This window comes from Carettochelys insculpta, chromosome 11, assembly GCF_033958435.1.
Source record: "Carettochelys insculpta isolate YL-2023 chromosome 11, ASM3395843v1, whole genome shotgun sequence".
NCBI lineage: Eukaryota > Metazoa > Chordata > Testudines > Carettochelyidae > Carettochelys > Carettochelys insculpta.
In genome coordinates this window covers 26,766,089-26,833,133 of record NC_134147.1, presented here as the reverse complement: position 1 = coordinate 26,833,133, position 67,045 = coordinate 26,766,089, and the positions used below count along the sequence as shown (strand labels likewise).

The window sequence follows — 67,045 nt, the reverse complement described above, 5'->3', positions numbered from 1 at the left end:
CCAAACAGCCCCTATTTCGAAATAGCTGTTTGGAAATAGGTACAATCCCTCGCAGAATGAGATTGACCATTGCATTGTGTAGATGTTAGTATAATTATTTCGAAATAATGGCTGTGTAGACTTACACTGTGTCCCCAACTTGGCCCCACCCACCTACCTTCTGATCAAGATCCAGCTTTTTTGATGTGGCAAACTCTGTTCTTTGGTCTTTCACAGATTGATAACCACAGTGTCTTTCCCCCCCCTCTTATAGTCTAGTTAGCCTCTGAAATGTGCTCTTTTGATGCATACCCCCCAGATGAAGTTAAATAAATATTTAACTTCTCCCACCTTTAAATAAATATTTAAAGTTCTTCGCGGCTGGTGTGCAGACACTGTGCTGCCAATACGGTTTTCTCATGCTTCTGCTAATTTGTTCTTTCTGTGGATTTACTATGCAAATGAAGCTTGCTTTATGCTGATCTGCACAGTTCTTAGTTTGTCTCAGAGGTCTAGACAGACAAGTAAATCAACATTCCTTCATCAAGAAAAACCTCGTTTATCATCCTTACCTGGATTGCTTGGCTTCAACATCTTTTCAGCATACACATACAACTTTTTCACTGTTCCCTAGACATACATCACAGAATGATTGTACTGACCAGTATGACATAAGTTTTCCTTTGATACTTTACACAGCATTCTTTATAGATAAAAATACCACACTAGCCATGTATTAGGTGTGATGAGTTTGTCAGGTTAGATAGGAGTTCCTGTTCACAACAGTGAACCCTGTGCCAGTAGGTACTGAGGGGCTATTGGGCTCACTTACACACACATGTGAAGATTGTCTTTTTAATGGCTAAAAATTCAGCTCGACGGGTAGGAAAGATCTAAGCCCTCGTAGTGGCGTTGCATTGTACAACAATCCAAAGGATATGACACTTAAACACCATCAATTTTTGAAGCAAGTAGTCCATTTTATGGTTTTCTTTTCTGTGCCTTGTTGTAATAAAGGAGAAATTAAATGTCACAATTTTAATGTCATCAGAGCCCCTTTCTGCTATCTGAACAGGACAAGATCCTTCAGAAATTCTCCCATTCTGTTTCTAACCTTGCCTGACAGGGTGAAAGGTTAACTTGTATCTATCGGAAGACTGTCCAAATGGCTCTGTTAATCCATCTCTGCAGGTTAGAGCCCATTTCACCGGGGCCCAGACAACTTCTGCAGCTTCTCTAAAAGGAATTCCAGTTTCTTAGATCTGTAGTGCAAGTTAACTGGAGTTCAAGCCTCACTTTCACCCAGCACTATGATTGAGTAGAGCCCCCCAAAACCTGAGGCCTCCTGTAGCAGAGCTGTCCCATGATCATTGTTCAAAATGACTCTGAGCAGATGCCTTCTGACTGGATCACTGCTTGTGAGTCACTAGAAGTAGAATAAGTGTGGACAGTCATTCAGAGATGTCAGTCAGTCACTACTCTGCCTACAGTAATAAAGATGTTATCCATGTGTACTCTATGATCCGCCCTCCTTCTCAATATTATGGAGTCCCACACCACCTGCACTCTAACAGGGATACTTGGGCCTGCTTTGCCCTTTATGCTCTCTCCTAGGAGGGAGACGGAGGTCATCTAGGGAACTCACACTCCCCAAAAGACACCACTGGCTAAAAAAATCAGATTTTGTACTCATGAGTGAATATATGTCAGAAGTGGAATACATGAGAATGACCGATGTCAAGGAATCACAGTTACTGAAGGATAAGTAACTATTTTTTCTTTTGCACATCAGACACTTGAGTTTGGGGTTCTCTTTCCTTGACCTGATATGGAAATACTGTATGTTCCCAAAGCAAATGTGTCAGTCCAAGAAATCTCTGTTTCAACTATTTGTGAAGCGACTCTCTTTTGGAAAGGCAATAGATTTTAATCTTCACATCTAACTATAATTCCCCTGCTAAAGGCAAGCAGTTTATATCAGGACCCTGTTTAGAATGTGTATGTTCTCTATCACCCAAAGCATGAAAATCCTCTTACGATGGTATAGTAATGGTCCAGTGGTATGTAACTGGCTTTGAACTGGAGGCTTCCTGGACCTAGCAGGTCACTTATTTTGGAGGCTGAGTTAGGTGCATTAGAGACCTGCAAAAGTGTTCGTCTGCATGCCATCATGCCTGTAAATTTCTCAGCAGTGTCACATGTAAAAATATTGCATGTCCTGAATGTGCTTTCGGGGGAGGGAAATTGGTATACTCCGTCAATTTTTGTGAAACTTCATCTTTAACTCACTAATATTCAGGAACTTTGATGTCAGTTTCATGAGGCATTGAGTCTGTAAGTGGACTTTTGAATTATTTTGATTCTGTGTTTTCCTCAGACTGAGACAGTCCAACAGAGGTTGTCATGTTCAGATTTAATCAGCGGGATGTGGTGGTGGTGATGTTGTAAGATGCTGAGGTGGGACTTTACTCAGTGAAGTGAGAGTGGAAGTGCAAGGGGGCTCAAGTTGTATGCTGATGTTTCGTACTGCTTTGGCTCTTTGAGCTAGACATTTCCAGAGCCCAAATGCTGAGATGATCAGCGCTTTGGTGATGGGGGCACTATGTGGTTCTAGGATACAGCTGTTTTTGGTCTCAGGGAAAGTCTGTCCAAATTTTGTATTCCAGCCCTTCTTATCTATCCTTAATGAACAGGAATGGATGATTGAGTTGCAATTTGTCCTGATGTTTCCATATGGCAGCTGTACTGAGCTGTCAGAATTTTCCCTGACATTCCAGTTGGGATGATGGAGAAGTTCCGATCAGGTGACACATCTATTCCCTGGGCTTGTGTACATCTGTGGCTACTGTATATTGAGCTTAGCTAATGTTTTCTAATTAGATCAGGAGCCACGTCCTGGGGATTATTCTGCATAATGCACCTATCCATCTCCAAGCTAAATGGAGCCCAAGTTGCCATCTAGTCATTTCTCTATTCAGTTTCCTCTCTATCTCTCTAACACAATTAGAAAACAATGAAGAGTTTATTTAAAAAGAACGGGAAAATAATTAAACTCCCCAGACGGTAATAACTCAGTGCAATGGGCCCTCTACTGCTTATGTCCCATACCTGGATGCTCTCTGAAGAAGGTGTTTATGCAGTTTTGTGATCTCTTTAGGAGCAGTGTTTCTTAAACTTTTGGAGACCATGGAACACCAAAAAATTTTTATAATGTGGAACACGTATGAAAATTTTCCTCAAAAAATTCAGATCTAAAAAAAACCCCGAATCCTCCCAAACAGCAACATATACAGCAAAAACAAAAGGAAGTAATTTCATCAGGTATCGTAGCAATGAAGTAACTTTATATCTGGTTTTAATAACAGAAAATAGATACATCAGTGTGTTTTTCTGAACACTTGCGACACATCTATGAGATTTTTACAGAACACCAGTGTTCTGCAGAACATAGTTTAAGAAACACTCATCTAGAGAGGCTTGTGAATACTGGACTGAAGGGGAGATCTGACTGAAAAGATGTTCCCACTACCCTTTATTTTCTAAGTAAATGTAGGTACTTGGGGGTGGGCTGTGAGAAGCATCTGCTAATTACACTGATTATTGTACACACGCATACTGCAACTTCCTGTAAGGGTAATGTATCAAAATTAAAGAAATGACTCATTGGATTCCTAATATTGGAGTCATGTGATGTTGAATTAACAATGCTGCTTGTTGTTCATATTTTATATAGTGCCATAGGTGTGTAGTATGATACCTCATGACAAATTCAGATTGCCAGTCTCACAGAAATCAGTGGGAGCTGAGACGATGCTCAGTGGTTAGAGCATTGACCTTGCAAACCCAGGCATGTGAGCTCAATCCTTGATGAGGCCTTTCAAGGGTCTGGGGCAGGTTAGATTTAAAAAAAAAAAAAAATTGTTACGGATGGTGATAGGTCTGCTGTGAGGACACAGGACAGGACTTGAATGACCTCTCAAAGTCCTTTCTGGTTCTGTGAGATATGTATATCTATTCAGCAATTCATAAAAATGAGGTCGAAGTTAGCCAAAGGAAAGTGAAAGGTAAGAAACACAAAAGTGGGCTGTATGGGAAAGATGGAAGTTACAGCAAAGGATCACGAGACAAATTTTCACATACAAGCATCTCATCTCCTTTTCAAATAGAGTAAACTCTTCCACATCCAACAACCCTGGAACCAAGAGGTTGCCTGATATTCAAATATTCTGGACAATAGAGAGGTATACCTAACAATGCATAACATTAAAGAAAAACAAGATTAGCTATGTATAAAAAAAAGTATTCAGAGTACTTAATTTACCAACAACAGTAGTATTTGTACACTGTAAACTTATACTGATTTGCTGTCTTTATTTGTGTTTACTTTCACTATCCTGTACTTGTGAAAAATGTAATTCAAATTTACTTATGGTTAAAATGCCATTATTTGAAAGCTCTGGATGATAGAATGCCAGATATGAAGGAGTTTACTGTACAATCTTTGTAGGAATTCAGATTAGTTTGTGATGTTGATAAGTGCGCAAGGCAGAAATTAGACAGCGAAGAGTTCGCATCATCTTAGAGGGCGGGAAAGATGTAAGTGAGCTTGGAGAGGTGGAACAAAAGATTTAAATATTCAGGATGGACTTGAAGAGATGTTTATTTGGGAGAAGGCCCGTGTGTTTCATGTGCTTGTTATCAGCAAAAGAGAATTATTCTGTTCAAAATGTTCTTTCTTTTAAGTGGTTTAAAAATGCTATTAGGATGATTTTGCATCTTTGACTTCCCTAAAATGTTGCAGCTCAGAAGGTGTGTGAAGCGAAAACCCCCTTTGTGGGAGGAGGAAACTGGCCAGTGCCACATGCCTCAGGTGCTACAATAGCCTTTTACACTCCTGAGATCTGGTTTCTGTTATAGCCTATGTTAAGAAGTGAATTATTTGGACTCCGTCTAGTGCCATCTCTGTGAACTACCATGCCAAATGCCAAAGTCCAGCATGACTGACAGTCTGAGGCAGAAGAGTAGGACTAAAATAATGACTGCCTAGCTGATCTTGCAAGTCAGGGATGAGGTACGCCAGCAGAAATGACAAATGAGGAAGGTGTGCGGTCAAGGGCGAGACCTGCTGGGGCTGAAGACTTCAGTGACTGAGGTAAATGCAGTGTAGGACTGAAATGCCTTGGCTGAGTGGTGGTGAACCCTTGTGAGCATCTGACTTTGCCCTGTCTGAGTCTAGCCAGGGCTTTGAATCCTTGGGTTTTATGAGCATCGAAACCTTGGAACTCTGAAGAAAATTATTTTGCCCTCGCACATGCACACCGATAACTGTTAAAGCAATGCCATTTTTTATAACAAACACATATTAGACACAAACATTTAAGCAGCAGACCAGGTTTCTTCAATGTGAAAAATTCCTTTAAACACATTGTTATGTGATTAGACTTGAAAGCCCTCACAGCATGCATGCACTCAGTGTTTTCACAGATTCCTCCACTGTAGTATGTAGATACTGATGATATTTTTCCCTTTTCTAGCACTTTCCATTCCAAGGAACTGGGAAGTATTTTAATCCCTTATATGAATTTAACTTTGCAAAACTTCTGCTCTGCATTTTAATCTACTCTCATTCCTGGATTAGGAAATGGAGGCAAAGACCCAAGTTAGCGGAGTGAGTTTCCCAAAGTTACACGAGTCAGGAATGACTTTGAGAGTGAGTCTTCTAACCTCAGATCCCATTCTCCCTCCTTTGTATAGGAGTCCCTTCATTTCCCAGCACGCTCAAGCCCAGGTTTGTGTTCACTGTCACCAAACTTAAGGGTTCTTCCTAGAAATTCCTTCAAAGCTTATTTTTCCCCCTTTCTTTCCAGGAATAAAAATTGAAGCAAGTCTAAGTTGCATCCCCATGTGCTGGGTAGCAGCATAAAGAGTCTGTTGATTTCTGTTTGGTTCTCGTTTGATTTCATAGGGAGATGAGGAGCTGAGTTCTTTATTGAAGGCCATGCTCCCTAAGAAAGGAGATGTGTATCACGTTACTACAATGGATACAAGGGGAGTTGCAATAGCTTTGTCTAGAATAATTTACTTCAATGCTAACATAACATACTCTTTTTTAAAGAGCAACAGAAACCTTCAATTTGTATTTAAAGCTTGCTAATTTACAGCATTTGTTTTGCTGGTTAGTTTTCTCCTTAATTGGAAATTTTAATTACTACATGCTGTGTGTTAAGACACTGAAGCTGTGACTGGCAGTTCAGAACTGCAGAAGGATCAACCCTCCCTACAGGCAACCACACAGCAGGGATTAGCTCGCACCCCTTCTGCCTGTAGGTGTCTTCTGCTTGCTGTACCAGGTCATCAGAAATATTCTTCTAAATAACATGCATCTTTCTGATTGGCCCTTGTCACTTCCAAGTTGCTTGGATTTCTCTGTCCATTTTCAATTAAACATATAGAAATTGGATTGGAAAGCCAGGTTTCGGAACTGAAGGGCAAATGGAAGAAGTGTTGATTTTACTCTGGCTCTGGATCAGCCTTCCCTTTGTCTGATTAATGCTGTTGTGTTTTGCTGCCAGGTAGGACAAGACTCCCTTCCTATCTTTGGAGGCATGTACTCTATTTGCAGTTGACTGCCATTCCAGCTTTCAGTTCTGCCTTGCAGTTTTGAACAGAGTTGCATGGGGACATCTCTTTGATTTGCTGATATTGACCATCTGTAACAGTGTGCACAGCACATGATGTGTATGTTGGAGGTAACTTTCCTTGAGAATATATGTGCTTTACCTGTTCCTCAGGCTCTCTTCTTTCTTCAGTTGCCTTCCCTTCCTTCTCCTTCAATGCCAATTCACAGGAAGGTAAGAGCTGCAAAGAGGCTCATATCAGTGGTCCATCTGGTCCCGTATCTGGTCTCTTTCAGCGCCCAGTGTCAGATGCTGCCATGAATGATACAACAAAAAAAAAAAATCCCATAGTGAGAAAAATATGGAATAAACCTTCTCGTTGGGGAAGTTTCTGCCAAATCCCAATCAATTGTTGGTATACCTAGTCCCGAAGCTTGAGGATTCTGACCAATTTCAATATTTTTTTTTTGCTGTTTGTTTTTGTCTTTCACTACTTATTTCTCAGATTCACCCTTAGCCCTCCTAATTTCCATCTTATGTTTTGACTGACGTAATTTATACTTTTTGTTCTCTTTAGTGGGATTGTATTTCGATTTCTGAAGGATACTTATTTGGCTCTAATAATCTCTTGAAACTTGCTACTGGTTTCTTTTTCCCCCTTGCTTTCCTACTTTCCTTACTCATATAGGGCTACATCATGCATTCTGGGACTCCACATGGCCTGCTTCAATCGTCTCCCTACTGAGGGTACATCTACACTTACTGGAAGACTGATGTGATGGAGATCCACCTTTCGGGGTTCGATGTAGTGTGCCTAGTGGGACTGCACTAAATTCAATGATCGGGACTCCAGCGTTGACCCTGGTTCTCCTTGCAGTCGTGAGGCGTAAGGGAAGTAAACAGAGTTTCTCCTATTGCCCTCCTGCTGTGGGGACACAGGAAAAATTGATTTAGGGTACATCAACTCCAGCTATGCAATTCACATAGCTGGAGTTGTGTATCTTACATTGATTTTTCCCCATAGCGTAGACCTGGTCTGAGTCAAACCACAGTTGAAAAGAAGACTGCTACTTAAATCTTCATGTTGGGAATGCTTTAATGTATGTACCTCCTGGCTCCTGCCTGTGAAGTCTCTGTACAATGTAGGTGTTTAGAGGTTTTGAAGTGCCTCATCATTCTGAGCCCATGCAGATCAAGTTCAGGTAAGCCATATAGCGTTGTGGAGCTGAGGAGTCTGCTCCTTGATCACAGGAATGCAGCCAAGCTTGGAATGGAAAATGGACATTGTGCTATGACATCTGCAGTGCTGCTCCACCCGGCTTCGTGCAGTGATAACAATTCTGGTTGAAATTGCAGGGGGAAATTTTAAATATGTAGACTGCAAGATAGTTGAGTTGAACTGCAGTTATATCTGTCTAGATAGTTGTGTCCCCTATCACCAGAGTGAGTGCTTCAAAATTGTTACTGAATATTATTCTTACAACATCCATGTGAAGGAGAGAAGTGTTATCCTCACTTGGCAGGGTGGGAAGTTGGAAGAAGCGAATTGCCCAAGGTCTGGGAGGGAGTTGCTGGCTGACATGGAACATGGACCTAGGTCTCCAAGTCTTTATCCAGTGCTTTGGGATGGTCCTCTTTGAAAGATGGAATTTTGTATGACACAAGTGCTAAAATCCCACCATGTCTTGAAGGTAGCCTAAGATTTGTAATGTTCCCAGGCAAAGCTCTGTTTAATCCTATATCTGGAAGGTGACACTGTGCATCTTAGGCCAAACATCATGAGTTCTGAATCAGATGGAAGAATGCCACGTGTTGCATTCCCAGCACTGCTTCTTGCTACCCTCTGAGTTTTTGATGGCCTGCCATGCAAGTAGCATCCTTTGCCATTTCAGTGTTGTCCTTCTCACTAAGTACATCTCCAAACGCTTGTGTGATTGAATCTGACTCCCTTTCTGGACCTTTCGTCTCTGCTGTCTTTTTTTTTTTTTCTTTATCAAGCCTAAATCAAACATTCCTGAACATGTCTTAAGTGGGGGAGAGGGGATTGCAAACTGGATATGGATCCACATTTTACAGCTAAATGGCAACAGTTTTAATGATTTGGGGGAATTCCATCTAGGAACTTTGTATGGGGCCCTTAGGTTTGTTTTCACCTGGATTCTAAGATGGGATTTGATGTAAAGGTGAGCTTGACCTGCTTCCTTGATGTGATACCAGCAGCCTTAATTTAAATATCTTCATTAATATTTTCTAAGCAAATAATGCCCTTACCAGTTCCACACGTGCCTGCCTTTTTTTTTTGACTGACATTTTATTAAGCATGTAATAAATCCAACAGCTGATGCCACAAGAAGCCACTGGATTTAAGCTCATCCGAACTTGTAGCTATTAAGACAACTCCTCTCCCTTTGTGTAACAAATGGTTCTTTGTTGTTAGAGTTGCTCAGTTTCACCTTCACATGCAGTGTTAGTTGGAGAATCCCTGGCAGAAGGTGTTTGTGGCTGCTTGAGCCCTGGGAAATGCTCTGACTCCATTAGCCCTGCTGTACTTGTTCTCACTCTCCCTCTCTCTCGCTCTCTTTTTAAGTGAACCCAAAGAGAAGGAAAATGTATCTTCCCAGCCACGCAAGCAGGAATTAGCTTGACTGTACTTTACACATAAACTAACAAATGAGGGGAGAATCTGAGCAGCCCCTGGGGACCTGAATTTGTTTGCCACTGGGCTGTTCTATCTGCAGCTGGCATCAATGGAAACCTGAGTGCTCCATTAAAGCTCAGCGGCCTCTGTTGGCTGGGGCGCAGGGCAAACAGAGCCAGCCTGTTCTGCAGACAGACTGACGGCCTTTATCTCCCCCCACCCAGCTCATGATGGGAAATGATGAGACTGAAACAAAAAGCTTGAATTGAGGACTCCTGGCTCGTACCCTGCACCTGTTGTACTGGTGAGAAGTGGAGACACAAGGTTGGTTTTCAGGGGCCGAGCGATGGGAAAGTCATTGAGAGCAATGCATTAAGCCTGGGTCAGGGCTAACCTTTGGATACTGATGGGGATGAACATGCATAGCTCTTTCCCCCAGCCCTGGCTGGTGATCAGAAATTAGGGAACCATGATTGTCTACATTGTGGAATCCTGGGAATTGCTGGTCTAGTTACAAACATGGAGGACATGGGGCAGTAACCTTTGCTCCTCCCACCCCTTAAGCTATGGCCATGGATTAATTCCTTTGAAAGCCTTAAACAAAAGAAAAGGAACTAATCCTCTTCCCTCCCCCGCAACCTCCCTCACCCTCTTACAGGAAAGATTGTCATTAAAAGGAACAGACTTGTTCTGTTAGCAAGACAGGTGACTGTTCATTGCCTTATCTCTTCCTTTAACCCTGTACCTGCCAAAAATAAAGGCACTATATATGTTTGTGGTGAGGAGCTGCTAACTATTTGAATTGTTGAGGTGCCGGAATAATCCATGTCCAGGAGAAATTCTAGAAGTGAGTGGCATTGAGTTTCTCTGTGTGTGTATTTATAAATATCAGAATGTGTCTGTCTGAAGCCGTCTGTCCTTGTGTCTGTGAGCCCATTCGGTCAAGAGACTCTTCTAAACCGTAAGAATTAGGACCACCAAATATGGTATGCCACTTCTTCTTACCCTAACTTACAGCAGGGTCAGGGTTTTGGTTGTGCCAGGAGAATGGTATTTACTTGGAATAAGAATGTTTTTCAGAACATGCAAAGGAGGGGCTACAAAGAGGAGGAACTGTATATAGCACAAGTATCAGAGAGGTAGCTGTGTTAGTCTGCATTTTTGAGAACAACAAGAAGTCCTGTGGCACCTTATAGACTAACGGATATTTTGGAGCATAAGCTTTCGTGGGCAAAGCCTCGCTTCATCAGATGCATGAGTGGGGCAGGGTTTCCCGTGGGTCTGTGCCCACGAAAGCTTATGCTCCAAAATATCTGTTAGTTTGTCCATAAGGTGCCACAGGACTTGTTGTGGTATAGAGCACAGTAACCACTGGGGACAGCTATACTGCAGAGTGGCCACTGGGGGCAGCCACACCACCAGGAGAGTGGCCAGCTGATGACAGAGCTCCACATGGCCGGCCACCAGACCTGGTGTGTGTCCCCCCTGCCCCAAACGTTGCTGGGCAGAGGCATGGGGGACCCCCCACTGCCAATGCCCTGCATCTGTTGGGACCACCCCCAGGGCCCAGCAGCCCAGCCAAGCCCTGCCCCTGCCCTAGAGCCTTGCCCCCACCAACCAGCTGCAGGGCTGGGGGAGGAGCTGGAGACCAGAGCCTCACTTCCTCTCCCCCCAGACAGGCTGCAGACTGGAGAGGACAGCTGAAGGAACGGGGGGCAGCTACAGATCAGGAACACCCCCAGAGCCTCACCCCCTCCTAGAGAGGTTAGTGTGGGGGGGATTAGCCTGGAGGTCAGAACCAGCCCCCAGAGCCTCACTTCCCCCCTTTCTGGGTCACCTGCAGGTCAGAGCCAGTCCCCAGAGCCTTGATCCCCCTGTCCTCAGCCAGGCCAGCCTGCAAGCTGGGGCCAGCCCCTGTAGTCTCACTGGGGATGGCCCGTGCATCCTCGCCCCCTCCCCAGTAGGAGCTACCATCCAGGGAATGCAGCCCCACCCCCTCACCAGAGGAGCTGCTGCCAGAGCAGCGCCACCCTGATAAGTTCCCTGCTACCCTGGTTTCCCAGCCCCCTGCCCTCATTATTGCTCCCTTCCCTCCTTCTGTCCTGAGCTCCCACCCACACCAAAACTTGTGCTAGGAAATAATGCTCCAGCAGCAGGGACTATGGTCATGTTTGCATGTCTGTGGGGTACCGGCTGAAGTTCATTAAGAACTTGTGATATCAGAGTGCAGAAGCAAACCCGAGGCATTTTTTATTAATATTATAAATCCAGGGCAAGTGGCCTTTCAAATGTTTTTCAGCCTCTAAGAATCTAGGTTTAGGGGCAGTTTGCTGGCAAATATTCAGACTGTCCAAATGATAAATATGTTGATTCTGATGGGCTAAGGTCCATCCTTCAATAGAATGAATGAAGAGTCTTGTGAGTTTAAAATTCATATATCTGTCTTATGGGTCTGATTTGCCAAGGTACTTTGTCTTCAAATTGAAGCTGTCTCCTTCAAAACCAGCGCCCTCCTGCTTCTTGGTTCCTCCAGTGGCATTTCCAGTCATGGTGAGTGATCTCCCAGTAGCAATCAGGACTGTGGATTGAGTGTGACAGCTGAGGGCCGGACAGTGCGGTGTAATATCTGCAGTTTTGGAGCTCATTCCTACAACAGATTGCACTGTCTCTGAATCTCTTGCAAGTGGTTCAGGAGAGATGCTTTAAAATATTTGACACGCATGGAGTTGACCACTGGCCCCCAATTAAATGTCCTACTTTTAGGAGGTAACATCTTTAGCATGGGTTTTTCACAAGCGTTCAGCCTAACTTTGCTTCCACGGAAGTTGATGAGAGCTTTATCACTGACTTTAATCAAACAGAACTTGGGCAATGCTGAGCACTTTTGGAAATCCCAGTCTAAATCCATAGGGCATCACACTGCCGGAATTGGTACAGAGATCTAAATAACCGGGGTGTCCCTGTGTGGGGTGCACAGAAAGGGGAGCAGGCCGAGTGAGGATGGTAATAGATAGTGCCCAGTCTTTTCACAAGCACCTGCTCCCTTCGCATGGGGATGTTTCTATTCTTCTTTCATTGACAATTGCATGTGGAACAGAGGAGGAGGAGGAAGCCACAAGATATGCTGCTGGGTTGTAGCCTAAGCCCCAGTTTCATTGTTCATAGCACTTCTGTTACGGTGTTGCCTTGTGCCCCCGATCTCTGGATAATACACTGCCAGAGGCTTCCACATTGAGCAGTAGTTGAGGGTCTCTTCAGTGGGAGGACCTGTGGCTTTAGGAGTGAGTTGTATGGAGAAATATAACCCAAAGCAAAAGACCTGACTACTCCCAAATCCTGTCTGCAACTGCAGGGGGTGCTTTGCAGGCTGGGAAAGGACTGAACATTTTAAAAGGATTCTCTGGAGACTTGTCTTTCTCTTGGTGTTTCTAGAGTCCTGGCCAAGAATCTCAAGGAAGGGCCAGAGGATGAGATGTTATGTATGGGTGCTTTGTGCTTGACTGTCCGTCGAATGTTTACTGCTTGCATCCACCTTTCTGCTTGTCAGCCTCTTTCCCTGCATGACGTGCTTGGCCCTGGGCTACCACACAGCACAGTGGCTTCAGTTTTCCAAGGTGTCTTGAAAGGTGAAGAAGTCCAGTGATGTCAACATTCGGAAGGATTTGGCAGCCCAGCAATCCCCTTTGGATTCTCTGGCGCACATGCTGCGTAGTGCCTGGCAGGTAAGTGGCTCATCATCTCCCTTTTGCCCTGAACAGCTTCAGTTACTTTGTGTGCTTGTCATTTTCAGACTATAAGAAATTGGCTTAATTCTTCCACAGTCTCAAGAGTGCCCATTGCCAGGCACTTTGGGACTGTTTCTGAATCATTCTGTTCTGCACCTTCTGTTGCCTGTGTGTGTGTGTGTGTCTCTCTCTCTCCTGATGCTGAGGTCAGGTTATTTTGTTTCTTAAGGCACCAATAAAAAAAAATGAGGCGGAAGCGATGTAGAACTCAGATACCTCCCCATCTTCCTTCAATCTATTTATCTTCCGCGAGGCTCTGGCATTAATATAAGCAGTGAGTAAAGACTTGATGTGCACAGTTCAAACATTCTGCTGTTATCCGGAAATATGCACTTGATTGAAAAATAAACATCCAACATGCACAAACATCTATAGTGTTTTATTGGTTAATTTCACATCCCAATGGTCTATTTTTCCAAGTGCTAAAGTTTATTTCTACATTCTCCCCCAGCCATAAAACTCAGGCTATTTTGAATTCTGCTTCCGGCTGGTGGCTGGATCTTACTGTCAAAATGTAACTGAATTTACCTTAAACTGAAGTGGTCTGATGTTAACCAAGTGTTACTAGCCAGGGTGGTAATATTTTTCTTTCTCTAGCACCTCCTGCTTGAAGTTTTTACAGACTTTAATTAAGCTTGGTGGCAGCACCTAAGAGGGGTGAGTGTTTATCCTCATTTTACAGATGGTTTGCACTATGAAGCAGTACAGACTCAAAGGCACTCCCCGCCTCTTCTGCTGCTGTCAGAGCTGAGATCAGAGGTGCTTTGCCAAAGCCCCCAGGGACACACGTCAGAAGGGGTTGCTTCCACGGTATGTTCTGGCAGCTCCTCTTCTGGGGAATTTGTTCCCAGCAGTGGTCGAAAACAGCCAGAGTCGGAGGTTCTTCAGGGTATGCTGCACAGCTCATCTCTTTTCACGGGCATTTGCAAATGCTGGACTGTGGGAAGATGTGGAACCTTAGGTTGTCTTGTTTGCTGGTAGTGGGTTGTGCTGATTTGGGCTGCTGCAGCGCTGCCCTGGGTGTCATGGTGGATTAAGAACAGGTGAGGCCCTGGGACAACACAGTCAATATATTAAAATATTAATGTAATGTCATTGTTTGTTTTAAAATCTATTCATGCTATTACTTATGATGCATAATGAAATTACACTTAAATTAACTTTACAATCAGAACGACATCACACATTTCTTTTGTTCCATTACAGCAAATTGTTTAAACCAAATGAAGTGATGGAACCTCAGGGCCCCTTGTGCCCTGAGGCAACTGCCCTTTTTGCCCTTATGTTAATCCACCCTGCTTGGTGGTATTTTGTTGTGTTTTGAGGCGTGTGTGTGGGTAGGTGCCCTTTTCAATCGGACATAGGCTGTAATTGCTTTGCCTATCTCTGTCTCGGCAATGGGTTCCCACCAATGTTCTGTCATTCTATGGAAGAGAGAGAGAGGGCAGAAATGCTGGTCACTTGCGAGGCTATGATATCACTGCACTAAGCATTTAAATGTGCCCAATGGAGAATGAACTTCCATTGGCCAGAGGTGTGGAAAGGCAAGATGGCCTAGTGGTGTATCCTGTCTGTTCCATTTCTAGCAGATTGGTGACAGGCTCACCTGCATTGATTGTCTTCACGTCATAATCGTCTCTCTAATCTTTTCCATCCGTGTGCAGAATATATTTTATATGCACTGAGGCAGGTGTGAATATGCACCACCAGTAGAAACAAAAAAGTGGTGGGTGCTCTGCTAATCAGCTGGGCAGCGTTTGAATCCTGAGTGACAGACAAGCACACAAAACACTGCCTGAAGACCAGAGCTTTTCAAGATGTCAGAGAAGAACAAGCAGTAAATGATGCTGAATGAGGTACGGCAGCATCTCCAAAAGATTTAATCGGGCGGCAGGTTTCATTTTAGTTTTGGGAAGGATCCAAAACTCCTGAACCATCCGTGACATCATGCTGGCATTCTGGGCAGGAAAGAGGCAAGGGTGAAATAAACCAGAGAGACAGTGTTGGGATGTCTGATTGGCCAAGTGGTGACCATCATTGTTAAGACTGCCTTGTCTCATTTTGGTGTAGTGTTGTGACTCTGTATCATAATGCCACAATGTCCAGTCATGCAACACAGTCTTGTTACATAACAGCTTGTCAACTTCTGTCACTTGCATTCCCTGATAGTGTCCATTTCACACTACATCAGCAGAGGTCTCCAGGAATGTGCCTAGCAGAATCTACTGTGTGCAAAGTCTACTCTTATCCATGAGAAGCCATTTGTTTGTTTTTATATAGGCTTCATCAGGCCATAGCTTTGACTCCTTGCACGCTGGATGCACTGGAAGCCCTGGATATATCACTTTCGGATTGGCTGTTTGCTCTGTTTATATATAAAAGCTTTTCCAGGGGGCTGTGGAACTGTCTGTTACTTTTGCCGTGGGTTCCTAATAGCACTCCTTGCACTTGCAGAATTAAAACTTCTAATTGACCTGTAAATGTGGCATTGCTGCAAAGTTAGGGTGGATAATTTAATTGTGAACAAAGCAGGCAATTCAAATGTAAGCATTCCCACCACAATCTTAGCTCCGCCTCTTAAGACACCGGCACTGGAGCATGGACTTTCTGTGCACTATCATGGATATTTTAATTTTTAAAAATTCAATCAAAACATCCCTGCCAAACACTTGGATGATGCACAACTTTAGACAACTATTTGAATAAAAAGAATCCTCTTAATATTTAAACAGAAAACATGGAAAGGGTTGGATTCAGGGGGAAAGAGGAAATATAGCTAGTGCAGAAAAGGAAATACAGATTGAACCTCTCTAATCCAGTACCCTTGGGACCTGACTGCTGCCAGACTAGAGAATTTGCCAGTCTGCGGGAGGTCAATATTGTCTAGCAGCGTAACCGACACTTCCACGGCTTACTGGGCTCTTAGAAGACATTTGGGGTAAATTAGAGCTAAATAACAGCACAGAACACTGAGAGCCAGGACTGGTGGCTGGAAACAAACTTTATGGGACCGTGGGAAACTTGGTCATACCCATGATAAGTGGTCATCTAGCTAAGTAAAATCATGCCAGATTACGGATGTTGCTGGATGAGAGAGTTTTAACTTCTAATAGAAAATAGATGCAATAAGAGCAGGCTATGGTTATATTGCCCACTTTCATCCTGATCAGTGATGTGAACTTGGATGAATCACTTACTGGGGCTGTGTCCTCATCCTTACCTTTTTGAAACGTACTTTGAGATCTTCTGTTGCTCTACTTCTACAGGGTAGTATTGGGCAACCTGTGGCCCATCTGGGGTCTGTGTGTGGCCCGCGAGACATTTTGTTTACCACTGTTCATAGGCAGGGCTGCCAGATTCCACTGGTTTCTGTCTGTGTAGTTTTCTCTATCAGTATTACTAGTGACAGACACAAAGCGAGGGTGGCTGGCTCCGTGCTCACGGAAGGGGCAGGGCTGATATGTAGAATCTCACCCCGCAAACAGCCAGGCCTTAGTGCTATCTAGAGTGCTCTGCATGGTGCTCTGGTGGCAATTTAAAGGGCCCAAGACCCCCAGTAGCAGTGGCTGGGAGCCAAGGAGCAACTGCCCTCTTTGCCCCCTACCCCATCAGTGCGTCTGGCGGGGTGTGTGGATGGCACACGACATTGCCTGTGAGAGCCATGTGCTCCCTCTGCATCCAGTCAGAGCTCTGCAACACCTACATCCACACATCCTGCAAATTCCTGAGGCCCATTGTGGAGGAGGGCCACTCGTGCGACCCACTCACTAGTCTAGGTTGCCCATCACTGAAGCATAGTCTGCATATATATGAGCTGCTGTGAGCCCTTGTGCTTTTAGCAGAATGTGGGCCCAGTGCGGCCCGTAGGGTTCCAGACAGGTGTGCTCTGCCCCTTGGGCATGCCTGCCTGGCACTGCCCGACTCCCTGTAAGCGCTCTTAGCTTCTCTGTGCCTTTGGGCGTGTGCGTTTGTCTGGCACTGCCTGAATCCCTGTGAGGTCCCAGCCAAGCTGTCTGCAAAGCAGCTTCTGAGAAGAAGCAGCGGGGGGGAGAGAAAAGCAGATGATTGGCAGCAGCCCTTTAGATTTCTGTTGTTAATGCACCAGTAATAAGATAAGGCTTATCTCTAAATGTTGGTGGAATCGAGACTTTGATGGAAACAGGCTTTTGGGTTAATATATTTTTGATAGATAAAGCAGAATAAAATGAGAGGCTGCGGGAGCCTACAGTATCTGGGGAGAGATGCATTTTTCTTTTTAAATACCTCTCGCTGCATGTGGTGTGCGGATGGTTTATAGATGTATATACATTGTGTGTTTGTAAACAGGCCCACATGCACAGCTTGTGTAAGAGACAGCCGGTTGAAATGAAATTGGCTGTGTCTGCCAGTGGGGCTGAAAAACCTAACCCTCTCTCCCTCCAGCTCTGCTCAAGTCCAGTCTTGTCAAGGTGGATAAATGGGGAACAAGGGTTGCAATGCAGCATGGAGTCCCACCTCTCTGTCCTGAGTGGAGACAAGTTGCGTGCCGGAAGCTGGACGAGTTTGGGAGGAAAGTACTGCAGTTCATTTAGCCTCAGGGGGAGTTTTGGAGGTCACTGTCTGTGTCTCAGACAGAGCCCATTGCGTGATCTGCTCTGCATATTTGGATGATATTGCAATACTGTCTGCAGCACAGTATCTGTACAGACCAAGCAAGTGCTGGGTTACAGCATCATTTTCTTAGACCTCTGATGGTTTTCTGATTGTTTTTAAGCAGTACCTCTAAATTAGAATTGTCCCATCTTATTGCCCCTTAGTTGTTCTTTCATCCCCCTCAAGCACCAGGTATGTTTGTTTCTTTGCGTTTTCCTCCTTGCCTGGGAGCTTCTGCATCTCCACGTCTGCCATGTAAGCTACACAGCAGGTCAGGACAGGGAGGTGGAAAAGTCTTCTAATGCTGCGTTGCTGATGGAGGGACTAGCCCAGAAGGGGACGTTCTTATACTGCAGCACAGAGCCAGGATTGGGTATTGAGCCCCTTTGCCTAACCGGCTCTAAAGTGGGAAAGCAATATAATGCTGTGAGGCAGGGGTGGGGAACCTTTTATGGTTTAGGGGCCACTGACCCACAGAAAAATCAGGCAGGGACCACACAAAAGTGAGAAGCAAAAACAAAACAAAAAACCCAATAAAAACAAACAAACCAAAAAAAACCCCCACAAACCAATAACCCACAACCCGCCCCCTGGATTTTCCTGGAAAGAAAATCCATTCCTGAAGCATTTCCTTCAACAAAAGCTCATTCTTGCAAACAATAGCGCAGGGGTCAGCAACCTTTCCGAGGTGGAGTGCTGAAATTTGAATTTTTGACCTCCATGTACAGTTCTAGTGCTGGTGATACTTTTTTTAAAGTCACTAATAGTCCTACTTACAACAACTTCATTAATAAATAAATGAAGAAGGAGAACTTTACCGTTTAGGTGGTGGTTGGTAGCATTAACTAGTCTTTTGTTAACCCACAGGCAGCATGACTTTGAACCAGCTCTGAGCTGCATGGGGGAGGAGCAGACCTGAGCTCCTGTCTCATGGGCTGATGAAAATATTCTCATGTGCCACTCTTAGCACCCATTCTGGGGTCGCTGACCCCTGCGATCATGCATAACAACGGCCATAAAGCTGGTCTACTACAGTAGCAGTCTGGAGTTTGAAGGGATGTTTTCTCAGACACTGTCTAGGACCATTTGCTTCTGACAAAGTGTTTGGACCTCCCCTGTCCAGGGATGAGCACTTCCCCTGCCATCTCCCTCTACAGGTGACACCACTCTGTTTCCCTGCGTGTGGACAGCGTGGGGGGGTAGAGTTGGGAAGTCAGCAGATATTCTCCTCTCTTGAATTGCCGAGACACACAGCAGGGAGAGATCTGATGGTGTTCGATGGAGCGCGTTCACTCCGTGTCTTTCGTTCTCTCTCTGTAGTTTCCTTATTTATAGGCCTGAAGCTTCAATTTCTTTTCCACCATCAGCCCCTCACAGGAAGCAGAGCTGGATTAAAAAAAGAGAGAGAGTGCGAGAGAGTGAGCAACTGCAGCAGAAAAGTGATTAAAAAGAATAATTAGCATTTGCCCCCGATAAATGAGCAAAGCCATTAATTAGACTGATTTACTTCTGGCTTTTTTCTCTCTCCCTTTCCTCTGTCGTCCCCCCGCCCCCGCTTATCAAATGGCAGTGCCGTGACTGCCCCTTTGGTACATTTTCATCAGCTTTTCACCGGCTGTCAGAGCTAAAATTCTCCTCTCCTGAAACTCAAGCAGCCTCCTGTAGCTAATGGATATGGAATGCAGCCAGCACTGATAGCTTCTAGATCTCCACTGGCTTACAGGTGTTTCCATCCTTAGTTGTTCTTTTACTGCCATTGGGTCCCCTTCCTTGTCCTCCTTCTCCTCCTTCCTTTTTTTTCCCTCTGTTTTCTCCCCTTCTTTGCAGCGTGCCAGAAATAATTACCTTTTTTAATTGCTGGCAGTTTTTTTTTTTTTAAATTTATTTTCTATGCGACACGATGTCCTGGCGATCAAATCAATTTTTTTTTTTTTTTGGCACAGTGACAAGTGGCGATGCTGCTGCTGTCGCCTGTTTGAATGTAATTACTGGGATGAAAGGGGGAATTTTAATTAAGACAATTTCCCCCCCACACCTTCTTCCCTCCCCCTTTTTTCAAATCAAGAGCTGGGGGCTGTTTTGCATTGAGAAATGTTAGCGGCATCAGGCGGTGTAATCTAGGGAGCCTCATGTCACAAGCCTGTGTTGACGCTGTCCCCAACCCAGAGCTGGCTGGAGGCGAAGATCTAAGCAGCCAGGGAAAGATCATTTATATAGGCCCAAAGGAGGGCTAGGCAGTTTACAGGTGAATATGAGGAGGACGGCATTGCTCCAAATGTGCAAATATGAGCACTGAGTTATACGAAAGCCTTTCATTATTAATTATCATATATATTGCCATAATGCTCAGAGGCCATATTCGGCTTGCAGTTGGGGCATTTAATGCAGAGACATGCCCAAACCATTGTCCAGAAGCCACTGAAATGTTGAGAACTCTGGATGTAGCTTTAAGGGCAAGTTTGGGGATGGGATGAGGAGAGATGTGAATTAAGTACCAGTTGTGGGGGTTGTGTCTGGCCCCAGGCGAAAGCAAGGGAGGTCCAGGCTGAGCAAAGCATGAAGCTGAAAGCAGGGGGAAGGGGTAGGGAGCAGGCCAGTGAGGGTTAAGCAATAGAAGCTGAAGCCGGGAAGCTCAGAGATAGCTGTGACAAAGCTGGAATTTTATTGTATTGAGGATGAGTATTTTTTGACCCTGAAATAAGCAAAGTAATTGTCAGTGTTCAGGTAAAGCTCCAGGGTGAGAGGTAGGTCGATCTGAGTTTTGGCATGAAGCCTGGGGTGGGGGGTTGTTTGGGTGTGAATGTTTTAGGGATTCAGGTCACAATTCGGGGGCGGAGGGGGAGAAGGAAGCACTTATCAGAATTGTTTTGATCATCAGATTTAGGTCACTTGTTGCTTTTCTCCCGGGGGTTTGCACACGAAGGAACATTTTTAATGAGCACTCATCCTGTAAGGCTATGATTTTGTGGTCTACCGTAGCTGCTCTCTCACTGAGCAAATACCAAAGTTCTCATACCTTTAGCTGTAACCACTGTTCTGGGGTGTAACTCACTGCCTCTGTAGAATTAAAACCAATAGTTTTCATTGCAGGTTTAAGACAAATAAAAGGAACTTCTCCTTCACACGGTGCCCAGCCAACCTGTGGAACTCCTTAACAGAGGAGGCTGTGATGGCTAGGACTATAACAGGGTTTAAAAAAGAGCTAGATAAATCCATGGAGGTTAGGTCCATTAATGGCTATTAGCCAGAATGAGTAAGGAATGGTGTCCCTAGCTTCTGTTTGTCAGAAGCTGGAGATGGATGGCAGGAGAGAGATCATTACCTGTTCAGCTCACTACCTCTGGAGCACCTGGCAGTGGCCACTGTCTGCCTACAGGATACTGGGCTAGATGGACCTTTGTTCTGACCCAATATGTTCATTCTTACATTCCTATTCACAGGTGCGATAACAGTGAGTAGAGAAAAGGCAGTGAATAAACATTCTCCCATACCTGGGGATGGAAGGGACCTCCACTGTCCAGCTGGGTATTGTCTATTCCTTTCTCCCCTGTGCAGCTACTATTTTTGCTGCTCTGGATTCTTCCTGTGCAGGTCTGCTAACAGCACCCTTGGGACCAGCACAGAGCTCTCCGAGCTGCCCCTTATTTCAAGGGTGATCAGCCTCCCTGCTGCCCTTTTGCTGACTCAGAAACAACTGACAGTTTCTGCTGGGGATCAAAGCTGGGTCTCCACCCAGGTCATTTCTGGTGGTGGCCACCTGGTGATTCTCAGCTGCTGTTGGCAGTTGTACCTCCTGATGCAGGTGACTGGTTATATTGCCATGCTTCTCCCCGCAAAGTCATTGTCATGCAAACAACCAATGAGCTGCCTTGGAAGGGCCTTTTAACCTTTTGCAGCCTGCTCCCAGAGTTTCCTGCAATGGCTGATTTGGTGGCACCAGGCAAAGCTGGTTCCCAGGCTCTTTGTGCCTCCCTGCTGCCTTGCCCTGGAACACACCAGATGGGACTTCAAGAACCCAGGGCAAATACAATGGAAAAATGAGCAGAACAAGGTAGGCAACAGTTGCCTGAAATGATATATGGTAACTCCAACAGAGGCAGGAGGAGGCAGGGCAATTTTGAAAGGACGGTTGGCTGTGTTGCTCAGAGGTTTGAAAGAGGTGTGAGCCCTTTTAAGTTTCTTCAGCCCCACTGCCCCCCTTCAACCTCTGGTGCACACTGAGCATCCAGAAGCAATGGAGAGGCACATAGCTTTCAAAGGGAACCCCATCAAGTGGTTGCTCTAAAACATATGTGAATTACCTGGCTAGGGAGGGCTCCAACTGAATGAGTGGTAGGGAGGAACCCTTGGATTAGTTTGTGACACTTGCCTGGCACGAATTCCAGTCACAAACAGGTTGGTGATGGGGAAGGGGATGATAAAATGGTGACCTGATTATTCAGTAAGGCATACTCATGTCTTGGTGGTTCTGTTAGCTTTTATTACTCACCTACCTTCCCACCTTTCTGAGCAGCCAAATGACAGAAGTGAGTTTTTAGGAGGAATCTGAATATAAGAAGGGGCTTGAAGGAAAGGTTCAGGATGGTGTGCACCAAATATAAGAGGCGGAGAATGGGCAAAGGTGCAGAGACATGCTCACCTGTTTAAGGAAGAAGATGTAGGGGATCAGAGTTGGTATCAGTGCCAGACAAGGGAGGGTGGGCAGGAGGTAATGAGAGGGGAATGAATCTGAGGTGTAGACAGGAGCTGCGTGATGAAGGGCATGGGAAACACAGAAAAGGTGTCTGATTTGAGGCAAAGGGCAATTTGATCCCAGTGTATTGACTCCAAAGTTGGCAGCAAGGGCTGGAAGAGAGAGGTTGTTTTGGGTGCATGGTGACATAACAAGGAGGGGAAAGGTACACTGGTCTAGGTGAGAGATGAGGCCATGGACAAGTGATTTGGCTGCTGGGACAGAGAAGAAATGAGAGGTCTATGGAATGTTGTGACGGCCACAGCATTGAACTTTAAAGTCTCTGGATTCTGTCAGGCCATCCAGGGCAGCAAATTCCAGAAGAAACTGGCCTTTTGTGGGATTTGTAACTGTTAAATCAGTGGACTGTCCTGGCAGATGTCACCAGGTGTGATGGCCCATGAGTAGAGAAAGGCAAACTCTTGGGACCAAAGCCATATAAGATTGATTGAGTTGAGATGGAACTGGCTAGCTGGCATATTTGCCCCAACCCTTCAGAACGTGGCAGCCATGACTCATGTGAAACCCAAACCCCAAGGTTATTTGGAGTGAAAGTTCACCCCGGGTTACTGCTCTGCTGAGAATATATGGGAAATGTTTCACATAAAACAAAACAAAACAAAAAAAACACCGTTTTTTTTAATGTTTGCTGTCCATCTCTTCACATCCTGGTAAACTAAATATTTGTACGTAGTAATAGTGCAAAGGGAGCTGAGCTAGGGCTTAGTGTATTTCATTTGGGTGTCTGTATATTGTGATCAGCTGCTCCTTCCCCTTCTGTCTGTTTTTCTTAGCAGGGTCAGGACGAGTTTTGCAGTCCGAATGGTTCACTGCAATTCTCTACAGGATATCCTCATTTTACTTTAATGGGGAGGAAATTAATGAAACATACAGGCCCTGGGGCTTCGAATACTATACATTAATATTATCCCAACTCATTGCGGTATGTGCGCTTTCTCAGACTAAACTTTACACTGGCCGGAGGAAGCCGTGATCAGATTCAGGTGCCTGTGAAATGTAAGTGGGAGGATGGGGTAAGAAAATAAAAGAAAAAGAGCTGTTTGAAGCAGTTTCCTTCCTTTTCAGCCTCTTGTCAGTGTGAGAACCAGGGATGGCCAACTGGGATTGGGTCAATACAAACCAAATTTAAACAGGCTCTTTACATTTCAGTGTGTACTCTCTGACTTTCTTCCTGGTGAATGACACTGGATTAACAGCCCTGGGAACTGCATTGTTCTAGATGGCCACAGAACAGGTACCACATGGGTAGTGACAGCACTGACATTAACCATCCCCTCAACTACCAGGAAGTGTACCTCCTTTGCTGGATAAGAGAGTGTTTTAAGACTGTCCCCTAACTCTTAAAGTGCACTCCTTCTCTGCTCAGCTGTCCCTTCTTAAACAGGGGCCCTCCACCTACGTGTGTCTCAGGCCCACTGCCCAGCCCTTGCAGTGCTGCTTTCCATAATTCTATTTTCTTTCCTTTGTTTGTTTTCCTGCTGACCCACCCCCCACCCCGACTTGTAGTGCAGATTGACTCAAGTTACAGTAATTGGCACTACCCCTGCCTCACCAGGGAACAGAATCCTTCGCATTGTTGGAAGGAATGGAGCGTAATGAGAACTTGCTTGGAGAAACAGACTGCATGGAAGAAATGAAGAAAGTTTCATTCTCTTGGGTGTTTATTGAGGCATTTGTCTTACTTTCTTAGAAATATGTTCAAATGCCAGAAATTTTCTATGGGCTGAAGAAGGGGAAGTAAACCCCCAAACCTTGAATCACCACGCTCCATTCATGTGATTTTAAATGTTGCTGAACTGTTCGCCTAGCGGAGAAAACCACAACTTGAATATTACCACATTGCACAAACTGAAGGCTCTGCTTTGGGATACAGGGACAATTTATTAGTGGAAATATCTTTAATTAATTTGTGCACAAGTTCGTGTTTTTCTTTAATTCTTCTCCCCAGGCTCTTGACCCACAGTAATGAAATCCGAGAGCCCTTTTCAGAAAATGACTTTCTCAGCATTTTTGTTCCTTTTAAAGTTAAGTGTATTGCATAATGACCATGAAATGTTATCCTTTATTAGGAACACACTTTTCACTGAGAGTCTTCAAATAGACTTTATTACCAAGAGCTCTGTGCTAAGCTGCCATCCACTGCCTTCCAGTCAAACAGACCTGGCTTTGAACTCCATGTGCTGGTGCCTTTGAGGACATGAGTCCTCTGGTGGCTCTGTGACTGTCTCTGAAGGGGGTGAGCCACCATTTCAGCGATTCTGGCTTTGTCTTGAGAGGCTGAGGACTCAAGTGACAATTACCAAAAAGAGCCTGACAGACATTCCGAATCCATCCTCGACTTCAGGTCTGCACCCCTCTTATGTCGCAGGCCTTTTCTTTTGCGCACATACTGTAGAAGAGAGGTGAGGGTTTGTCTGTGATTTAGGCAGCAGCCTTCCATGGGCTGGAGAAGCACACAGACAGTGCGCTCAGACTGTTTGAGCTGAGCCCCACTCCCCAGTAGCGAGTTTGAGGATTCCCAGTGTGTGCAGTATTTTAACCAGGGAAGTAACAGGCCTCAGCTCCAGATCCCATAACCCTGTATGCTAAGTTTCATTGGGGGCTGCTGACCAGAAAGCTGCCATGGACCAAGGCCAGAGCAGCGGAGGAGAAGCTTAAGGTGGGTGGAGCTTCATCCCCTGCTTTAGAACTAGTTGCCAGGGAACGGCACACCTGCTGAGATTTCCGTATCGTTCTAAAGACTTGGATTTACATGGTGCCTTTCATCACAAAGGATCCCAAAATGCTATGCAAGAGCCCAGGATATATAGAGGTCACTCATGCAGCCACCTCTGGGGTGGCATGTGTGAGTGTTAGCAATGGCAGCCCTGCACCAGAAGGTTGTTTGAGGGGAAGTGAGCTCTGTGAGGTAATTAGAGAGAGGTGGCCTGTTGCTTCCTTAAGGCTGAATTTGATGAAATTCTTGGGATTAGCAGCCCTGCTTTTGAGAGAGAAGTGGTGAGATCTTTAATAACCACAGATGACTAAAACCTTGGATTTACATCCTGCCTGAAATCTGTTGGTCCTCCACACATCAAACCCAGCTTTCTCTATCATACCGTTTGGGGCACTGTGTCCAGTGCAGACTCGGAGGAAAGAGTACTACCTATGTGATAGCCAAGACTGGATTTTCTTTGGAAGTTTCCCATTCAGATAGGGAGATCTGTGACTTTAACAAAGGAAGGGCAGTGAGTGAGTGAACACAGTGCCCTGTATCGTGAACAGGGCTTTGCTGCTCATCTTGCTTGATTAACATCAGATGTAAAAGGCTGGGAGGCTGAGCTGACATCAATATGGGCATGTTTCCAGTGTAAGTGCACCCATGATGAGTGGTAAAGTTCAATGACGACTCAGTAGGTGGCACTCTTTACTACTGAGCCAAACACCCTAAGCAGCTGTGAGGAGCACTCTAATGCTGGAGATGACACATATTGACAAAGTTTAATGGAAGTTCTGGTCTCATGCAATTATTGAAGACAAGGGCCATCTTTCACTAATTTCATAAACTAGGTTCCTGCTTAGTTTGTGAAAGCTGAGGAGATTGCAGCCCGTGGTGGCGCACGCTACTGGATGCAGGTTGAATCTCTACAGCCTGGCACCATCTGGTCTGGCAACATCCGTGGTCCGGCATGATTCTTGTCAGCTGAATGTCCACTTAACATAGGTGCAGCCAGATTTTCCACGGTCCCTTAAAGTTTGTTTATGGCTCCTAGTCCTGTCTTTCAGCATTCTAAGAACCCAGTAAGCAGTGGAAGTGTTGGCAATGTTGCTGGACAACATTGACCTCCCATGGTTCGGCAAATTCTCTGTGTTGGCACCAGTCTGGTCCCAAGGGTGCCAGGTTAAAGAGGTTCAACCTGTATCGTCTAAAATGGCCACATGAAAATTATACATGGAGTGGATATTAACTTACAGCTCAGACGGAACACCAAATTGACTTCACCGCATCCCTGATCCCAAATCTGGACTTCCCAGTTCAGGCCTGCCCCTGTATGAGAGGCAGAGAAATCTCCCTTTACCTCCTGTCTCTTCTTAGTTTGATGCCTTATCCAAATCAGCTCACACTGATCATGGAGTCTCCTTGCCACCAAATCACCTCTTCACCTACTTTGATATTGCATATTTCATAGAAATTATTTTCATTTTCAAAATAAGCAGAAGGACGGTGTCACAAAAGGTCTCACACCCCATTGTGGTAAGGCAGAACATCACCTTATCCTTGTCCAGGTTGTGCTCTAATTTGGTTAGGCTATGGCTCAGGCATGTGAACAATTCGCTTTGTTTGTGGTGTTGACAATTGACCACAAGAACATTGGCTGCATGTGCTTTTCGTTTGGTTGCAGTTTAACAGCTGTTCCCATCAAAAGAACCCTGTTTCTGCTGGCTTGATTTCTGCTTAGTTACTGTGATCCAACTTTCCAGACCTTTTAAGCTTCCCTCCCCGCACAACTCCCCTTCTAGCCCCTCCCCATTTTACTGGTCCTGTTCCTTGTCTGCCCCACCATGACCTTCATAACCCTTTTGGTTATTTCAACCTCTATGATTAAACTGGCCCCCAATTGTTATCAAGAAAATTCAGAAAGCAGGATGAAAAAAGGAAACATAATCTTATCTGAGAAGAGAAAATATGATAAGGGCCCCCTATCTAGGGGCTGCAGTGTCCCTCGTGGTGAGGCTGCAGCAGTTCCTTTGAAAATAATCACCAACGCCATCTCTGCTAAATCACCTTTCACACAGCTCAGGCCTTTGATACAAAGGCCTCTGGCAAAATGAGAGCAGGATTGTGTAGACCCTGGAGAGTGAGCATTAAATGCTCAAGAGATCAGAATTAGGGGATACCTGACTCTAATTGCATAGGAGGAACCTCGGTTAATTTTGCAGAAGGGGGGATGTACGTGTGTGCAGTTGGCTTAGTTTACTATCAGACAGGCAATGTGGTGTGAAGCATGACGTGAGGGCTAGTTAACAAGCTTATGTGCATTTTAACAAGGCACAACAGAGGGGTAAGTAAAGGACAAAATACGATTTGTTGTGCCTAGTGCACAACTACTATTACAGGCTGCTCTAGGTGAAGCACTGTGCAGGACAGTGCTGTACTGGCTAAGGGTGAACAAGAAGATCAGATAGATCTTTCAGTTCTAGCTTCTTTCCTTCTGACAGCATCCGTTTTCATAGTCAGGAGGCCTGGGGTCCAGTCTTTTATTTTATTTCATTTCATCTCCATTAATGTGAGTTTCATGTCTCTCATGCTAATAATCCCTACTGGGTACATCACAAAACCAGGGCACCATTCAAGGCAATTGGGGATCTTTTTCATTATTCTGTGGCCTGGAATAATGTTGTTATCGCGAGGGAGAGTCTCGAGGCTGGCCGCATAGGATATGCTGTGGAGTCATAACTGAAGGGCACTGGCTGAGTTCTGCAGAGGCATGCAGGGCTATGGAAGTAGAAGCAAACGTTTGTTTAAATGTGTTCTGCAAGCACTTTCTCTCTCTAGGGGCTGGGATTTTTGTGGGCTCTACTTGAAACACTGTAAAGAGGCTCATTTCCATAATAATATAATAAAAAAATAACAATAATAATGTGGTTATACCTGCCCTCTGAACATGAGTAGGGGACCCAGAAACTGAAGTAGAAAAGTCTTGCCCAGCTCTCTCACTCTTCAGCTTCCTACTTTCAAGCTGACCAGGGCTTTATCTATTTGGAGATGTACTCGAGAAAGCTCATCAGAACCATCCATTTTACAACTGGAGTAGCTCTTTCTACTCATCCAGATTATCCTTCTACAGGATATTTCCTCTTCAACTCCCAGACGAAACCAAGAGACATTTAAAAAAAACAACCAAACAAACCCTGCTCTTTCTGAATATAAAGTTTGAGGAATTGTTTGGAGACAAATACAACGGGGAAGCTGTTTCATTTTGATGTGTTAACTTAAGCAGAGAAACCAGGTTAAATTTCCTGTGGTCAGTGTAATGGGGCTTTTCTGGAAGGATCCTGTGATCACTGATTAGATCACCCCTAACTAGCTTTTCTCATGTGCTGTCATCATGATGTGATATAGAGATGGGAGCATGACAGTCTCATGACATTATGTTTCTGGTACCCAGTGATGGAGTGTGATGTTGACATCATACATGTATTCTACAGCTAAAAGTTTTCAAAGTGACAAGCTTATGGCTTGAAAGCAATTTGCAGTAGCAGGAGACTGGCATAAGAAGCCGTATAAATAACAAGTAGTCCTGTAGCACCTTAGGGACTAACAAATTTATTAGGTCATGAGGTTTTGTGGGTAAGACCCACTTCTTCAGATGATTGGAGTAGACAGTTAGAATGCAGGGAGGGAGTAGGTAGCAACGAAGCGGTGGGAAGGGGGGAGGCGCTACGTGTCACTAGTCGGACCGGTACATGAAGCAAATTAAGTAGGATGTGTCTCATTCCTGAGAATACCAAAGATGGGGAAATTGACATTGTAATGCATAAGATAGTTGAGATCTCAGTTAAGGCCTAATTTAAATGTGTCAAATTTGCAAATGAATTCCAATTCAGATGTCTCCCTCAGTACTCTTGTGGTAAAATCCTTTTGTAGAAAAATGGCAATCTTTAAATCCATTATTGAATGTCCAGGGAAGTTAAAGTGTTCCCCTCTAGTTTAGGTGTATTTCCGTTCCTGATGTCGGATTTATGTCCATTCTTTCTTTGGTGCAGAGAGTGTCCAGTTTGTCCAATGTACACGGCAGCAGGTAAACATAAAAACCATTGTCTTCCTGCTGATAAGGTTTCCGGGACCCTGGCCATTGTGACTAACTTCCATGGACCACGTCCACAGACGTTGGCCACTCTAAGGTGGCCAATGCCAGGCTGAACTTTAGAATCACCCCTTCCGTCCAAGTTCTTCCAAATACTTAGTGTATGCCCTTTGGGTCTTTTCCTCCCATTCTTTCTCCATGACAGTGTGAATTATGGATGGAGGTGCCGGCTTCAACTTTAAATTTCCTGTCTTTTGTTGATTTGTGGGATATTCATGCCAGAGAAAAACACATTGATTTGTGAGGTATTCATACCAGGCTAAATGGTGAAAGTTAAACATAAATCCATTTTACGTTTTAGCTAGTTTTGACATCATTTTCTTTACTTCTGCCTATAAATGGATTCTAGTAGAAAGCCCAAAACTGAACCTCTCTGTATTTTGGGGAAGATTAGCTCTGGATCTAAAAGTCTTATAATGAACTGAGCTAAAACGTTGGCTGTCTCAGAGAAGAGTGCTCTTTGTTTTGCTTTGCAGTTATAGTTAGGAGCATTCACACCTCCAAAGACCTTGGAATGAAACAGACAAAAACAAAACGAGGCATAGAATAAACATTTGACGGGGCCTGGGAGAAAGGGACAGCCTGGTGAGCGTCAGTAGGAGAGATTCTTTTGTGGGAAGGTTATTTAAACATATTTAAACATAGCTTCTTTATACATAAAAAAAAAAAAAGTCTTCCCTAGGAAGCGTGCTAGTGCAAAGGAGTCCTAAACTGAAGCTGACTAGGAACAGACCCTTTTAGCTTCATTGTCCAGAGAAGAGGGGAGTCAGGGAAGGGGAAGGAGCAAGCAGCATAAATGATGCTAAGTCAATGTGATCTCTAAAAACTCCTGTCAGTTCTAATGGTCTGAGATACTGTTAGTCACCAGGGGACAGGGATTTTTCATGTGATATTTAACCCAATAGTGTCCCTTTCGTGTTGCACATGCGGGACAGGAACATGTGCTCTGATTTTAGACGCTTTTCTGGTGCACCTTTTAAGGAAGGGCTCAAAGGGCAATGGCTCTATCTGTAACCTTCATGCGCTTCCTGCCGAGCGCTCTCTTAAATTATTTTTATCAAAAAGGCCCAGAAATTTGATAGGGGAGATGAGGAGATGGGCACTACCAGGGAGGATAATAAAGAAGAACTGTCACTTTCCTGGCGGTAGCTTTGTTGGCCCTGCTGCTTTCCAAGATAAAGACCCGGCGGCTGGTTTGGGTTCTGTATCAAAAGGCTGATTGGGCTGCTTGATTATGGATGAAATATAGATTTAAAGCTTAACTGAGGCTCCCAAAAGCAAGTCAGTCACAGGGTAGAGCCTGACACATTTGTTATGATCACTAAAGAGCCTTGCTGGTCTTGTTGAAGCTCACAGGGTCTTGAGAGGCTTTAAAGAACAGCTGTTTGGAGCCAGTTTATTACTATCCTACCTGCTTAGCACGTGTTGTTTACTAATTGTTATGTAATGATTAATAACTGCTTTGGGAGGAAATCTTCTCATCTCCTGGGAAGGAATTACACCGCCGTAATCCTGGGAGGAACAGGCAAGAGACAATTGCAAACTCCAAAGCATCTGCTGGCCACAAATGCCCGAATCCAGCAAATGACACAGCTAGCTCCTTTGACATCAAGCACTGTGTAAAGTGCTTTGCTGGATCGGGCCTCAGTTCTGAAGGGTTGGTGTGTGCAGAGTCACTGGTTTGACCCCCCACCCCAGGAAAATGGCAGTCAGGAGGCTTGCGGGGAACGAGTCTTAAGTGAGTCTATTTCAGGCTCCAAACTAGTAGCACTTGAAGGAAGAAGGGTGACAATGTTTTTCCATGTGCTGAACCATCAGGTACATCTGTGAAAACACTAGTCCTTTCATGTCTGGTCTGAACCCAACTCCAGATTCAAGCCCCCCAAAACAGAGGGTATGGTCAAAATCTGTAGCACAATCTTGGGCTGAATTTAGCAAGAGGGTCAAACCAAAAGCCCTCCTATGTAACATCCTTGCAGCTCTGTGCATTTGGGCAGTATAGCAATGAACCTGAGTGTGAGTGTTGGTTCCCCATGCATGCATTATGACACCAGTTCCATAATACCAGAGTCTGGCCTTAGAGATGTGGCAGGTAAAGGGAAATGGTTTTCATCCTTCCTCCAAGGCCATACGCAGAAGGTTGTCATGCGGAACTCTTCTTCTGCTGTGTGACCTCTCACCTTCAGAGTTCTAGATAGAAGGTTGAGTCTTCTCTCCTGTTCTATTCAGTGTCTGTACACAGCTGGTGGGGAAAATGCTGCTGATCCATGGGCTTAAAGGCCAAAAATATGCAGATATTATCAGATTATTTTTCACATCTAACATTAACACCACTGTACAAAACTATCCCTGAGACCAGCTCTTGAATAAAAGTTTTGGCTGAAGGCAAACCCAAGCAAGATGGAGACTGTGTAGGTAGAGGGAAAGGAGTTTGAAGAACTTGCCAAGCTGTTGTAATCTTCATCAATCAAGGAAGCATGTGCCCATAGTTGTCGAGTTAGTTTGCAATCGTTCTAGGGCTATGTCTACGCAGCAGCATTATTCCTGAATAAACTATTCCTGAAGAGGTATTCCAGAATAGCTTATTCTGAAATAACACTGCTACACCAAAATGCATTTTGAAACAAAGCTCAGCTATTCTGAAATACATCATCTACGCACAATACAGCCTGTTTCAAAATAGAGCCGTTAGACACACTGTTTTACATTGGCTTATTTTGAAATAGGCTCTAGTCCTCGTCTACACAGCACCTATTTCAAAATACCTATTTTGAAATAGGCGCTATTCCTCCTGCTAGGAGGTTTACCAATTTCAAAAAAAGATGTCCTCTATTTTGAAATTATATCGAAGTAGCAGTTGTGTTGTGCAGGCACTTGCATAGTTATTTCATAGCAGCTGCAATTTCAAAATAACTTTGCTAGGTAGACACAATCTAGGAGTCCTTCTGAACAGGCTCTGACAGAGGACTGTCACCCAACATCAGCTGCAAAGCAATCAGTCTGGCAGTGGCCTGTCATATCTTGGTGAGAGCCTGACCTCCGTCACACACACTTTCATTGCTGCCAGATGGGTCAGTGTGATGGCATCTGCTTTGGCTAGACATCACATGCCTTGGAAAGAACGCAGCAGCCTCCCCTCAGAAACACGACTTAATAGACATGCATCAGTGTTGTTCTCTGCTTGCTCAGGGCCATCTCTGAGGCTGGGCCATCTGGGAGGTTGTGGGATCTCCATCACTGGAGATATTCAAGAGCAGATTAGGTAGACATCGGGGTGGTCTAGATGGTACTGGTCCTGCTATGAGGGCAGGGGACTGGACTCGACCTCTTGAAGTGCTTTTCAGTTCTAGTGTTCTGTGATTCTATCCCTAGGCATGTGTGAAACACATGGTGCCCCCATGCAACTGTGTTTGCTTGTATGCTGGACAGTTCTCTCAGCTCACTGTCTCTCTAACCCATCCCCCAGCTACTCTCTCTCTTGATGGCAGCAGCCTGGCAAGGCTTCTCCCTGTCTCTTTCCACCCCCTGCCTCATGTACATCTCCCAGCCAGCAGCTAGCCACTAACTGAGGGCTCTCTCCTGCCTCTGTGGCTCCACTGGCTCCAGGGAAGCCCTGAACCCCAAGCAGAAGCCACACATAGGGGAAGCCTGGGCCCCTGGCAGAAGACTTGCATAAGGCTGCAGGAGAGGAGGAGGAGGAAAGCCCTGGGTCCCAGCAGAAGCTGGGTAGGGGTCAACTGCAGGTGCAGAGGGTCCCATAAATTGTAAGGGAAGCCCTGCACTCGCTCCTGCTATCTCCTGTTGAACTGAAATATGAAATATCAACTGAACCATATTTAAAGTTTCTGTCCTCATTTTTAAGGCCCCACTGGTTGGGCTGCCTGGCACTCCAGATCCTTGAGTGCATGTGACAGCTCGCTTCTCTGGGAACAATGGAACTGTCTGCTTCCAAGGTGGAGTTTTAAGAGGAGGACACCAGGTTCCCTTGATTTTCCACCCTCAGGTTCAAACATCAAGCCCACATCTCTGACCTTGCTTTCCTATGCTGTAGAAAATAGTCAGTAGTCACCTCAGAAACAAATGCAATCCCACGTAGCTCATTCCCCCCCTGGGATGGAGTGGAGAGGGAATTTGTTGGACATAATTCACCTTGGGTGTCATTTAACTTTTGGGACTTGCTCAGATACTTCAGTAGTGGACACACAACAAAATCTTCAGCAGAGTAGAATGGAAATAGGAGTTAATAGTACACCTGGATTTGAGGTTTGTGAGTGGTCTCCCCTTTTATGTAGCCAGAGCCCTAGACTCAAATACTCTCTAATTCTGGGGCCTTGGAAATCCAGATGGGATCCTGAGTTTGCTGTCTGATCACCTCTGTAGTAAAGGCCACTCACTGGCTCCCTCTTCCATACCTTTCCTGTGGAATTGGTTTTCTGAGGGAGGTTTCATCTCCATTTGTTACACTTTGCATGCCAGGCCATACAGAACTATGGGAACATTTCAGTCCTCCTCTTGCATGGTGCCTGACAGCACGGTAACAGTAGTTGGTGGTGGTAAATTTTCAAGTAGAGGAAGAAAACACTGCTGGAAGCATGGAAGTCTCCATAGTCACATGCCCCAAAGACCTGATGAAAGCATAGCCAGGAGGTCAGTGCAGCAATCTGAACTTACTAGGAAGCAATGCTTAGAGTCATCTGTGCCTTGGCTGATAGTCCTCTGCGGCTTGTCTTTACACACACTCACACTGCTTCCAGGGGCAAGGAGTCCAAAGTAATTTGATACCTTCATTATTTTCACAACATGAACCAATTTGTCAGCAAACTAATGTGCAGCCTGATTCGTATTTGTATGCATCTGGACTAGGTGAAAGGAATATTATTTTGCCACTAATTTAAGCATCTTTGTGTTTGGAGAAATATAAATGTTCTCCTTAGAGATGGCTCATCAGACACTTGCCCAGTGGCATCTATGTTTTAATTAAATAACTGCCCAGGAGGAGCTGAGTTTCCAGTAATACTTCACCCTCCTTATACTACTCTGTGTGCTTTACGAACACAAGTGAGCTATTCTTGTTTCCCCGGTGCCATAGGTCAGATATACATTTTCCCCATTATACAGATGGGGATACTGACGCATAAGCACTTCAGTGACTATCCCCAAGATAATCCTAATTGTCTATCTTAACCAGTGCCTTTTTGTAGCAGAAGAGGAGTACTCCGAGCAGTACTCAGCCAGCTCCTCAGTCAGGGTTCCCATGACTGGTGCTGCTGGCCAGGGCTCCATGCTCCAGCTGGCTACCTGCAGTGGGGCTGCTGGGATTCCGCCCCCCTGGGTGGAGATTCCATAGCTGGGGCTGCCAAGATGCCAGTTCACAGTACAGGTGCATACTGGCACAAAAAAAGCACTGCTCTTAACCATAAGGTCATAAATTTGGTGTGACTCAATTTATAGCTCTCACCTCTGAGCACAGCAGGCCCTGAATTGATCTCTGCAAAGTATGGTGAGTAGTCAAGCCCACCTCCCTTCATATTCCGTTTTCTGGTCCACTCGTGGGTGGCGAACCATGGTTGATTTGTGGATATTGGGGAAGGATTTAAGGTTTGTCTGAACCTGTAGGAAGGGGGGAAAGTGAGACCCTTGGGTGAGACCCCCCTGATCCGTCATGATTGAACCTACATGGTGGTAAACTGCTGTAGTTGTTGGGGCACATTGCACACCAGGACTCAAGACCTTGCAAAGTACTGTTGACGAAAGACCTGGGATTCTGCATGGAAGATATTAAGTCAAGATTCCTTCCGCCTGTCAGTGGTGAGGGCTACGAATGCACTGTTAAGGCAGAGCAGTCAAGATGAACCATATTGGGGAATGGTGCCCATATTGCACTGCCCTCTACTGGATGTAATCAGACCTGCTCAACTCTGTAACATTCTTGCCCTCCAAAAGTTATAGTGGACAGAAAAGTTAAATTAAAAAAATTCTTGCTGGAGATGACCAAGGGAAGAGACTTGTATAATTCAGTGTTTTGAGGTCAAAAAGTTGTGAGTTCTCTTCCCCATGTTATATGTGCTAAAGCACGTTTATGGTGTGTGTGTGTGTGTGCATGGCTGTGTACAAGAGGCTATGTGTCTGAGAGTAGAGGTTGCCATGTGCCTTGCTGGGCTTGCACACATTCTGACAGCTGTTGGTATGCACATCATCACTTCTTTTGTTAGTTCACCTTTGCACGCTAGGACAGGCTGTTACTATGGTTTTGGAAAGTAAAGTAAGTCTCTTGGCTCCTCCTTTTCAGCCCGGACTCTGGCAGCTGAGCTGGGGTGCTCTCACTGAGTCTGACAGCTGTGGAGTGCATTCTATGGGATTGGCTTTTTTCTCCTCCCAGTATAGATTTGTTTACCATTTTGGTTTTTACTCCAGGCCATGTTTAATAAGTTGCCTAGCACTGCTCAAGCTCTGTTTGCTGAAATACTCTGTTAAATCCAGGTACCCTCGTAGCCTGGAACGTGAACTACATAGAGTTTTTCTCTAAAGTATAGTTTATGCAAATAATTCCCTCTCTGCATTCCTTCACTTGTCAGGCTCTGCATATCTGATTGGGCTCTTAATGACTTTTGGGAATCATTTAAATACCTAGCTGACTGGTAGAAGTGATGGATGGCACAACCATACTGCCTCTCTGCACCACTCCCTGGCTAGTCCCATGCCCACATTTATCCATGGACCAGTTTTGCAGTTTGAAGAAAACGTGCCAGACGGTGTCAGATATCTCCCAGTAGTGTAATGCCCCTTCTCTCTCTCCCACGCATGCTGTGCAGGCTGCTAGCCCATTATCTCTCTGTCTGTTGCCTGCTTGTCTCATATCAGGCTGTGAAGTTACTGGATCTTTATAAGTTAAGCAGGGCTGGGCTGGGAGGCCTCCCTGGAAAACATAGGTGTTACATCAGGGAGTGTTCAGTAGGTTGCAGTCTTTCCACTGTGTATTTCTCCCACATGGTATTCTGGTGCTAGGTTTTTCGGAAGTGCCACTTTGAGACGAGTCGTTAGAGGTGGTAGCCACTCATAGTTACTAGTTGACCTCATGTATGTGTGACCTGGGAGTAATTGATGCACTGTCTGCCTGAGTCTGCAGAGAACCTGAAACGATTACTCAGAGGTATGTGATCTCCTCCAGGACCTCAGTAGGGTGTCAACTCCAGGACCCACTTCTCTGTGGGGTCCCAGGAGCACCCATGCTCTGGGGACTTTGTGTGACCAGAGTAAAGAGGGAAATGAGCTTCACTCATCAACATTGAGCTAAGTGAGGAGAAGCCATGCACCGCCATTCGCTGCCTGTCTGGGTGTCACAGGGGACCTCGGATGCTTCTGAGGGTAAGGAGTCCTTGTTACCACTTCTGGGCATTGGAGAAGCCCCTATGTCACTCCTACGTCCCTTCTAAGAGGGGAGTGCTACTGTATGAGACCCTGTATAGATAAGTCTGTAGCACACCACATAGAGGGTTCACAGTCAGCTGCCCATTTTTGAAATGCAGCCACCTGTGGGCCAGAGAGGGGCAACTATGATTGTCCTTTAGTTCAATGCAGAGAACGAAGCTGGGGACAACATCTCTAACTAAAATAATGGGAACTTCGGATGCTCAAATCAGAATTCAGCCGTGGAGAAATCAGAGCTGAGGGTCTGGCTCATGCAAAAATTACCATGTTCCCTTCATCAGCTGCAGGTGATTGGGGTTTTGTGTCTCATCTAAACACCAGTACTTATTAGCATGGGTACTCCAATGCAGCTTAAATCCACGATGTATTCTCTTCCCTGCCACCATTCCATCAAACCTTACCTGTGAACCCTGTAGGTCCAGCCTAAGTCCCTTTTCTTTTGCCTGTGTAACTCTTCCTGGGTGCCAAGTTGCAGTTCAGTATGTGCTGATGTAATTTCCTTTCACTTAGTTTGAAAATACGGAGGAGCTTGACAGAGTTGCCTAAAACCACAAAATACTCCTTTGAAGTTCTTTCTCTCTCCTATTTTCCTTTGCATATGAAATGCAGATTTTTGTGCATGTTAATAGATGGCTGCCCCAAGCCAAAGGCTTTTAATGAAAAGTACGTGCAGAAGCAGCCCTGTCTGCCTGCCTCCAGAACTGCTCTTTACTCAACTTTAATAGTAATATTGTGTGTAATGGTTTCACCAAACCTTTGTTGTTGGCGTTTCTGAAACACCCTGCTTAATTCATGCTCATTGCGTTTGAATAGAACACTTCCTTATCATTGCATGGCAAATGCAGAGAAGCAGTACCCAGGGTGTAGTTATCATGTTTGTTAAACAGGATCCATTTAAAGCTGTCAAAAGAGCAAAACTCGTCCTTCCAAATTGTTTCTCTTCTTGTAAAATGAAGGTTTATGCTGCTGAGAGCTGACTAGGACAGCCTTGCCGACAAGGAGAAGGTTGTTTCTGGCAAATGTGGCACTGCTTGTCAACAGGTCCTGTTTCTCTGCTTTTAAGACTCTTTTTCCCCTTCTCCCCATGTCTTCTTGCAGCATCTGGGTTTGGGGGCAGGATATGGGGCATCACACCTCATTGTGGTTAAGACTTGGAGAGCTGCTGTAGTCACCATGTGTTGCCAGCAAAAGTACCCAGAATTTCCCATCTCTGTCATCTTTGGATGTAGCTTTCACACCCAGCTCCTCTGGATATTTGAAGGGGGAGAAGGGTCACCCCACTCAGGGAGCTTACCTAAGATGGAGAACCTGTTTACCTCAAGCTTGTTGGACAGTACTTGGCCCCAGATTACTGCTGGTTCAGCTGTAACTCAAGGCAGGCTGGGAAGTTCAGTCTTTGTAGAGCTGGTCATAGCAGGGTCTCTTTCCCTAGTTGCTGAGAAATGGGGAGGATTCTGGGTACCTTTGTAAACAAGATCTCCCATGGCCATAAGATCAGAACAATATTCAGAGAAAGACAATGGAAAGTTGCTTTCCTCTGATACCACCAGAAATGTACAGTGTTACATTAGGGGGTTGGGGGTGGGAGTGGAGGGACAAGACTTGAGGAGGGGCCTCCATTTTTGCTTCACTATTTTAATGAGGTGTTTTGCATCATGTACTGTTTGATGCAGGTTTGGGTGCTGCCCTAATTTGTAGTTACTCCATGTTTGGATTTTTTGAGTACTTTGCTATCCCACTTTTGGTCTGAATTCTTTTAACCACCACAGCCCCAGGAATGGAAGTCCTCTGTCCATCCCCAGAACAAGTACAACATAGGCAGCAGTGGGGGTGAGCTCTGTCACCTTATACTATGACTCAGCATTGACCTAGGCGATTCACCTGATGGCAGGAGAGAAGTTTGTGCTTGTTCATTCTTTGTCCTCCCTTTTGGGACTAACAAGGTGGATGGTTAGCCCCTGTGATGATGTGCTTTGGAAAGTGGGCACCAGCTTACTAGGAAATGGCGTGAGAACTCTCGTTTCACATAGACAACCAAACAGCCTCCTAATGGCTTCTCTAATTCTCTTTCAATGTCATGGGACTGGACATCTCTACAAAGGAGAAGTTACACATCTAAGGTGAAAATCCAGTGAATGGGGTCCAAGTGTTCCTTCTTCTTCCTGGTCACCAAAGCAGTAGGTGAGGTACTTGTGAAAGTGCAGGTGCAAATTCAAATAAATGTCACATGCAGTAGGCTATTCAGCCAGTCTATCTCTTTGCAGTGTATGGTGGCGTATGTCTACAACTCTCTGATGTTATCACGCCTCAAGCTGTTCTGTAATTTGATGGACAGATGCAGTCACTATTTATAATTACTTATTTGATCAAGAGTAAAATCCAAGTGACTTACTAACAGTACCCAAACTGCTGACCTTAATGTATTTTAAAGGTTCATCGGATACTGAACCTCAAATGACCCATGGATGGATCTGGAATAATAATGTTCCTAATCCTCAAGTCATTATCTTAAAAGGGAACGCATTGTTCTCCTAATTAAGTCCATCCACATGCTGTGTATCCTCCATGTAAATGCACCGTGCATAAACTAATTAAAGGAAGTACACAGCCACAAGGACTTAAACTGTCTTTTAGGCAATTGCTTTGAATTATAAGGAATCTCCTCCCTCCCCCATGTACACAGGCTGCCATGAAGAATAATATGCCAACCTGCAATGAAAATCAGCGAGCAGCTGTGGATAATTGTGGGAACTTTGGGGTTTGTGGTACTGAGCAGTCCCAGCTGAGATCCCTGTATGTTAAGTAGCATGCATACACACAATAAGAGACAGTCCCTGAATAAGCTTACAGACTGAATAGACAAGACAGCTGAGAGATGTTGTACTGTCTGCGTTCTATGGTTAAGGAAGTGAGGCACAGAGAGGTTCCACAACTTCCACAACATCCCACAGGCAGGAAGTGTGTGGCTCAGCTAGGAAATAGGCTTGAGGAGTCAGAGTTCCAGTCCGGGGCTGTAACCATCCTTTCTCTCAATTTTAGCAACAGGCCCATGGCCTTACAGGTCAAGCTGTGTTGTTCCAACGCTACTGTACTCATGTGAAACCTGGACAACATACAAGCGTCATTTGAAGGCACTTAAACAATATTGTCTATACTGCCTCAGGAGTATCCTAAATATTTCTTGGGGGGATAGGCACATGAACGCTGGCATCCTGGAAGAGTCGAACATGACCAGCATTGAACCCATTATCATTCATCCACAACTTTGTTGAACTGTTTGTGTGGTTCAGATGTCTGATCAGTGTATCCCAAAACAGATTCTGTTTTCTGAGTTGGAAGAAGGACAGAGGAGCGCTGGGGGCCAGCGGAAGTGATATAAGGAAATGCTGAAGGCACACATGAAAAAGTGCAGTATCGATGTTGACACTTGGGAGAATCTTGCCCAAGACTGGTTCCCAGTGGAGAATGGTAATCCAGGTGGGGGTGGGGCAATTTGAGAGGTCCCATTGCAGTGCAGACGAGGAGAGGTGGAGAAGAAGAAGAGTGGCAAAAACTGCCTCCTGCCCCTCCAACAGCTACTATTACCTGCCCCTTCTGTGATAAGATCTGCGGCTCCAGAATCAGTCTGATCAGCCATCAACAGACTCACAAATAGGAGGGTGACATGAAGACATCCCACTTGTTATCGAGTCACCACCAACAGACAGGCTTAGACACAGTAGCAGCAGTGGAGATATACTGCTGCAATGCTCACTGGCAGCAAACATTAATCAATTGGTGGGAGAGTGGATGTGCATGGTGGGCTGCCTGTGGGTGCTGTATTTTGTATTCTGTTTCTGTCATGCATAGAGGGAAATAGGATTCTCATAAACCAATAATGCCATCTTTTAAGGGTAATCAAGCCCCACATATCCCATTAGGGAACTCTCAAAACACCACAAGGGCTGTTCCTCTGCCCCAGAATGGCATACAGGCGTAGATTTTAAGACCAGAATTATCAGAAAGGTAGCCGTGTTAATCTGTATCCTCGAGAACAAGAAATCCTATGGCACCTTAAATTCTGTTACTCTATAAGGTGCTACAGGACTTCGTGTTGTTCTTGAAGACCAGAAGTGACCATTAACTCATCATTCAGACCTCTTCTATACCACAGGCTGTAACGTTTTCCCTCGGCCTTTTATTGACCCCAGCAACCTGTGACTATGTATCTGAAAGCAGACACCCATTGTGAATGCCCAAAGGGTTCTCAGCGTGCAGAAGGGGTGCTGTCCGTGGCATGTGCAAAATTTGGTGTACAGCAATCAGTAAAAGGCAGACTAGTCCAGTGCTCCTGGAGCCTGGCTCCTCATCCACATGAACCACAGAGATGGCACTCATACTGTGCTTGAGACATATTGAAGACTGACAACAGACAACATCTGACAAAGGAAGATGTACATGACCCTCATGACACACTTACCCATAAAAGCTCTTCGTGTAAATGACACACGAGCACTGACACCCACATTTCCCCATCAGAATTGCCTACACCTATCCCCGTACCCCCAGGTCCTATCCGCCTCGAGCTGGGTTCCATTTGTGTTTGGCTCTGGCAACTGTGAGGTGCATGGGACCTTGGAGGGCAGCCTTTCCCCTTCAGCAGATGACTTCATTTTGCACTATTGTTGCCATGAGACTTCTGCTCTTTTCAGACTCTGAAGCTGTAGATATATTCCTCCCCTCTGTTTTTGCTCCTCTTGGAGCATAGAATTATTCTCTAGCATTGGCATTTAGCCTGTTATTCTGTAGAAAGGCATTCAGTAATTATTCTCTATGCTGTCACCTGACTGCTGTGGCACCAGCTGCTTCTTGGCCTTCTGGCTGGAACCAAGCATAACACCCGTTCAATATCTCACCCATCCTCTGTTGTGGTGACAGACGGCCTATATTTGGTGACACAGAGAGAGGAGCCTGTGACAGGGTGTCAGATGCTAGGATTCTGCACAGTGAGACAGAGAGATTCTCTTGCCTTTCCCTGGCAACCCACGTCCTATTACTTCTCATTCAGGAGTATTAAAAGAGTTTGAGCCTGTGAGCAGGCTGAGAGCATTGTGGGAAGACTCAAGGGCAGAGAAATTCTTCTGGGAGAAAATCTGGTGGCATCTGTTAGGAGCAGGATAGGAACATGGCTTACGCAAGCCTGTTAGATTGAATCTAGCTATTCTGGTCTAGTTGATATTTCAGCCAGATAATAGGAAGATCTGAACATCATCAAGATCTAGGCTTGTGCAGGTCTTCTTCCACTGCCGGGTAATTGTTTGTCGTAGTTGTCTGTCACCTTGTGGGCTACATTTTGGATGCATTATTTGGACTCACCATCTCTCAGACTGAGTCTGTAGCAATGCCATTGATTAGAACAATCCCTGCGGTGCTCTGTGGAAGAGAGATGGATGTGACTAATTCCCAGCAGCTGAGCATGATTAAAGCTCTGCAGAGAAGCTGTGAACAGTAAAACTGGGTGAACTGGACACTCTGCAGTGAGAATCAGGAAGGCTCTGAGTAGGCAGTGGCTGGTAATGTACAAAGAACAGATGAACAAAAGCTGAAGGTCACATTCAAGTGGAGAACGTACCACAGCTGCCTTCACCTTTTAAGAGACAGTGAGAGAGCGTGAAAACACGGCTATGCTCTCTGCTTTTCCGAGCCCATGTGAGAAGACCTCAAGGCTGTCTTGTAATTGGTTGAAATGCCTTGTAGTGGCCCGTCATCACAGATCCTCACTTCAGAGCTCAGCTAGATATCTCACTAGCAGGTTTCATCTGCCTTTTTCACTGACTGATTTGTTGAGGAAAATAGACGAACAAATTTCAGGAAAGGTCTAGTCACTTTATATGACTCTCTGTAGTCATGATGCTAGCTATGACAGCAGCTACAGTTGGGATCTCCTCATCAGTTCAGGAAAATATTCTCCTTCCGCCCAGCACATGCTGTTGCTGTCTGGGGATTTGTACCATCCTCTGGAGTATCCATCCCTGGCTATTGTGAAAGACAGTGCTGGAGTAGATGAGTGGTTGATCTGTTCTGCATATGGGAATTCTCACGTCCCTGTGAAAATCTAAGGGGCTTCTTTTCACATTCCCTAGAGGGCAGTGGAGGGACATTGTGAAATAGGAAGCTCTTCACACTAGTCTGACTTGTCTCTTATAACTAGTCCCTAACCCTTCTGAAACAGCACGTTTCCCTAAGGGAAGGGAGGGTGAAGAAGAGGTGCTCTGGAGGCCCTGACAGCAGTTTGCTGGTCTCTTATCTGATGCAGTCTAGAGAGCAGACAGATAGGATTCTAGCAGCCAGTGTGATGGGAGAATGGGAGTGGGCCGTGCCAAGACATAAAGAAACTCTCCCCTCCACGGTGAACCCTTCATCTTGGAGATGCTGCTCCCCTCCCCAACCTTCATTTCAGATAAGTGGGAGGATCCTCTTTCCCCAACTCCAGAGATGAGATGAAAGGATGCCCCACGTCTGACACTTCGGGAGTTGGCTGAACCCTACAACATGATCTTCATAAAATCCTGATTCTGAAGCATCAAAGCCTTCTCCTGACTGGTGAAACCCCTAAAAATTCCTGGAAGAACTGCCAAAGGCCAACGGAGCTGACTCTGTGAACTGCCTTGGGTTGGAGCTGGGCTCAGTTATTTATGGAGGGTGGAGGAGGCGAGAGCTTTCCAGATGGGCGGCTGAACCAAATATAGCAATGATAAAAATCAGTGCAGTCATGTGAAGAGAAAAGGAATGTCTGCGCTGAGGGACTGCATCAGGCAAACAGCCCTCTGCTGCTGAAACACCACTCAATGGGGCTATTAATAATGAGATCACACAGCACCTTTCAGCCCGACGTACTTCACCGCTTTGCTTACAGATATCACTTCCCCGTCTGCTGACATGCGACCACCAACAGGGAGGAACACAGCTGGTGTTCAGCCGCACACAGCAACACAATACAGGTTGAGTCTCTTTAATCTGGAACACTTTTGCTCAGCAACATCTGTAATCTGGCATGGTTTTAGTTAGCCAGATGACGACTTCTCATGGGTGTGGCCAAGGTTCCCGTGGTCCCAGAAGTTGGTTTACAGCCACCAGTCCCGGCTCTCAGTGTTCTGTGCTGTTATTTAGCTGTAATTTAGAGGTAAATGTTTTCTAAGAGCTCAGTAAGCAGTGGAAGTGGTGGTGATGCGCTACACAATATTGCCCCACTGTCGTTTGGCACATTCTCTCATCCAGCACTGGTCAGGTCCCATGGGTGTTGGACAAGAGAGGTTCAACCTGTACAACACTTAATGTCAGGCAGTGGAGAATAATACAATCACAACGTAAAATTGCAGGAAGAGATTGGTCTCCAGGATAGAATTATCTTCCAAAGTAAAACTAGGGTATCAGGAATGGACACCTCAACTGGTGAAAAGCACCCTGGGGATCTTTTCTTGTCAAGAGTGATTTGGTACTTCTTTCCCTCTCTGAAAGGTAACAGTATAGTGGGTAGTGGCTTCCCAAGCCATGCAGGGAACTGGAAGGGAGAGTCCACTTAATGAAATACTAATGTAATTTCCTGCAAGAGGTAGGTCTCCCATCAAATTGAGATGTATTTAGTAAGTGAGCTCAGACAAGGTCATTGCTTGAGGGGTTGTGTCTGCACCTGGTGAGGTGACAAACGGGTCACATGGAATCTCTTGGATGAAATGCAAGGAGCCTAAATAAATTTACTCCTGTAGAGCCAGGAAACTGCATTTGCAGTGGATAGATCGCTACGAGTGGAGGTGAAAGTTTTGGATAGCTTGCGCCGGCTTGAAGTAGTGAGATTAATAATTTTGTGTAGTGCAGTTAATGTGCTAGAACAAAGATGGTCTAATAAAAACACAAAGGAGAAAAGAGGTTTTTTGTTTCTTTTTTTTTAAAAAAAGGAGGGGGCAGAAGAGAGATGGAAAAGGATGTAGCTATTGGAGCTTCACGTGCATTCCAGGATAAAGAGAGGTTCAAGGAGGGGAGATGTTTGAAGCTTGGCATTTCTGATTGGAATAGGGCTGCTGGGCATATGGGCTGGGCTGGTACCAGGATTGGGTGGAAGAGGTTCATGGACTAGTGTGAAGAGTAGGCAGGGCCGGAAAAGATGGCTGATGAATGGTTTTGGCCGAATGTGTAAGGTTTGATTCCCTGTCTATTTATCATTTGTATGGCTCCACCTGTTGTTAAAGGTCAGGCAATTACTCAGCCCAGCTAAACTGATTGCAACCCACATGGTAGGTCTTTTCCTTTATTTTAGGTATGAAACATCAGTGTGAGCATGGAAAGAACTAGTGAAGGCCAAACTGTAGCTCAGACAATTACATTTTGTCATCAGAATTCGTCTGCATGGTCTTCATCACTTCCTGTCCTGCCTTGATGTCGAAGAGAGACTGCGTGTGAGCTCACTCCAGTAGCTGCATTTCACAGGTGAGCGAAAGGCATTTATTCATAAGTCTGCACAAAGTTTGGGATGTGGTGGAAGGACTCGTGAGGCAGACAGACAGACCAGTCTTCCCTTTAGGTAGATTTGTTCTACTGAGATGTTTGACCTGCACTCATCCCAGAGGTAGCACAGAGCCTTCCAGACATGTAAGTCCAGTGATCTTTGGTGGCTCTTCGCAGTCCCGGGGCCATTGGATGTGGAGCACAGTCTTCCTCAAGCTGTTCACTCCTCTCCCCATGTTCTGTGTCTCAAGCAGATGCTGTCTGCTGCTCTTTCTGTGAACACCTGTGCAAGGGGAGGAGGAGTCGGAGCTGAGGTTAGCTACATGTTTTCACAGCATGAAGGATGCACCTTTGTGCCCTCTTGCAGTATCCTCTGTGAGGAGATGCACTCGCTCCATGTGATCTTATAGTAGCTCTCAGCCTGCAGTGACATTATTTATCTTGTCTTCCTCCCAAGTCTGTTGCTGGGAGAGAACTGTTTTCTCCAGCCCCCAGAAAGTACCCTCCACCCCTGAGATTTTTTCAGCCACATCATTTCCCTTTGTGAAGCAAGCTCTCAGTCTCCCGTAAACAACTTGTTCCAGAGGGACAGTATGGTACGTGATCCTAATTACACTTTGTTTTTAATAATCATAAACACTCTTGTTTTCTAAAAACCAGCAAAGCTGATTTCCAAATCACTTAATTTGAATGGTGCCTGGTTTGTGTTTACCTAGACCCCTCCCATCCAAAAGAAAAACAAACTCTCCAAACAAAAAACTGAGAGAACTTTAAAGGTCTCTCACCTAAAAAGTGAGAGCTGGGGGATCAGCTAATTTCTGTCCCTCTTTTGTGTGGATTATTAAGCCTTTTGTTTTGGAACACATGGGTTCAGTGGAAAAGCATTTTTGATATATAATGTATTTATTTTTGCTAATTAATTAAAGGAGTATTCATATGAAAATGCCGGCTGATAATGGCTTTCACAGCAACAACTGTGTTTTTTTAAAGTAGCAACTTTTAATTACAAATTGACTGACAGAAATATATAAACCCAAGTATTATTCCATTGATTTCCTTTTAACTGTGTTACTCTTGCTTGATTTATCGGATTAGGGCTTTTCACACATAGTGCGTACAAGATATTGTTTTTAATGAGAAATTAAAAGATTACCAACAATACCCATAAACCATTAAAAAACAAACCCTAGATGAATGGTAATTAGACAGAATGATTTGGGAGTGATAAATTGAAGGCAATTAAAGTATTTGTTTGGGATTCAGAAGACAGCTCTGTGTGCTCCTGAATGCATCTGAAAGGTTCAGACTTGGAGACAGATGGCATGTTAAGATGTCCCTGCTGCTTCAAGTGTCCTTTGATACCACCAAAATAACTACAGGTAAGATAGATTCTAAAAATGATGTAGACAGTGGAGTATATAAAGGCATTTGGGTGGGAGGACCCCAATGTGTTATCTGAATAGGACAGTCGTTCCCAACCTGAGGTCTGCAGACCCCTGGGAGTTGGGGGGAGGAAATCAATAAAAGTTATCATAAAAATTAGTTTTAAATATATTGCAAAGTTACAATAAATTATGATTTTTAAAGTAAATCTCTTTCAGTAATGTTATTAATTGCTGTCTGAAAATCTGTGTAGTGGTTTCCTTTTTCATTTAATAAAGTGTACTTAGCAGCTAGAATGGGCCCTGATGGGGGTCTGTGAATGGTTGGGGGAGCGATTGGGGGTCCATGAATGGCTTGGGGGGTGGTGATTGGGGGCCTGCACTAGTGAAAAGGGTGGAACCACCAAAATAAGAGACTGTGGGTTTGCATGTATTTTTTGTTTTGTGGCTACAAATGTCATAGCATAAAGGCATAGGACCCCCTGACAAAAACGTCCTAAGAGAAAAGGAGAGTGCTGAGAAGAAAAGGGATATTAAATGTGTTGTGTTTTATCTATAATGGGTTTTCTTCCTCAATTCATTCTGAATCAATCAGTCTTCGTAATGCATGATATGTAGGGGGATCAGAAGCAGGCCTGTATACACCTGTATTTGGTGGGATCAACCTGTAAGACCATTATGAGTGTGTGACTCTGCTCCATATGTTATAAATGATGGTGTGCAGCAGAAGCAGTCATTAGGCAGTCCAGAGGCCACATTTGGACTGCCACATGCTTTTGAATGGACCCCAAAAGTCTTTTTATTTGCTTACTGTTGTTTTCATTATTTTCTCTAGAGCATGGGTGTCCAACCTTTGGGCTTGCCTGGGCCGCATTGAGTGAAGAGGAATTGTCTTGGGCCGCATATAAAATATATAATATAGTTAATGTATATAAATCACATAATAATGTTAAAAGTTTACAATCTTGTGGGGCCACATTACTAGCAGTCCAGGGCCGCATGTGGCCCGCGGGCTGCGGGTTGGACACGCCTGCTCTAGAGTCTGGATCTTTGCTGTACCTTGACCAAGAAATTTGGACCCTGACAAAAAATAATTGACTTACCAAGGTGCATGTGTTCAAAACTCCTCCTCACCAGTCATCACCTCTATTTGAAACAAGAGCTGGATGAGAAATGGTTTTCCTGTTCCAGGAGTGTTTCTGAGAATTTGAAAAATTTTCCTGTTGTAAACTGGGAAGGAGAGTCTAAATCCCAAAAATAGTCCTGAACTGAATATCTGGTGTACAGAAAACATTGGGTCAGGTCAGTTGAAACATTTCATTTTGATTTCAGTGTTTTAAAATCTTTATTTAGGGTAAAATCGTTCTTTAAATTTTTTTTAGGATGAAATTAACTAAGATTTCAAAATAAAAGTCTTTGTCACACTCAAAAATTAAAGGTTTGTCAACTTTATTTCCCACAAATTAGGACATTCATCAATGGGCCCTTTCCCACAAACTGTTTATTTGGTTTTGACCAAAGCGCATTTTGTGGGGGAGGAAAATTCCCAACCAGGTCCAGTTTGAGCTTCCTCCTTTTCCATCTAACAAATATTCTCTCTCTCGGTCCAATTGCACAATCCCTCTTCAGATGTACTTCTCTCACAAAGCACTTGAGTGCTGGTCCACCATAGGCAGAAATTCATTATTTGCCTGAGAGAGAGAGAGAATTCTGCCTGCCCTTGAAATGCAATAATCACTCTTGGTATCTAGTGCACTGGTACCAGATTTTCCAAAGAGCTCAAGCACTCAGGATTGGCCTTAGATTATCACAAGTGCCAAGTACACTGGACTCCATGGGAACTTCTGAATGCTTTGGACAGTCTAGCTCCAGTGTGAGGTAAAGGTCATATAAAAATCTGGCCCTACATGCCTAAACTGCATTGTTTCTCTTATTGAGGGCACAATTCTCTGAGTAACTAAGAATCCTGTGAGGGGTTCAACACCCTCATCTCCCTTCTTCAATCCTCTGAGACAGAGACATATTTTTCTCTGCTTTTGATGCAATGCTGGATATGCTGAGAGTCTCGGTAACTACTGGAACAGTGACAAATTGCAGTGGGGATGTTTGAGCTACCTTTTGATTCTTTAGCAGTTGTATCAGGCAGCAGGCCCACTGCAAAGCTCTGCTCTTTTCCATGTATCCGTCTCCGCTCACAATGGAAAAATGTTTATCTGTTCTATCTTGTGCCCATCCTACTAGAGGATTTGGTGAGTAGTTGAACCAGGTTATTGTTAGTTGCAAAGAGAAGTAGTTCCTTCAGCTAAGAATTTCTCTCCTCTTCATCACCCAGGATGAACTAGTCAGGTACTGCTTCAGCCAGAGGTCTCACTCAAGAGTTTCTCTTTGGCTTGTTCTCACTAACCGTGAAGTAATGTCTTGGGCTTCTGATCAAAGGTTTACTTCATTCCTGGTCCACTGTTTCAGCAATCAAATCAATTGCATTCCTTGGTAGGCATCTGGAGCCTAATGAAAAGCTGGGACACCAGTAAAATCCAGTTAGATGCTGCAAAAGGGAAAAGACTAATAAGGCAAGAATAACAAAACTGCCCCATTAAAAAGGGAAACGGATACCATGTTATTGGCCCAGTTGGAGAACCTGTTATATTCAACATGGCAATAAAATCCAAAGTAATTGCAAATGAAACTTAATGCCTTGTAAAAGAGTCGAGCTCTTCTCCCTTCCAAGGCTACAACATTTTGAAATAAAGGCCTAATCCAGTAGGAGGTGTGTGTGTGCTGCACAAGTTGAATTTTTAACACTTTCAAGTGTTCAGCTTCTGGTTAACTGGTGTTGATTTTAACATTCTCCCTCTTTCCGGCCCCCCACCCTCCTAGCCCTCTGAAGTGGGATATTTTGCAATGTAGAGCAATGCTGATTTGACTGAGGTATGGCATTGTGTGCCTGGCATCCTGCCCTCTCCTGTCTTACTTGTGATTTTAAGCATCTTCTCAGACTGAGCAGCAGTGGTGAAGAGTTCACAGAAGTAAGGAAATTTCTCCTTCTCTATAAATTATTCAACAATTTGCACACCTCCAGCACTCTGGCTACCAAAGTGCTTTGTTTAACAGCCTTGGAAGGGGAATTGTAAATGAAAATGTTCTTTGAACTTGCCCACGCTGTGCATACTCCAAGGATCAAGTTCCGAGGACCTGACAGCAGTGTAACTCAGATCTTCCTCAGGCACACTCCCATTTGTTTTAAAGGGAGTTGGACCTAAGGGATGGGGCTGAATAAACATGGAGGAAGACCCTCAGGATTTAGCCCTACAAGTTATTGCCTATAAAGTGAAAATGTAGTAAGTGAAAATATTCTTGAAGTGCAAAGGATAAACCAATGTTATTGTGAGAACTTTAACTTTTGTTTTGTTTACTTAGTCATTAGTTACATGTCTAACTCTGATGTTGCAGAAATAAAGTTTTGTGCATGAAACACAATAATACTTGTTTCTCATGTCACACTTTCCTCCAAAACCCATTCCATGGGGTTTAAGTATGATTACATTAATCCCATTCTACAGGCGAGAAACTGGAGCCAAAAAGATTGCATGAATTCCTCAAGAACACCTGATGGGTCGGTGGCAGAAGAAAGGGAATAGAATTCACGTCTTCTGACTCAACATCCAGTATCCTGTCTGCTACTGAAACACACTGCTTCCATACACGGCCAATTATAATTAGGGATATTTGTAGAAGCTCACATCTTGATATGTCAAAAATCATAAAGTACTAATCTGATACCAGAATTATGGGCTGTGCCTCTCTCCATTATGAAAGACATTTGGACAGCTCTGGGAATTATGTTCTTTAGTTAAAAATTGATGTTGTGCAGTAAGTATGACAGAAGTTACAATACTGAGGAAAGAGTGTGTGGAAGGAGAGAGGACTGAGGACGCAGGGAGAAGGAAGGGAGAGAGGGTGGAACTTGAAGGGGTTGTGAGATTATGACTGCATTGGAAGTAAAAAAGTTGAATAAATGGAAGCTGGTGGCCATGGGGAGGATGGGGGTGGAGTGGGATTTGACCTGCTCAGGGTAGAGAGAGAGCACATGCTTCTGGCAGAGTCAGCTCATGAGAAACTTGTGTTCAAGTTTCCCTGCAAACTATTCCAATGCAGACAAAAAGGCAAATGATAAGGGCATTTTTCTGTGACCTCCTTGTCCATTCAGAGGCATCACCTCATTTGGACACCACCTGCTTGGAAGTAGAAAAAGAAATCTGCAGCTGACAGATTGGTTGGCTCTTTTGATAAATAGGCTGATTTGCACTGACTTCACAGCATGTGTGGTGATACATTGTCATTGCAAAATGAATGGGTTCTGGGCTGCTCTGCTCTGGTTCTTACCCAGGTGGTGCTCACTCTGAGCACCTTCCGGTACAGGCTGAACCTCTCTAATCTGGCAGTCTTGGGACCTGACTGGTGCCAGATGACAGAATTTGCCAGACCACTGGAGGTCAATAATGTCTAGCACATTACTAACATGTCACTGCTTCCTGGGCTCTTAGAAGACATTTGGGGGTAAATTACAACTAAATAACAGCATGGAACACAGAGAGCCAGGATTTGTGGCTGGAAACAAACTTTATGGGACCAGAGGACACTTGGCCGCACCATGATAAGTGGCCGTCCAACTAACTAAAATCATGCTGGATTATAGATGTTTCCAGAGGAGAGTATCAGATTAGAGAGGTTCAACCTGCCGCACATTGTGGCATGACTAACATTTGTTATGTGTAATTCCTTTATTCCTCTCATCTTATCCTGAGAGGAAAAATTAGCATAATAGTTTATTTTCATGAGTTTGTTTTAACTGTGCTGTTTATGTGCCCTTCATAAAGACAAGGTTGAAGGAACGTGCCTTCTATTTGGAACCAAAGTGGGTGAGGTTTGCATTTGGAAGCATATCTTCCAGTTGCCTGTTTGATGTGTCCCTGCAGGGTCAAATGGGCGGGTGCTCAGAGAGGTCCATGGAAAAATTTGGCTGGCCTAAAATCAGCCTTTCTAAACTACCCAACAACCTGATGCTAAAGTGACATTAAGAATGAAAGGAAGATGTTATAGATAAACACATCGGGCAAGACCTTGTGGCAGACTTTTACTCTGTTCTTACTGTGGTCAAAGTCACAGTGAATGAGTATAACCTCAGAGGACCAGCCATGTTAGTCTGTACCTTCACAAACAGCAAGCAGCCCTGTAGTACCTTATAGGTTATCAAATTGATTAGTGATAAGATCCACTTTTTGAGATGACTACTACAGTTATCTGAAGAGGTTGATCTTACCCACAGAAGTTCATGACCTAACAAACTTGTTAGCTTCCCAGGTGCTACAGAACTGCTTGCTATTTGTAAATGAATGTAAATGCACTTAGGACTTGAAGATTTGCAGTATTAACAACTGTCATGATTTTATTGGCAGTTTCGTGATTGTTGGAGTTTTTCTTAAGGCCCCACCTTCTGGACGTAAGTGATTACATAGGAATTTGGGTTGCATTAAAAATAAAAAGCATATTTCTAGACCTGATGGTTGTGGAGTGAAGTGTGGAAATATGTCCCAAGCACAACTGGAAAGTTCTACAATCAGGAGGCAAAGGAAAAGAACCCAAAATTATTATATAAAAATCTCATGAGTTTTAGGCCAAACTCTTGTTTTTTGGGAGGTCCAACTCGTGACAACTGAGTGCTTGGGTTTACCATATTGGATTTGGACTTGAATTTCCAGAAGAGCTTCAAACAGTTAGGAATCCAGCTCCCTCTGATTTTCCAACCTAACTCCTTTCAGCTCATTCTCAAAGAGGATTATTAACTTCAGTGGGCATCCACCTATATATGTATGAAGAAGAATAACAGTATAGTCCCTAAAGAAAAGATTTTTTTTTTAATTTAAACTGCAAATCTTACACACAAATCCTTTCTAATGTAGGCCACTAAAATTGCCCTTTTCTGTATGGGTGATTCAGTCTTGCAAAGAGTGATATTTCCTCTCCACCCCACTAATCAAGTTTATATTTAATTTGTAATGCTTCAGCTATTCACATAAATTAACTCCAGGACATAAGAACACCCTTGCTGAGTTAGAAAAAGGATCCATCTAATTCAATATCTTGTCCTCCAGCAGAGGCCAGTGCCAGGTGCATCAGAGGGAAGGAATAGAACTAGTAATCATCAAGTGATCCATTCCCAACATCTGGCTAAGAACACTTCAGAGGATAATTTTGCATCCCTGCCCATCCTGGTTAATAGCCATTGAGAGACCTATCTTCTTTGAACTTATCTAGTTTTTCTAAAACCCTTTTATAGGGTAGGTCTATACTTTCTGTGTGTTCCATGTGCCACAGTTGAGCCACTGGAGTTCAGTTTTGCCATGTCAGTGAAGACTCAACAAAATGGATCTCTCTGGGCTCAGCCATCAAACCTAGTACTCTACGTTGCCAGGTGGCGTAAGGGGCATCACTGCAAGCCTGAAGACCCCTGATCTACATCAGAGAACAAAGTCTATCCTGATACGTCAATCTAGCTTATCCCTAGCGTAGACCAGGCCGTAGTCTTGGCTTTCACAACATCCTCTGGCAAAGAGTTCCAAGGATTGTCTGTGTGTTGTGTGAAGAGCTCCAGATGATGGCCATTCACAGCTACATCTCTTTTGAAATCCACTCGACAGTTCTAAGTGCCATTTCTTCTGTTAGAAATGAACAGGCCCCTTGTTTCATGGCATGTCATAAGAAGAGTAATGGGTTGCTTATGGAAATATAATAAATATATTTTTTTAAAAAGTCATGTGTCGTGGACATTGTTTCATCCCTGAATAACATTTATTTCCTTGTTTTACTGTAGCTAGGCTTTTGGTGTGCTAAATAGGTAGATTGGAACATAAGTAGTTGACATTCAAGAGGTGAAGTTTGGAAATTAAAACTTACCATGTCAAAGACGCTTCTTCTCCCCTGAAGGGAACTAAAGCTCCCACTGCAAATTCCTTTGCTTTATCCTCCTGGAAATATTATAGCTGAGCTCCTGCTCCCTATTAGCCTCCCATGCAACCATGGGTTTGATTTGGCTGTGCTCAGTGTTCTCAGTGAATTTGGTCCATCTCTTTGCCATCATATCCACCCCCACACAAAAATTCCTCAGTGTCGTAAGTCAGGGATATTGTTTAAAAACCATGTAAAGCATGGAATCCGTGACTCACCCCCTGCCCCCCAGGAAAATATTCAGATGTGTAAATGGAGGAAAAAAGCAAATGTTTTTAAATCTTCAGTTTTGACACTTCCCAGCAGGACAAAAGCAGCAGAGCAATAGTTGGCTCAAGGCTGTTAGTGTCTTTCATAATTAAAAACAAGATCTTTTCTAGAGGCTCATGCAAGGCTCATCAAAGTCAGTGGAGGGACTTACATGACTTCAGAGCACTTTGGGTCAATCCACGAGGGAGAAGCAGAGAATGTGGTCCTATCTCTGTGATATAATTGAATTGCTGCTAATGTCTTGAATACAGGCAGCTAGGTGCCATGATGATAGATGTGTATTATGGGCCAGACTTTCAAAGGAGCTCATCTTATTTAGGCAGGTTTTAATGAGTGCTCAGCCTTGTGGTTGACAAAATCGAACCAGGAGGGTCGTGAGGGAGCTCCTGAGAGCTGTATACTTCAGAAGATCTGCCTCATATTTAGGTACCTAAGTGGGACCTTAGCTCCTTTGGAAGTGTTTCCCCAGTTCTGGGTGCTGAGTGGTCAATAAAGACATGGTACCATCCGTGTATGCTCTGCAAGTCAGCTGAGCAGCACTTGACTCTCTCCTGGATGGCTACCCAAGTACTCAGCTTACAGGGAGAAACACTGCCCTCAACTCTTTTTGATGGCAGTGTGAATCAGATTGTTCAGCACCTTGCAGGATGAAGTCTTATAGACTGATAGGTCAAAGTCATTCAGGTCAGTGCTAGTGTGTTAATACAAAGACAACTCTTCCTCTGATGGAGCAGCACTTGCATGTCACTTAGGTGGCAAACAAAGGTGTTCTCTGAAGAACACTCCCAATTTACAGTTATCATTGACCTTGCCAGAAAGCCATCATCCCACCTGCAAAACATAGACACTGCTTGAGAGCTTGGAGGCCCCTTCTTCTACCCCTAAGACCAAGAGCTGTCATGTTCAGATAGAGAATGAACATCTGGCCCATATTAGCTATTAGAAGCCAGACAGGAAATTTAGATCTAGATTTGCATCCTGAACCCCACCAAATTTGGGGATGCTCAGGATTTTGGTTTGTCTAAGCATTGAAAAATTGTCCAAAGTGAACTAATCATCCAAGATTACTCTAAAGGCATTGAACACCTATCTTGGTCAGGATGCAAATGACACAATACATTCGGCACCCTTGTGTTCCCCACTATGCAGCAGTTACCTTTCTGAAATATTACCTCTCTCATATTAGGTGGGATTTGGTTTTCCTGCCTGTGATGAGACAGAAGGACTCTAAAACAACACCACATAGACAAACCCCTTGCATTTCCTTTGTGAAATCTGTGTGTGCACATAGTTAATTCTTTTCACGTTAATCTACTCTTACAACCCAATAACAAGCCTGAGCTTTCTTCTAACCAGGGTTGATTATATTTGGAAGATGTCTTCCCAACAGGAAAACTTATTCAGCTCTCATGCAGTAAACATGATTTTGTGCTTTTTGTATTTTCCATAAATTAATTTTTATTTCAGGAATTCTCTCATTTTTATTATGAATAAGCTAGTTTTAAATCAATTTCAACAGCTGGAATTAATTTTCCTGTTACTGACTCTTCACTTGGGCCTGTCACAGAGCAGGAGGCTTTCTATTAGCATAAACATAACGGAAAGCTCTGGAATTTGCATTAATGTACTTTTAACAAGTTGACAGTCTTTTGGCATGCTGTGCTCCTGAGATCTGAGAAGCCCAGAGAAAAAAAGACTGCATTATACCTTACATTGGCTGGATTGTAAAAAGCTGTCAGGTAAAACCTCCGGTTTCTTTTCCCACTACAGAAATATGGGACAAAATATCCACTCATAAGCAGGTGCATATGTCTTACAGTTTTGTAAAGTCTTTGCTGCTTGTCTTCTAGCCCAAAGAGAACATGCTTACAACTCCAGAGTAAGTTGTTTATTATGCATTTATGTATGTAAGTGTTTATTTATTTAGCACTCATGGGTCTTAAATCATGCTGGAAGGAATAAAGTATGGAATATTTTGAAAGTTACCCAAAACTTGTTAAGTAAATTGAAAGATGCATGCTTCTTAAGAGCCTAATCCTGCAAACACTTAGGCTGGGATTTTAAAAAAGAGCTCCGTGTTGAAGGTTTGGCAACCACAAGTATTGAAAGTCATGAGTTAGGCCACACAGATCATGAGACTGGCTTGAAAATTGTATTTTTGTTTGATGTGGGGGCAATTCTTTTGGTTTCTGAGCCTGTGGGAGGCACTCGGGTCACATTTTTAAGCTTTTCTCCACAGCCATAAGAGTTAGAAGTTTTTTTATTAAATAGAAATTGTGATTCTCACCAAGTTGCAGGGCTATCAGAGCAATGCCTTGAAGGAAAAAAGATCAGGAAGTTGGCATTTGTTCCCTCTGAAATCAATGTAGAAACAGGGCAGTGCTGAGTTTTTTCTGCACCCTTACTGTACTTGTGTGAGTAATTTCACCCATGAGTGGTTCCATTGTAATCAGTGAAATCTTTCATGTAAGTAAGCTTCCACACTTGCACAAAAGTTTGCTGGCCTCTGAGATTCCCCTGAGCTAATGAGTAGATCTATGCGGACAAAGCCCCGTGATTTCTGGGACCTGAGAGTGGATCCATAGTCCCAGACACTCTGTCCTCCAGGGAGTACTGCCTGCACATCAGTATGCAGTATTGGTGCCTGTGTGTAGCAAAAAATTAATAAATACTGTGGCAGGGCTCCTGTCATGACCTCTGGGTCCTGCGTCTTCTGGAAGCTTTTCTTGTGCGCCTCAGAGGCTCATGGTGACCCTTCCACTGCCTCAGGCCTTTCCAAAGGTAAGAGTCTCTTTTTACTGAGCCACTATCATCAAAGACAAGTCACTAGCATGGGGCAAGACCCCTCAATGTGCCTGGTGTTCTGTTCTTCTGCTGTGGCAGCTCCCCAGGGAAAGGGCAAGGAAGTCCAGGTCCACCCACTATTCTGGCCTCCGGCCCAGGGACCCTAAGTAGTGGCAGTTGATGAAGGCATTTCCTCTGCCCCAGTCACAGCAGCGTTCCCCTGGGCCACTTCTTTCACTGCTTCCCTCTACCACCTTTTCCCTGCTATCTGGTTGCCTCCTTTCCTCCAAACCTAAGTTCTCCAGCATCACATCCCAGTCCTTTCCTCTTCTCCTTCCCCCTTCTTTGCCTGAGGGGAGCCTGTTGGCCTTAACTGGCTGCAGAGGTCTAATTAGCCTGCTGCTGCAGCCCAGCTCTTGCTGAGCTTCATGTGTTTTTTATGCAGGGAGCACAAACTCACTCACCTGGATCCCAGCGTGTCTGCCCTCTGTCAGGCTCCTACAGCCCACTGCCTTTGGTCTGCCACAGTGTATTTTGCAACAATTTATGTGAAACTGTTCCAAAATGTACTTATATACAGTTTGCTGTTTCATTGTTGGTTAAATAGCCACTGAATCTGGTCTATTTTACAATTGTCAGTTTTTGCAGGGGGTAGGGAATTCTAGGGCTCATTGGTATCTTGGGCTAGTTCTACCCTTCAGATGCAGGTAGACGTGACTATGGTGCTCAGAAGAATCAGCACCCCTGGTTGATATCACAGAATCACAGGGCTGGAAGGGACCTCAGGAGGTCATCTAGTCCAGCCCCCTGCTTCAGGCAGGATCAACACCCACTAAGTCATCCCAACCAGGGCCTTGTCCAGCCGGGACTTAAAAACCTCAAGGGATGGAGAATCCACCACCTCTCTAGGCAACGCATTCCAATGCTTCACCACCCACCTGGTGAAGTAGTTTTTCCTAATATCTAACCTACACCTTTCCCTCTTTAACTTCAGACCATTACTCATTGTTCTGCCATCTGACACCACTGAGAACAGTGTCTCACCCTCCTTTTTAGAGCTCCCTTCCAGGAAGTTGAAGGCTGCTATTAAATCACCTCTAAGTCTTCTCTTCTGTAAACTAAACAAGCCCAAATCCCTCAGCCTATCCTCATAGGTCTTGTGCTCCAGCCCCTTAATCATTTTTGTTGCCCTTCGCTGAACCCGCTCCAGCAAATCCACATCCTTTTTATACTGGGGGTCCCAACTCTGGACACAATATTCCAGATATGGCCTCACCAGTGCCGAATAAAGAGGCATAACTACTTCTCTAGATCTGCTCGAAATGCCCCTCCTAATGCACTCCTAGTATGCCGTTAGCCTTCTTGGCTACAAGGGCACACTGTTTACTCATATCCAGCCTTTCCTCCACCATAACCCGTAAGTCCCTTTCCATCATACTGCTGCTGAGCCAGTTGGTCCCCAGCCTGTAACAATGCTTGGGATTCTTCCACCCCAGGTGCAGGACTCTACACTTCTTATTATTGAACCGCAACAGATTCCTTTTGGCCCAGTCCTCCAATGTATCCAGGTCCCTCTGGATTCTCTCTCTACCCTCCAACAAATCTACCTCTCCCCCTAGTTTTGTGTCATCCGCAAACTTGCTGAGGGTGCAATCCAGTCCCTCATCCAGGTCATTAATAAAGACGTTGAATAACACTGGCCCCAGAACCGAGCCTTGTGGCACCCCGCTTGAAACAGACCACCATCCAGATATTGAGCCATTGACCACTACCCATTGAGCCTGACCATCAAGCCAGCTTTCTATCCATCTTATAGTCCAAGGATCCAATCCATTAATTTATGGACAAGAATGTTGTGGGAGACGGTATCAAAAGCCTTGCTGAAGTCAAGGTATATCACATCCGCTGACTTCCCCATGTCCACAGAGCTTGTTACCTCGTCATAGAAGCTAATCAGATTGGTCAGACAGGACTTGCCTCTGGTGAATCCACGTTGGCTACTTTTGATCACTTTCCCCTCTTCCAAGTGCTGCAAAACAGATTCCTTGAGGATTCTCTCCATTATTTTCCCAGGGATTGAGGTAAGGTTGACGGGTCTATAGTTCTCTGGATTGTCCTTCTTTCCTTTTTTAAAGATGGGCACTACATTTGCCTTCTTCCAGTCATCCGATATCTCCCCTGATCTCCAAGAGTCTTCAAGGATAATGGCCAAAGTTTCAGCAATGACCTCCTCCAATTCCCTCAGTACCCTGGGGTGCATTAAATCCAGACGAATGGACTTGTGCACATCTCATTTTTCTAGATAGCTCAGAACTTGTTCCTTCCCCACAGATGGCTGCCCTCCACCTTCCCATACTGCATTGTCTAGGACCATCATGTGGAAGTTGACTTTGTCCGTGAAGACTGAGGCAAAAAAAGCATTGAGTACTTCAGCTTTTCCTGCATCATCTGTCACTAGGTTAACTCCCTCATCCAGTAACGGCCCCACACCTTCTCTGACAACCTGTTTATTGTTCACATGCCTGTAGAAACGCTGCTTGTTACTCTTTGCATCCCTTGCCAGCTGCAGTTCCAATTGCGCTTTCGCTTTCCTGATTACAGCCTGGCATTCTCCAGCCGTATGTTTATACTCCTCCTTAGTCAACTGTCCATGTTTCCATTTCTTGTATGCATCCTTTTTGAATTTAAGCTGACTAAGGATTTCCCTGTTAAGCCAAACACACCTATGACCTATTCCCCAGTATAGCTGCACTTAGATTAATGGAAGAATTCTTCTGTTGACCTAGCTGCTATCTGTTGGACAGGTGGTATTCCTACATGGATGGAAAAATTCCTTCCATTGATACAGATTGCATATACATTGCAGGGTTATGTCAGCACAGCTACGGCTCCATGCGGCTGCTGTTTTTCTACCCATAGCATAAACAATGCCTAAGTTATTCTACTAATCCCTTATTTTAATAAATGTCGTTTGAGAGCCTACAAAAAGTCAGTAATTCGTGCTCTTGTGCTTATTCTGCTGTCTCCACAGCAATGAATATAATTTTCTTCCATAGTATACAGAAGTAGTAAATAGAAAAAAACTGGAAGAAAGGTGTTTCTCTGCTTCATGACATTAAATTTGCCATTCAGACTGTGGTCAGAGAAGCTTCACACAGTTCCCGTGGCCTGGCTTGCTTAGGTGTACTTGGGAAAGCATCTGCCAATGGACTACAAAAACCACAACATTTCAGTGTTGTAGGCATGGCTTCTGAGGTGGTTCCATTAGATGTTGGGGGATGCAGTTGGAGCCCAGAAGATTGGCTGGTCCTCTCAGGACTGGAGTGACAGACTTCACATGGCTCTGTTGTCTCATGGATTCATAGACTTCAAGGTCTGAAGGGACCACCATGATCATCTAGTCCGACCTGCTGCACATCACAGGGCCACAGAACCTCACGACTACTGCAGTAGATCTCCTCACCTCTGTCTGAGTTACTGAAGACCTCAATCATGATGTTGAGACTTCAAATTACAGAGAATCCATCACTTACATTAGTTTAAAGCTGTGAGTGACCCAGGCCACATGCCACAGAGGAAGGTGAATACCTCCCTGGCCTCTCCCACCCCTCCTCACCCCAGGTCTCTGCCCATATGACACAGGGGAAATTTCCTTCCCAACTACAAAATAGGAGTTGGTTAGACCCTGAGCATGTGGTCAAGACTTCCCAGCCAGACACAGGGGAAAGAATTCTTTGTAGCACTCAGATTCCTCTTCCTGTAGCTCAAAGCCTGGACTGGCTGTGTCCGTTTCGTGGCCTACAGAATGACAGCGAAGTCTTCCTGAGACTGTTTGGGTTGGGTTTCTCCGCTACTCTGTTACTTTGGTAGTGGATAGCATGTACGTTGCCCCTGGGATTCTGTAGGAGAAGACATTACAATACAGTAGCAAATGGTCTCAGAGGAGTAGTTGTATTAGTCTGTGCTTCACAAATAATAAGCAGTCCTGTAGTTTCATTCCCTACCGCCTAGTTTTCTGATTCCTTGGAGTGAATTTAAACTTCTAGAAACCTGACTAGCAAGGAGAATGTAGGGTGCAGCATCCAAAGTTCCCTCTAATTTTTTCCATCCGATGGGTGGTATAAATGTTACGTGCACTGAGGCATGGCCAGATGTGGCTCATGAATAGAAACACATGCTGCTACCAACGGTGGGCACTTTGCTAATCAGCTGGGTGGCATCTGAATCTCTCCTGGGCTGCTGCCCAAGCGCACAGCCTAGAGGGAGCACTAGTAGTATTCCTCTGCCTGCTGTTCTATTTTTCATATTGCTACGTATGGCAGCACTCCCGATGGAGCTCATTTCTGCTCTTGTTACTCTAATCCAGTGGCCCCCACCACCCCAGTTCCAGTGAGGCATCTAATGTCTGATCTGAAACACCGCCACCCATATTGTCTCCTGTGCAAATAGTGGCAGTTCAGCTGAGCTGTGTGGGAAGATTTAAAGTCATGTTGGAGTTTGAGTGAGGGAATGGAGGCCACCATTTACCTAAGGCGGGGGGATGTGACATCAAAACTGACTTTCATAAGAGTCACTGAGGTTCTCTGAGTTCTTGATGTAGTGATAGCATGTTTCACTTAGTAATCACTCTTGAGACTGGCCACTTGTTCATTGTCAAGGACCAGAGAGATGATGTAGAAAACTCTGCTAGTCCTGTTTCTCAGGACAGTACTCATTACAGTATTTCATGAGCACCAACACACTTAAGCCCTGTGCAAAGAGACATGAAGATTCTCTTACTGCTCTCAGGACTTTGCAATCTAGAGAAAATGCCAACGAAACTGCTCACACAACATGCAGTGGGTGCTGCTCAGAGTCTGAGGTGTTATTTTAAAGATGTGGAAGTGCGATTTTTAGAAGGAATTTCTGACAGGAGAGGGCGGCACAAGCATGGGAGGTGATGTGAGATGATGCTATATGCCTAGAATTTCATGCCCTCCAAATACCCAAGCTTGGTGGCAAGTGGAAGTAGATGAAGGCAGAAGAAAAGGATAATTGATAGTTAGGAGGAAATGTGAGCTGAAAAGTGGGGTAGATTGGTGTAAGGCCTTGAAAGCGGAGCTGAAAATCTTGAACTTGGCAAGGAAGGCAAGAAAACACTGACTGAGGGAGGCAATGAGGAGAACACAGTGGGACAGGAGAAACTACTTTAGTAATGGAATTTGGATAGACTGGAGAAGAATGAGGTGAGACATTGGAGATCCTGAAGACAAGGGGCTGCATAATAACCAAGGGCAAGTCTATAGGAACAGAGGTAGAATGCAGTTGATGAAGTTTAGGGACATTGATGTGGGTGAAGAACTGATAAGGTTTGGGGAGATTAGAGCCTGAATCCTAAAGATGAGCTTGAAGCAAAAGAGAGCCTGTGTGGAGAAGAAAATGGAGTTACATATGCAAGATGCCAAATCCAGATCAACTTGTGCCCTCCATCACTAAATGTAGTTTCCAGCCTGCAGGACCCCAGTGGTTTCAAAGCACAGTGCTTTTGAGAGCCAGCTATTAACAGTGTTTGAACATGGATGCAGCTGGTCTAGAGTGGACAGAGCTGGAAAGGGAGAATATTGATAAACAGGTAGCACAATGGCTTTATGCAGGGGAAGTGTACATGCAGCAGGCAGGTCACAGGCAGACATGAGAGTCCCTGCAAAGAAGGTTCTAGAATGAGTCTGGCAGTTGGCAAATGAGTGAGGAGATCAGGGAATCAGATTGCTGGGGTGAACTGTGAAGGGCCCAAGGCTCAAATCTCTGGCAGGTCAGAGATTTTTAGTGTTTTCTTTCCTGTCCTCTAGGCCGGTCCCTTTGAATCACACCAGCCCAGCAATTCTCCAGCACACAGGAACAGGACAGGTGAGAGAGAGCTGAACCACAGAGCAGAGGAGCTAGATCAACAGCAGCAGCTTGTGGACAGTGAGCCAAAGCAAGGGCTTTCTCACTGTATTTCTTGAGGACTTCGCCCTGCAAACTGTGCTAGAAAACCTTGTATGCAGGAGTGTTTGTGACGTTGCGGGGCAGAGAGGAGAGGGTTTTTCAGGGATGGAGAGGGGAGCATAGGAGGGAAAAAGGGAAGGGTGTTATGGTTTAGAGATACCGTCTGCGGAGCTGATTCACGGGGCTAATCGGATCTCAGTGTTGTTTTTTCCCTGGTATCTGCTGTGGGCATCAGTTGCTGTTTTTGAGAATTTATCTTTTTCATCGGAGCTTGGTTTTTTTTTTCCCCCTTCATTCAGGGCCTGAAGGAGGAAAACATTAAAAACCAGTGTTCTTTTCTCAAAACTGTGTGCGCTAGGCCTGAGCCTGCTGCCTTCCTCACTTGGTGTGTGAGGCCCTGAGTCATTTGGGGACCTTGTGAGGCCTTACTGATCAGAGTTATCTTTAGGGTGATCTTGATTAATGGCCTTTGTTAGTGTTTTCGGTTACAGGCCCTCTATCCCCAAAGCAGTACTTTGAGTCCACACGGCTGCTACCCAGCCTCTTTCTTCTGTTGTGCTTCCTGTCATAAATGATACTACTTTGTAGCCAAATATCTGCTGCTCTGAAATGTGCGCCTTGGGTCACGGAGGACTCTGAATTAGAATATGGAGCCTATTTTTTCTAGGTCAATCTATTCCAGTTACGCTTCAGGTACAGTGTGTTCTACTGAAACAGGTGGTTTCTCTGAGAAATGTTTTTCGGAAGGCTCTCTGTCCAGCTCCCACTGGACAAATAATCCAGTCCCAAGTGCACTTATTGTGGCTCCCTTGCTGACTTTCTTCTCACGGAGATACTAGGCCTAAATGGGCCATGGAATACAAACTCCCCTCTCACCCTTGTAATTCTACCGTCTTGGATTGACACCCATTCCCTAGGTGGGAGTTGAGGATAGTTTGTAACTCAGCGGCCTCTTCAGTGCGTCAAACCTACATGCTCTGTGGCAGCGGAAATGGGGTTTTAGATAGTAGAGTTTATCAGATGCCAGTTCATATGTTGCAAGTAATTTTCAGCAAGCCATGCAGGGGAGGCTGTTCGATGGGTGTGAAAGGTCTCATGAAGGCTGCAGAGCTATGCAGTGCTCCATTGTCTAAATCTCTCTGTAAACATCATCTGTTGTTAATTCCATCCTGAATTTTTACAAATAGCATTTCCTTTCTTTGAGTTTTGATTTTATGCAGGGGAGATTTTTAAATACTTGAATGAATAAGGAATATTTGCAGGATACATTAAGTAACAATAATAAATTCTGTTTATATTTATATTACAGTAGGTCCCCAGTTACACTGGGCCTCCATTGTTCGAGGTGATTTAGAGAAACCCAATGAAAGATAATCCCAGCTCTGAATAGCTTTGTAACAAATGGCAGGAGGGGTGGAAGAGGCACAGAGAGGTGTGATGATTTCCTTCAAGGCCACAAAGCCACTTGGTGGTAGAGCCAGAAGCAGAATCCCATTTGTCTGTCGATCTATTAGACTGTACTGAGTCCCAAAGATTAAAAGGTTCAATGTTAAATACTAGAACCTGAATAATCCTCAAGAGGCCTGTAATAACACTGCAATGGTCCTGTCTTTGCTCCCTCTCTCCTGCAGCATTTTAACCTTCCTTCTTTCTGACATGTCTAAACTTGGACAGTAAACTCTTCATGGGGAGGATGTCATTTTTCTTGTCAGTAAAGCATTGCTGCATAGTTGTGGCACTATTTAACTAATAAATGAAGGCTTGGGAGGGGGGCAAACGGGACAGTTGCCCCCAGGACCACCTTTTCAAAGGGGCCTCAAATTCCAGCTGCCACTGCTGCCAAAGTATCTGTGGTAGTGGCTGGAGCCCTGGGGTCCTTTGAATTGCCATGGCAGCCCTGCTTAGCCACAGCGTGAGGCTGTGAAGGTGTGGGGTGGCCAGCACTGCATTGACGGTGGGGATGAGGGACAAATGCCCTATATGCTTCCCTTCCACAGATATATTACCCCTTCTATCCTTGGCCCCGTCTCTTCTAGGGCATGGAGCTGAATCCTCCTCCCACCTCGCCCACCATGGCTATCGGCTGATCCCTCTTTCCAAAGGTCTTTGGGAACTAGGCACCCAATAAATAAACATGTTTATTTTAAGTCACCATCGAATTCTAAAACTATTCTTAAGGGTAGGTTCTTTGATCTATAGCAATGTGTTTTTCAGTACATTTGGGTGAGTGAGTGAATCAAACCAGTGTTGTCAATGAAAAGTGCATTGGTTAAATGTTCCCGAATACTTAAGTTCTTCAAACTACTTTAACGATGCTTTAAGTACCACCAATGCTGACTTTTCTTTTTGTAGGCAGTCCTGGATTCTGGTTGGCTTCTACAGCCCACTGTCCCATCTTGGGAAGTTCAGGCCCTATGTCCCAGAGGCCTGGATTTTTTTCTGTCAGTTCTGCTTTTGCAGCAGCCACAGAGTATGATGGTTACATTATGTCCCATTCACATCAGACTGCAATCAGTTATGGAAAGCCTGGCAGCCAGGCACAGGAGAGAAGTAAATCAGTGTGTGTATGAGGAAGGGAGAGGAACTGGGAGGAAAAAGGGCAGGGCAGAGAAAGGTAAATGCAGACTTACCTGAGTGAGCTGCATTGAGAGAATAGACGATAATCAATAGCTCTGTCTGCTGCAGGGCAGAATAGGAAATGTCTACCAGCCACGGGTCTTGCTCCAGTGCTGAAAAGACTTCTTGAAAATTGGGACTTAAGCAATTCTTTAGTGTGCTCCTGCCAAGTGCCATGGGTAATGGTTGTCATTGATGGTACATCTTGCTTTGTTTCCTGTTCAGTTTTTGAGTCTTTAATCCTGGAATATTTCTTTAGTTATGGAATCTGAAAATAAGGACTCTCCATTTGCAAATTGTGGTGAAAGCTGCAAAGCACTTCTTGCTTGGTGGAATTCTTCTTGAAGTCTTTAAATCATGATTTGAGAACATTAACTCAGCCAGAGATTAGTCGGGAGTTCTGAGGCCTACAATATGCAGCTCAGCCTAGATAAACATGACAATCACATCTGGCCTTAAAGTCTGAGATATCAGTGAAGATGATGACAAAATAATTTGTGGACAACATAAGACACCACAAAATTTCACCAAACATTGCAGGTAAATAATTATGTATTATTAATTAAAAATTGTTCATTTAATTTTTGCTAGCTATGTTTTCCCCTCAGTTGGGCATGTTTATGGTTTCTTCAGTGGTTGTTTTCATACATTTTCTGGCCAAAAAAAGCCAAAAATACCATATTTCAGTGGTTCCCAAAGTTTTCACTCACGCAGACCCCTACAATCATCCTCAAAACTGTTTGCGGATCCCTGTCAAAGCCAATTCTATTGCTGTGATCAGGGCAAACAGCCACCCAGTTTCATGGGAACGTGCTGGAGTCCTGGATGATTATACTTGAGGCAGTGAACTAGTTTCACTGTAATAAATAGATTTATTGCATGAGTGTTCTCCATTCTGTACTCTGGGCAATCCTTCCTTTGTGGTTTGATCTGGGTTCAATGAAAATAACATGTGGTCACAGACAATGGTAGCAATTTTACTAAAAGCCCTTATGCGGTTTTCTAGACCTGGAGAGAGCTGGAGGATGATACTAACAAACATATATATAACCCACATTCTATGCTTGATGCTCATGTGGATGTATCTTTATCTATTTATAGCTATCCTCTCTCCATCAAAACAAAGAAGCAGTCCAGTAGCACTTCAAAGACTAACAGAATAATTTATTAGGTGCTGAGCTTTCATGGGACAGACCCACTTCTTCAGACCACAGCCAGACCAGAATAGACTCAATATTTAAGGCACAGAGAACCAAAAATAGTAATCAATGTTGACAAATCAGAAAAATATTTTTCAACCTTGATTACTATTTTTGGTTCTCTGTGCCTAAATATTGAGTCTGTTCTGGTCTGGCTGTGGTCTGAAGAAGTGGGTCTGTCCCACGAAAGCTCATCACCTAATAAATTATTCTGTTAGTCTTTAAAGTGCTGCTGGACTGATTCTTTGTTTTGATAGTATATAGACTAGCCCGGCTCCCTCTCTGTTACTTCTCTCTCCATGGGAGTACTGAAGTTCTGACAAGCAAACATATAACTGACCACTACGTGACCCACTTTTCACACAAGCTGAACTGGTAGCCTCTACTCATGCTTCTAGAGTTCCTGCCAAGCACTCTCAATACAAGCTTCTTTTCAGAAGTGTGATGGATTTGTGCTCTGCCTTAAGCAATGATGCACACCAGAGTTCAAAGAGTGCTGAGACTGTGAATGATGCACTTGGAAAAATAATCCCCAGACCTACCTATATATAATGGAATTTAAATGTTGCTTTCACCACATTTATGACCTTCTTGGTAAGGTTAATGTTGCAAGGGTGACTTCAGCTGCCAAAATTCACCAGCCCAGAGCTGGAATTCTTAG

The 67,045-nt window shown here is 44.5% G+C and overlaps 1 long non-coding RNA gene across 1 annotated transcript; it reads left to right on the top strand.

The window, feature by feature from the left end:
- Nucleotides 1–11,725: 11,725 nt before the first annotated feature.
- On the top strand, nt 11,726–45,092 carry LOC142018827 (uncharacterized). The gene is made up of 3 exons (XR_012646946.1): nt 11,726–11,784; nt 12,782–12,956; nt 44,974–45,092. It is a non-coding gene; the product is annotated as an uncharacterized LOC142018827 (long non-coding RNA).
- The last annotated feature ends 21,953 nt before the right edge of the window (nt 45,093–67,045 follow it).